This window comes from Lactuca sativa, chromosome 9 (genome assembly GCF_002870075.4).
Source record: "Lactuca sativa cultivar Salinas chromosome 9, Lsat_Salinas_v11, whole genome shotgun sequence".
NCBI lineage: Eukaryota > Viridiplantae > Streptophyta > Magnoliopsida > Asterales > Asteraceae > Lactuca > Lactuca sativa.
The window spans coordinates 149,139,572-149,211,660 of NC_056631.2; the positions used below are offsets into that span (position 1 = coordinate 149,139,572).

At 39.2% G+C, this 72,089-nt stretch overlaps 1 protein-coding gene across 1 annotated transcript; it reads left to right on the forward strand.

Annotated features, from left to right (window-relative positions):
• The first annotated feature begins 40,421 nt into the window (after nucleotides 1–40,421).
• On the forward strand, nucleotides 40,422–41,035 carry LOC111911783 (uncharacterized). The gene has a single exon (XM_023907522.3). It carries the CDS (start codon nucleotides 40,569–40,571, stop codon nucleotides 40,896–40,898), a length of 330 nt encoding a protein of 109 aa, XP_023763290.1. The 5' UTR covers nucleotides 40,422–40,568; the 3' UTR covers nucleotides 40,899–41,035.
• Nucleotides 41,036–72,089: the final 31,054 nt, after the last annotated feature.

A 72,089-nucleotide genomic window follows, 5' to 3' on the forward strand; every position in this document is an offset into this window, starting at 1 on the left:
GAGAAAAAATTGGAACGACTCTATTTTGACAAACAAATCTATTTCGATGGAAACACCTCATGTATCGCTCCTATCCAACGCATGTCCAGACCTAATCTAGAATTACTCAACTTCCCTAAGAAAATATTTATTACTACTAGCCTGGGGGACTTGTTGACGTACCCTACCATTCATCCATCAAATCCAACGGAGCCATCAGTCTGACAAACGAATCTGAGGGATGAATAGCTAACATCGGGTCCTCGTGCTCGCTCCTTCCCTCGCGTTCCCGTGATAATTCCTTAGCACCAAAGCATCAAGGCCAAATTTTGAGACAAAACAATACCAACCCACTCACAGGGCGACAGGTGTGTTGCCTAGAACATCACACCTGACGAACCTACGCCAATGGCAGGCAACCGCTTGCAAAACATGGCTCACCAATCAGAGATCACCTGGCTCTGGCGGAACCTGAAAAAGCAGAAATTACCGTCGGGGATTTGTCCCCCCTTTGCCACAGGTATAAAAGGTACCCTTCTCCCCCAAGAGAAGGGGCGAAGAAAAAAAAAACCTTTAACACCCTCTTTACTCTTTTAACCTTCTCTCTCGGACCCACACTAACTTGATCGTCAGAACCTCGTTTCAGGGCAACCTCCCGGACGACGGCTAACAGTCTCTTCTTCTTTATTGTGATCCACAGGCTCTTCATCCCCACCCACAGAAAGATAGAGTTAAGTCGGTGACTTATCACAAAACCAGCCAAACAAAATCATTTAAGTGTAAAGGAAGAACAATAGATAAGTAAATAAAACGAGTTCAAGTGACAACCTTTATTCTATTCAAACTACCCAAAAAGTGTCCCAACCTCACCAAGTTAAACTCCTAATCTACTTAGACCGACCGTAAAGCACCTCGCAAAGAAACAAGTGTCAGCACATACTTAGTGAGTCGGTAAAAGTCGTACACAACCAAGGAAAAAACGTACAACTACCTTAGAAATTATGATCAACATATATCATATAAACAGATATCATAATTCATTTCTACTGCATAACATATATCATACTACTACATAGTACAACTCTTTTAAATTCTATAAGATATATCATACTACCATCTATCATAATTCATTTCAATCGTTATATATATATATATATATATATATATATATATATATATATATATATATATATATATATATATATATATATATATCATTTTAACTGATCATCATATATAATTTCAGTTCAACCGATTATTATATCAACTCAATTTAACCGATTACTATATATACTTTCAATTCATTAGATTAATATATATAATCTAAATTCATTTGATTAGTATATATAATTTCAATTCATTTGATTATTATATATAATTTCAGTTTGACCGGTTATCTACTTAGGGGTTTCTTAGTGATACCTAACCTAATATTTTACCCCGTTCACTACTTGTGTGCTCAGTCAGTCAAATGATTGAAGTGGCAGGGGGGTTATGATTGAAGGGTTTTGAGCATTCTAACACTCCTATGGTGTAGTGTACATGTAACCCTAAATACCTTGGAAATATGTTTTCTCTATTGTACATGAAAACTTGAACTTTCCAAGGTATTACCCTAACTAGCATACAATCTTTGATTCTTGGGTAATATAAGCAAGATAGAAGACATACCTTTTCCATGTAGCTTGATTCCATGGAGCTTCAGAGCCTAGTGCCTCAAGTGTGACACCTCAAATGGTTCACACAACATCACCAACATCTTGGAATAACTTGAGACAAAAAGTTCCTATGCTCAAATCGGTTAGCCCTCATGCGTACATACACTAGTGCCAATTTCTTGAGCCATGGGGTCCTTATATATGGTGGCTATTAGGGTTACACCATGTAACTCATGTCTTTCCGTATTCTTCATGCTCCATGGGTTAAAACCTCCATGGAGTATCCATGGGTTACTCCATGGGTTTAACCCAACATGAAGAACTTATGGATCATAAGCCCACATATATAAGAATGAATGATTTACACAATCAATCCCCATATATTTCATTAGTCTTCTTTTGATCACATAATTAATTCCAAATTAATTCTTGATCAATACTAATTAAATAATATGATTTCATATTAATATATTAGAACTTGTAATATATTAACAAATCATAAATATCCTTTTCTCACAAAAGTCTATCTAAATTGTTCTGATGCCATGCAACCCAAATGGACCATGCCAATCGGGTCAATTAAATACCAATTATTGTTATGGACTTAGACATTAATCCAACAGTCTCCCACTTGGATAATTCTAAAACTATTATTGCGTATGACTTCAAAACCCGACTAGCTATCGTAGCTCTTAAAGCTTATGTCGAACTCTGAACAAAGCAATGGCGTTTCCATTAGATAAGGGATCATCTATGCCTCCATTGTAGATATCATATCGACTAAGACATGGATTATAATCATTCTCTCTGTCCATTTGTTGTTTCTCGAATTCTGATTTATGACGAGTGACTAATTGAACAAATCAAATTAGTCCTAGCTTGGCCAAGCACTTCGGGGTGTCATCACTAAATCATATAGTGGCCCACAAATATCGCTTTTTATCCCTTCAAGGGTAAAAGGAATGGATAAACTTCGACTCATATGCTTGTTCTACTACTTGTTGAATCATACACAAAGGCACATTTTATAACATCAAGTTACCAATGTGTTTACGTACAATCAATGTATAACCAACTCATAGGCAACAACTCATATCTCTAGGTTTATAGAATATAAGATATTATCGTCTCATGATCACTCGTAATAAAATCCATGAAGTGAGTCAAATGAGTGTGGGTTTAATCCAATACTCAGAACTTATGAGCACTTATGAATGTTGAAGCAACTCTTGCTATGTCACATACCTTGGGCATATACAATCCAGCTTTATGACAGTCTTGATTCATATCTACTTCCAATATATGACCGACTGTGGATGGTTTGAATAACTTAGTCATTCAGGAAGAACGACCAAGTTATTCTGGAAGTCAAAACATGCAAAGTGAAACACAAGAATAATCGAATCCAATATGGTCTAAGAACTTATGAATATAAATAAAACACCTTTTATTTATCACCATATTGATTACCCATCATTCATTACATATTGTTTTAAACTATTAACTTTATACTTGAATTAAAACAATAGTTGTCCCATGCTCCAAGCATGTACACTATGTTTTTTAAACACTAGTCATGCCATACACCAAGTATGCACACTATATTTGTCTAAACATTAGTTATGCCATACACCAAGTATGCACACTAAGTTTGTCTATGATCTTTACTTTGTGAACTAGATCGATTGAACATAATTCCAATGATTCTCATTTCACAATCCCAAATCCTTCCCCCAAATGCAAGAATTCCAAATTCCTTCCATTTACCTAAATCTGTTAGATTCTAAACTTATATGCATTGATCCTCTTGTAATGCTTATGCACAAAGCCACAAAGACTTGTCAACAAACATTACAGAGTATTCCAATGGAGATCATTCCATGGAAATGAAGTCTCAAATTCAAAGTACATTGATTTGAACACCCTTCTTGTATTAAGTTTCCTAATCTTACACAAATTTAATGAATAACTTCCACCTATGGGAACATTTCCATATTCTCATTTTGACTATCACTTCTGAATAAGAGTTGCCTCTTTTCAGAATTTGTCAATATGGTCTTTCCAAAATTAACAATATACTTCCAACTCTCCCTAAGCAACCAATCTTTGGTAAACCTTAGATTGTCCTCGACAATTGCTTAATCAAATTAGTCATATCTAGTTCTAGTACTCTTTCCCTCTTAATGCTCTAGGTATTTGGAAAAATTTAGAACAGATGAATATTATGCACATGCAATCGACCCTATATCCGAAGCATATGGGACACGATTCATGATGTCTCACATAAAGACATGATACAGACCAGTATTTTGCTATAATATTTCTATTTCTATTTGCCAAGTTCTCATAATTCAGATTATGAAAAGGGATGTCGTAATCACAATCAAATTTTAGAACGCAAATAGTGGACTCATATATAGAATTTTCTTATGTTGAGCCGTTCCAACATAAAACTCACACACACACACACACACACACACATATATATATATATATATATATATATATATATATATATATATATATATCCTTGACTAAAGATGATTAAAACCTCAATCTAAGCTTTTAGAATTGGAATGAAGTATAATTTCCTCTCCCTTAATTATAGCAAAACAACTTTTTCCCAATTGAAACTTTTTGTTTTCTATAAGTAACATTGCTAACTTTTTCCCAATTGAAACTTTTTGTTTTCTATAAGTAACTTTTTGTTTTCTGTAATCATCATGCTCCCGATAAAATGATGTGACAACCCCAAATCTAATTCCGTTAAAAATCCCATTTTCACTAACGGAAAGCATCACTATACGCTATTTTACGTAATATTTGGGATCGTCAATATCCGAATACCTAAATTTAAGCATGGTTTGATATTATTATAAGTAATATGTCTCATAGGTGTTAACCCCGTTTAACCTAATAGAGTGGTTTTACCTTCTCAACCACTTCACCCGGGTAAAAAGTTTTAACCCAGTTAACTTTAAACATCGGGTAGCCGTGTATCGGGCGCGATTCTCGAGACATATGCAATGGTGTTCCCAACACTTGAACACTCATTCACTACACACCCACTCTCTCTCTCTCTACTTTCTCTCTCTAGACTCAAAAACGACCCCGATTCCGCTAATTTCCGACTTCCAAACGTAAGTACTCATCCCCTATCTTATTCTAGGCATGCTTCATTGAATTTGTGGGCCAAAAACCATAGGAATCAAGATTCAAAGAGGAGTTTACGGCCTAAGAAGCTCCTTAGGCCGTAAACCCCCAAATCCAAGCCAAGGACCAAGTTTTTCCTCCTTGTATGTTAGTATACTAATTAAGGCTTATAACTAGAAGAGTTTGGACCTTAAAACACAAGAAAATGAGACTTAAAAAGGAGTTTACGGCCCAAGCATGTGCTTAGGCCGTAAACCCCTCAAACACCCCTCAAATCCATGTTTAAGGCCCCTAAAACTCTTCTAGGATGCTAGGTAAATTGGACATGACTCCAAGGAAGGCTTAAAGACATTAAACATCATCTTTTGGACATAAAAAGAGGAGTTTACGGCCTAGCATAAGCTTGGGCCGTAAACACCCAAGAAATTGTGTCAAACAAGTCCCTAAACTACCCTAATGCATGAAAGGAATTAATCTAAGGCCTATGGAGGTGTGTTGTACCATTAAACACTTCATCTAGACACCAAATGAAGAGTTTACGGCCAAGGATGTTCTTGGGCCATAAGCTCCCCATAAATAGGTGCCAAATTGCTCCAAACTCACTATAGGGCCTTCTAGGATTTTTCTAAGCCATTTGGGACCATGTTGTACAAGAAAAACCATCATCTTAAGGGACTTATAGGAGTTTACGGCCCAAGAACAAGTCTTGGCCGTAAACTCCCCAAAAATATCACAAATTTAGATGTTTAATCCTTCCCTTTTGGTCCAAAACACACACCACTAAATCAAGGAAGTGAGATAAGGCCTTAAACACACATTTTGGAGTGTCACAAGAGTTTACGGCCAAGCCTAGGGGGCTTACGGCCGTAAACTCCCAATGAATGGCTTTTAGGCCATAAACTCTAAGAGAATAAACTCTAGGACCCTCCCGTAAATCATCCATGGCCTTGTACCACTCCCGGGAACCCTTTCTAGGCCTTAAAACCCCGAAAACGACACTAGAATGTCCAAATTCTATAATGAAAAGCATAAGATGATTAACTTCTTGCGAAATACATATTTCATATGACATTAGGGTCCTAAAAGGTGCTCAAGTGGTTATTTGGTACCAAACGCTCAATCGACACTATTACCCGATTTACCCGATTCACCCGATTTCCGCGATTTCAGGTGAGTTCATACCCCTTTAATGAACCTTTCAAGTGTTTTACATGTTTTAGGGGGGAGATACAAGTTGCTTATAAATGTTTATGCAAAGTTTTACAGAACGATTTCTGAGTTACAAGGGTTAATCGCATGTGATCCACTACTCTTAGTTCAAATCACATGTGATTTGCCCCTATGCCTTAAAAACGGGTTTTACCCTTTTCAAACTATTTTTAAACAGTGAATCAGAATTCAAATGTTCTTTTGGAAAAATACTTTTATTAAATCAATTTGCTTATAAAATGTAACCACTCTGATATATTTATATAAATAAGACTTGGAGGACTTAGGACCGATATCTCGCCTTATTTCCTGTTCTTGTTTGATTGTGGGCTTAGGGTAGTAGTTATCCGTCCGACTGTCGTTGATTTCTTATTTATATAAAATCTGTATATCAGTATGGGATACGAATATTTCTGCTCCCACTAAATGCTAAAGTCACTAACGTGCTAAGAAACACCCCCACTAAGATAACCATAATAGGTATGGTTAGGGTCGCTACCGCCACTACTCGCTAAAGTTATTACTATCTACACTATAATACTCACTAATACTAGACGATACACTAGTAAGAGAATACACTATGATCAATACTAAAAGATTACTACACTATGACCACAGAGAAAACACTAAACAAACAATAAAACACTAAACCACTACGAGATACTCTATTCGCTATTCACTACGCCCAGAGTGTTCCAGCAGGAGACGACTCTACATGTATAGATCTATACGGGGGCAGACGCTATTACATCCCGACTGTTGACTCAGTCCGCGCCGTTCAGGCCCAGGGATGCCACTACTTCACTACACTGTGCATGACCGGGAAGGTCATGGGATTCTCTATTATTCTCACTATTGGTAAATTACAAGGAATACCCTACAACTACACTAAAATACTACACTAAATGTTAAACCACATCCCGAAGTAAGTAAGTATCTATCACTAAAGGGAGCTCGCACCTCTATCATGGATCACGGGCTTAACTTATCCTGTCACATTTGTTATTTGGAGAATTGCCAAAGAATTTTTACAATAAATTGTTTTCAAAGAGATGAAGAATGCATACTTTTTCACAGATTGTCACTTACAATGTATTTCCTAGAAAATATGGGATTTTCTAAATTTCTACTACTTATGAACATAAAGGATACATTTTTAACACTAATGCTTTGTATACAAAAACTCACACTAAACTCTTATGAACTCACCAGCTTTATGCTGATAATTGTTTTCAAAATAACTTGTATCTTCAGGTCAAAGATAGACAGGTACAGACGCGGCATTTTTGGAGAAGGTGGAGTACACAAGACCCATCTCTTATTTTTGAGTTACTTTTGAGTGATTGTTAAACATTACAAAACACACTTGTAATTAAAATGCTATGTAAATGCAATGGTTGTATGTTTCTTGTTTTTACTATTATGTAATTGTGATGATACTGTTCTCTACGTCATCCACCCCGAAACGTATTCCGCCGTTATCGGTTTTGGGGTGTGACAGATTGGTATCAGAGCATTGTTTATAGTGAATCAAGTATATCAACGTATAAAAGATATACGAACTATAAACACTTCGGGACTAAAACACTCTGACCAAAATATATACTGTTAAGTATCTAAAAGATCTAACTAAGTATATATATATACACCCATCACTATGAAACGCAGGAATCTGTATCATCCTAGAACAAAACAAAAGTATTAAGATTGTTGGACAACACAATTGGGTTTAGAGACATATAGTCACATTCAGGGTGATGTAGCCTGATCAACTACGTTTTCCTGAGGGTGACTAGCATGTGCCTATGTTCGGTTGTGATGTTGCAACAAGTCTAAAACTTACCAACAATACCACAATAACGCTACCATAAGAATACTATAGGAGTATTCTGTATCTCTAGATTATACGTATGTGTTAACAAAAACGGTCATTACCAGTAGGACAATAGCTGCTAAGTGGATACACCACGATTACATGTGATTAGGGCGCTATAGACTCAGAATCTGCAGCCTTTGCTTCATTCCCTGTTCTTGTTTGATTGGGGGTCTGAAGTTAGGGTGGTTTATTCGAAGGACTATCTTACTTCGATTACATGTAATCGGTATGCACTATGCAAGTATTTGGTCAACTAGTAATGATTCTCCCTATAAGTATCTTAGAATAGTACGTCTATTAATCTTCTTTCCGCCTTTCTCGCGTAGATAGCATGGCTGGCTTCCACCTACCCGACGATCCGTACTTTCCGAACCAGGGCAATGGAGGATGGCTCGAAGAAGAGTCTGACGACGATCACCCTATTCCTTTGGATGATCATCATGCTGAAGGCTTCTCGGATAGCTCGAGCTCCGAGCCAGAAGTCAACAATCAACCTCCTGAAGCCCCGAACCCTAACCCCCGACCGGCATTTCAGGGCCCCACTCCTATGTGGGCAATGTCCTTGCATCGATGGAGCGAGGAGCAGGGTCAGCCCTTGCCTTACAATGGAGACCGAAGTTTCTACAACATAAGCGAAGGAGGATCGGCAGATCGGGTTCTGCCCATCATGATCCGAAGAATTGCCAGGAATGTTGAGCAAAGTCAAGCTGCCATAGGTCGGGTGGTAGAAGTGGATGCCAACTCAAACCTCAACACTGTTCGCATCCGCCAACTCGAAGAAGCCATGGACAGGACAAGGAGGACCAACGAGGCTCTGCAGCATCGACTGGCTGCATCCCGAGCTGAAGTTAGGGAACTCCGAACACACCAAAGGGCTCATGATCGACACCTCCAAGAAGTTATGCGTCAGCTGGAGGATCTGAGGATTCGCCCGACAAGCAGCCGTCGCCAGTAGAAGACATCTAGTTACCTCACTCTTTTGTTTAAAGGACTAGCCTTTTATCTCTGTGTTCCGTAGGTCTCTTGTCTTTAAACATTCCTAGTTTAAAAGTACCCTAGTTGAACCTCTAAACTGCCAACATTTTCTCTATGGTATGATGTAAGACCTACTGCTAGGTCAATTTTCATGAACTTCTGTTGCATCATTAATACCAGTATATTGGCAGATGATTTCTCTATTGATATAACTCTTACCCTGATCTTGGATTATGGTGATTTAATCCATGAGACACACTATTCATATTCGCAATAGGCTCTTACTATTGCTATCATTTCTATGATCTTCCAGTGAAGGATGCCTCCACGAAAGCGTCCCAGCAGAGGAAGACCTGAAACTCAAACCCCTCCTCCACCACCTCCTCCTCCGCAGTTCGATCCGGTGTTGTTCCAAGCGGCTGTGACTGCGGCTGTAACAGCGGCCATGGCCCAAATGAACTCGGGTTATGCGAGCGGTGGAAATTCTAGATTTGGTGAAGTCCACCAGCGAGTACAGGGATGCACTTATAAGGACTTCATGAATTGTAAACCTGCTTTCTTCGATGGTACCGGAGGGATTCTGGCGTTGTCCCAATGGTTCGAAAGGACCGAAGCTGTATTCGAGATGTGCTCTTGTCCCGAGGAGAGCAAAATCAAGTTCGCTACTGCTACCCTCACTAACAGGGCTTTGTCATGGTGGAACGGCCATGTCAACGCACTCTCCTTGGTCACAGCCAATGCCATGGGCTGGGACACTCTAAAAGATCTTATGAGAGGAGAGTACTGCCCTAGGGGCGAAGTTCAGAAGCTTGAGGAAGAACTCTGGAACCTCAAGATGAAAGGGACCGACATAACAGCTTATACGGCCAGGTTTTGCGACTTGGCGGCTATGTGTCCCAACATGATCCCCTCTGAAAGCAAGAAGATTGAGCGTTACATCTGGGGTTTAGTGCCCCCGTATCGAGGAAATGTTCTGGCTTCACGCCCTACCACTTTCGACAGCGCCAAGGAATTGGCCCAGAGTCTGATCAATCACGAAATCTCCTCCACTCCAGCAGCAACAACCACAACAACCACTGCACCATCCGGATCCTCTGACAGAAAAAGGAAACGGTGGGATAAGAAGAAGGGCAAGAAAACTCAAACCGCCTCCAGGGATCAGCAAATTGTGGCGGTTCATGCTGCCACCACCCCGGCCGTACCAGCTGCTCCAGCCCCACCGAAAGCTTACAGTGGGAACTTGCCTAAATGTCCCAAGTGCCCTTTTCACCACAACGGTCCATGCCATGAATTGCAGTGTTCCAACTGCGGTCGGAAGGGCCATACTGTCCGATTTTGCAAGGCCCCTCCCAAACCTATCACACAGGTTCCTGGTACGGGAGTGACCCCAACTTGTTATGGCTGCGGTGAAGCGGGCCATTTTAAGAAGAACTGTCCGAAGACTGCAAATGCTGGGGGAACTGGAAGGTTACTTGCTATCGGTCACAATGAAGCAGTAGCCGATCCCACGGTGGTCACGGGTACGTTTCTTCTCAACAACTCTTATGCCTGTGTCTTATTCGATAGTGGTGCAGAAAGAAGCTTCATAAATCAAAACTTTAAACACTTACTCAAACAAACCCCTCAACCACTAAAAGAAACATTCGTTGTAGAAATGGCTAATGGGAAGACAGAAAGCTCTAATGAAATCTATATAGGTTGTACTCTCACGTTAGATGATCACCCCTTTCTAATCGATCTTATACCAGTCTCAATCAAAAATTTCGATGCCATTGTTGGTATGGACTGGCTAAGCCTTCACTACGCCGACATTCTATGCTCCGAGAAAGCCATTCGCCTGAACTTTCCGAATCGAGAGGCCCTATTGATATACAGAGATAAGCCAAGTACAAACCTTCGTATCATCTCTAGTATTCAGGCTCAGAAATACTTGCGCAAGGAATATCGCGCCTTTCTGGCTCACGTCGTTGACACTAACCAGAAATCAAAAGATCCAAAAGACATTCCAGTGGTATGCGATTTTCCTGAGGTCTTTCCGGAGGATCTCCCAGGCCTACCTCCTAAACGACAGGTTGAATTCAGAATCGACCTAATCCCAGGAGCTACCCCCATAGCTAAGTCGCCCTACCGCTTAGCGCCCGCCGAAATGCAAGAACTATCCGGTCAACTCAACGAACTTCTCAGCAAGGGCTTCATAAGACCGAGTTTCTCACCTTGGGGAGCTCCGGTCTTGTTCGTGAAGAAAAAGGATGGGTCATTTCGAATGTGCATCGATTATAGGGAACTCAATAAACTCACGATCAAAAATCGCTATCCTCTCCCTCGTATCGACGACCTATTCGACCAACTCCAAGGAGCCACTTACTTCTCCAAGATTGATCTTAGATCGGGGTATCACCAATTACAGGTGCTTGAGGAAGATGTTCCAAAGACAGCTTTCCGAACCCGCTACGGACATTTCGAGTTCGTAGTGATGCCCTTTGGACTGACAAACGCCCCCGCGGTATTCATGGACTTGATGAATAGGGTGTGTCGTCCATATCTAGATCAGTTCGTCATCGTTTTTATTGACGACATTCTCGTCTACTCCCGAAGCGAGGAAGAGCACAGAAGCCATTTGCGAATAGTCCTAGAAACCCTGCGATCCGAGGAGTTGTATGCAAAGTTCTCTAAGTGCGAGTTTTGGATCCGGAGAGTTGAATTCTTAGGACACGTGGTCAGTGAGGAAGGAATCCACGTGGACCCCTCCAAAATTAAAGCTATTGAGAACTGGTCAGCACCAAAGACGCCTACGGAAATTCGTCAATTTCTAGGCCGCGCTGGCTACTACCGTCGGTTCATCCAAAACTTCTCTCGGATTGCGAAGCCTCTCACCATGCTAACGCAAAAGGGTGTGCCATTCGACTGGGAAGAGAAACAGGAGAAGGCATTCCAGACCCTGAAGCAAGCCCTGTGCACCGCACCAGTATTATCCCTTCCCGAAGGGACAGAAGATTTTGTTGTATACTGTGATGCATCCAATCAGGGGCTCGGTTGTGTCTTGATGCAACGAGGCAAGGTTATCGCCTATGCCTCAAGACAGCTAAAGAACCATGAGGTGAACTACACCACTCACGACCTCGAGTTAGGAGCGGTCGTCTTCGCACTAAAAATCTGGAGACACTACTTGTATGGGACGAAGAGCGTGGTGTACACTGATCATAAAAGCCTCCAACATATACTGAACCAGAAAGAACTCAACATGAGACAGCGTCGATGGGTCGAATTACTTAACGATTACGACTGTGAAATTAGATATCATCTAGGGAAAGCCAACGTAGTAGCGGACGCCCTGAGCAGAAAAGAATATTCCGGACGAAGAACCAAGTCGCTAACCATGACCATACACTCACATCTATCCACGCAGATCAAAGAGGCTCAGCTGGAAGCTCTAAAGCCTGGAAACGTGGCGGGAGAATCCCTGCGTGGAATGGATAAAAATCTGGAGGTTAAGGGTGACGGAGCCTATTACTTTATGGACCGAATCTGGACTCCACGCCATGGAGGTTTCAGAGATTTGGTTATGAGAGAAGCACACAACACTCGCTACTCCATCCATCCGGGTTCAGATAAGATGTATCTGGATCTCAAAAAGCTTTACTGGTGGCCGAACATGAAAGCAGAGATCGCTACCTTTGTAGGTAAGTGCCTTACTTGCGCGAAGGTCAAAGTAGAATGTCAAAAGCCATCAGGACTCCTCCAACAACCGGAAATACCAGAATGGAAGTGGGAGCGAATCACAATGGACTTCATCACCAAGCTGCCCAAGACAGCAGGTGGATTAGATACCATTTGGGTCATCGTTGACAGGTTGACCAAGTCCGCCCACTTCCTACCCATCAAAGAGACGGATAAGATGGAAAAGCTCACTAGGACTTATATAAAAGAAATAGTGCGATTGCATGGCATCCCTATATCTATTATATCAGACAGAGATAGTAGATTCACCTCTAGATTTTGGCAATCATTACAAAAGGCACTAGGGACGAGGCTGGATATGAGTACAGCCTATCATCCGCAGACTGACGGACAAAGTGAGAGGACGATCCAAACCTTAGAAGACATGCTGCGAGCTTGTGTGATCGATTTCGGGAAATCGTGGGATACACACTTACCTCTTGTGGAGTTTTCCTACAACAATAGTTATCACACGAGCATCAAGGCAGCTCCATTCGAAGCTCTCTACGGCCGAAAGTGCAGATCCCCTTTGTGCTGGGCCGAGGTGGGAGACACTCAGTTAGCTAAAGGACGAGTTCCTGACAACGCCCTCACTGGTCCAGAGATCATCCGAGAGACGACCGAGAAGATTGTACAAATACGTGAACGACTAAAAGCCGCTAGGGATCGACAGAAAAGCTACGCCGACAAACGAAGAAAACCCTTGGAATTCCAGGTGGGAGACCGAGTCCTTCTGAAGGTCTCGCCCTGGAAAGGCACGATACGCTTCGGGAAGCGTGGAAAGTTAAACCCGAGGTACATAGGGCCTTTTGAGATTCTTGCCAGAATCGGCCCTGTAGCTTACAAACTAAATTTGCCCCGCGAGCTAAGTAACATACATCCTACCTTCCACGTCTCAAACTTGAAGAAATGTCTGTCTGACGAGACTCTCGTGATTCCCCTCGACGAGATCGAGCTCAACGAGAGCCTCAACTTCGTGGAAGAGCCTGCGGAGGTATTGGATCGTGAAGTAAAGCGGACGAAGCAAAGCCGCATCCCAATTGTGAAGGTTCGGTGGAACGCCAAGCGAGGACCGGAATTCACTTGGGAGCGCGAGGATCAAATGAAACTCAAATACCCTCATCTCTTCGCTTAGTAGTATTGTAATATCGTATCTGTTTGTATTCTAAATTTCGGGACGAAATTCCCCTAACGGGGGGATGATGTGACAACCCCAAATCTAATTCCGTTAAAAATCCCATTTTCACTAACGGAAAGCATCACTATACGCTATTTTACGTAATATTTGGGATCGTCAATATCCGAATACCTAAATTTAAGCATGGTTTGATATTATTATAAGTAATATGTCTCATAGGTGTTAACCCCGTTTAACCTAATAGAGTGGGTTTACCTTCTCAACCACTTCACCCGGGTAAAAAGTTTTAACCCAGTTAACTTTAAACATCGGGTAGCCGTGTATCGGGCGCGATTCTCGAGACATATGCAATGGTGTTCCCAACACTTGAACACTCATTCACTACACACCCACTCTCTCTCTCTCTACTTTCTCTCTCTAGACTCAAAAACGACCCCGATTCCGCTAATTTCCGACTTCCAAACGTAAGTACTCATCCCCTATCTTATTCTAGGCATGCTTCATTGAATTTGTGGGCCAAAAACCATAGGAATCAAGATTCAAAGAGGAGTTTACGGCCTAAGAAGCTCCTTAGGCCGTAAACCCCCAAATCCAAGCCAAGGACCAAGTTTTTCCTCCTTGTATGTTAGTATACTAATTAAGGCTTATAACTAGAAGAGTTTGGACCTTAAAACACAAGAAAATGAGACTTAAAAAGGAGTTTACGGCCCAAGCATGTGCTTAGGCCGTAAACCCCTCAAACACCCCTCAAATCCATGTTTAAGGCCCCTAAAACTCTTCTAGGATGCTAGGTAAATTGGACATGACTCCAAGGAAGGCTTAAAGACATTAAACATCATCTTTTGGACATAAAAAGAGGAGTTTACGGCCTAGCATAAGCTTGGGCCGTAAACACCCAAGAAATTGTGTCAAACAAGTCCCTAAACTACCCTAATGCATGAAAGGAATTAATCTAAGGCCTATGGAGGTGTGTTGTACCATTAAACACTTCATCTAGACACCAAATGAAGAGTTTACGGCCAAGGATGTTCTTGGGCCGTAAACTCCCCATAAATAGGTGCCAAATTGCTCCAAACTCACTATAGGGCCTTCTAAGATTTTTCTAAGCCATTTGGGACCATGTTGTACAAGAAAAACCATCATCTTAAGGGACTTATAGGAGTTTACGGCCCAAGAACAAGTCTTGGCCGTAAACTCCCCAAAAATATCACAAATTTAGATGTTTAATCCTTCCCTTTTGGTCCAAAACACACACCACTAAATCAAGGAAGTGAGATAAGGCCTTAAACACACATTTTGGAGTGTCACAAGAGTTTACGGCCAAGCCTAGGGGGCTTACGGCCGTAAACTCCCAATGAATGGCTTTTAGGCCATAAACTCTAAGAGAATAAACTCTAGGACCCTCCCGTAAATCATCCATGGCCTTGTACCACTCCCGGGAACCCTTTCTAGGCCTTAAAACCCCGAAAACGACACTAGAATGTCCAAATTCTATAATGAAAAGCATAAGATGATTAACTTCTTGTGAAATACATATTTCATATGACATTAGGGTCCTAAAAGGTGCTCAAGTGGTTATTTGGTACCAAACGCTCAATCGACACTATTACCCGATTTACCCGATTCACCCGATTTCCGCGATTTCAGGTGAGTTCATACCCCTTTAATGAACCTTTCAAGTGTTTTACATGTTTTAGGGGGGAGATACAAGTTGCTTATAAATGTTTATGCAAAGTTTTACAGAACGATTTCCGAGTTACAAGGGTTAATCGCATGTGATCCACTACTCTTAGTTCAAATCACATGTGATTTGCCCCTATGCCTTAAAAACGGGTTTTACCCTTTTCAAACTATTTTTAAACAGTGAATCAGAATTCAAATGTTCTTTTGGAAAAATACTTTTATTAAATCAATTTGCTTATAAAATGTAACCACTCTGATATATTTATATAAATAAGACTTGGAGGACTTAGGACCGATATCTCGCCTTATTTCCTGTTCTTGTTTGATTGTGGGCTTAGGGTAGTAGTTATCCGTCCGACTGTCGTTGATTTCTTATTTATATAAAATCTGTATATCAGTATGGGATACGAATATTTCTGCTCCCACTAAATGCTAAAGTCACTAACGTGCTAAGAAACACCCCCACTAAGATAACCATAATAGGTATGGTTAGGGTCGCTACCGCCACTACTCGCTAAAGTTATTACTATCTACACTATAATACTCACTAATACTAGACAATACACTAGTAAGAGAATACACTATGATCAATACTAAAAGATTACTACACTATGACCACAGAGAAAACACTAAACAAACAATAAAACACTAAACCACTACGAGATACTCTATTCGCTATTCACTATGCCCAGAGTGTTCCAGCAGGAGACGACTCTACATGTATAGATCTATACGGGGGCAGACGCTATTACATCCCGACTGTTGACTCAGTCCGCGCCGTTCAGGCCCAGGGATGCCACTACTTCACTACACTGTGCATGACCGGGAAGGTCATGGGATTCTCTATTATTCTCACTATTGGTAAATTACAAGGAATACCCTACAACTACACTAAAATACTACACTAAATGTTAAACCACATCCCGAAGTAAGTAAGTATCTATCACTAAAGGGAGCTTGCACCTCTATCATGGATCACGGGCTTAACTTATCCTGTCACATTTGTTATTTGGAGAATTGCCAAAGAATTTTTACAATAAATTGTTTTCAAAGAGATGAAGAACGCATACTTTTTCACAGATTGTCACTTACAATGTATTTCCTGGAAAATATGGGATTTTCTAAATTTCTACTACTTATGAACATAAAGGATACATTTTTAACACTAATGCTTTGTATACAAAAACTCACACTAAACTCTTATGAACTCACCAGCTTTATGCTGATAATTGTTTTCAAAATAACTTGTATCTTCAGGTCAAAGATAGACAGGTACAGATGCGGCATTTTTGGAGAAGGTGGAGTACACAAGACCCATCTCTTATTTTTGAGTTACTTTTGAGTGATTGTTAAACATTACAAAACACACTTGTAATTAAAATGCTATGTAAATGCAATGGTTGTATGTTTCTTGTTTTTACTATTATGCAATTGTGATGATACTGTTCTCTACGTCATCCACCCCGAAACGTATTCCGCCGTTATCGGTTTTGGGGTGTGACACATGATGATTATTAGCATAACACTTATGCTCCCATTAGCTTTGACATGTACTTAGAAATCCGCTGGACTTCTAGAAATCAATACTTTATGGACTTTCTTACCAAAGTTCAGATTTTTGATACGATATGCTTTGATTATAAAACTTTATTAAAATCATACACCTTTCCTTAGATATCACACATGTGTGTCTAAACAATTTTAGAACTATGAAAAGGATGTTGTAATCATAATCTCAATTGTTTAGACCTTTTCCATTCTTCAAAAGTCCATGTTAGTGTGCCGGTTAACCACACACGCTCCACTAACGACTTTGAGAATGCAAATATCACACTTGCTATCTAACTAAAATCTACTTTATGAAAGCGTTTCCTCACCATCATATTCATGAATCGGAGAGAAACCTTATGACACTTCGATTTTATGGTGTATGTGTTCCTATCCATGTGAATTTGTCAAAACCATAATCTCAAGACAAGGTTAGTGAAAAATCTAAACTCATATAGATTGAACTTGTGCAGTCTTAACTTCTTGCTAACTAGTAGCACAAGGGCTTGCCATTGCTTCCAAGTTGTTATGCAACCAATTGAGAACTCTCAGAACTCATATGCAAAGCCAACTTTAACTGGAATGGGCACAAAAATAGGAATATGTCAACACGATAGGTTATAAACCTTACGTCGTGTGCTAGTGATAAACTACAAGTTTTAATTCTTGATTAGATCTTGAAGTATTTTCAAGATCTTTAAGACTCCCACTGTCCTCTTGACATATAGGACTCACTTGCCAAATATTCAAGAGAGAGTTCAGATTCTTTATCAAGAAAAACACTTCACACAATTGGCCTTAGTTGGTCTTTGTTTTATCCAAAACATCACAACTTACCGATTTCAAATGTACAAGAGTAGGACAAACTTTACTCTTACATTTAACTAGTGATTATAAACCTTTCTTTAAGATATGTCACTCGAGTTACAATCTTGGAGTATGACTCTAAGAATTGTTTGGAACGAAGTATGACTCATCTTCTTGATTTAACCATTTTAACAATTATTGATTCCTCTTCTTAGCCATAGGAATGCACTAAAATGTCCTTAGAGGATCAATTGTGAAATGGTTTCTTAATCATCAAGTTGATCACACAACATGATATTAAAGTACTCTCCCATCTTTTCAGATTTGAGAAACTTTTATCTTTCTGCCTAATTTGATTCTTCTCATTCGTTCTGCCATACATCGAAACTTTTCCAATGTTTCAGAATTATACTTAAACTTGTAAGTATAACCATATTTACTAAACTTTAGTAAATCACTACGAATAGTCTTAATGATCTTTTGTGATGGACTTGACCAGTGCAAAAGAATGTGTACTCGATCCCTTAGTCCTTCACTTGACTCACATATACATGTGAACAAAGAATTAGTCTTAATTTTCCAAAGATGAAGATTTTCATGCATCATACTATACAACCTGCATGATTCCAAGTTTCGGTCCAATTGAAACTTGGGTGATGAGAATCTTTTCTTATTTAGTAAATTTAGACACTACCATAAATGAAAGAATGAAATTCATATTTCCATTATTGCTAGAAACATACAAATATCAATTTCCAATAAAAGACATTGCAAGGAGATATAAATTAAAATAAAGTCAAAATTTTATTTATTTATCAAATGCGGAATAACTTTCCTTACAATGCAACTTTAAATGGAAACTATGCTATTACATATTTCCAAGCAATCTGTCATAAATCTTAAGTAGTAGCTCAAGAATCCGATCTTCGAACCATGCGATTGAAATCCATTTTCGCGATCAGATTCAATATACTATTTCTTTAAGTTCCCTTCTCTTTGTTTGATCCTGCCATACATTAAAATGTATTAAGAATCTTCAAATAGGAACTTAATTGAGTTAGATAGTGGACTTACCTGAAGCAGAGTCAAACTTTTTTACTAGACCTTCTCGCAGATCTTTCAGGTAGTTAGGGAAGCTTTGCAACCAATGCCTCTTCCTTTGGTAATAGAACCATATGGACCCTTTAGGAATGGTACACTGGACTATCTTATACTTGCCTTTCTCTTTACCATGTGGCCAACCGAGTTGACTATGGCCGATCCCTTTCCATTGGGAAGAGAAAGCTTTTCTGGATATCCATTGTTACCAATTGTTAATGTCCATTGTAGTTTGGGAAGTTGAACTACTAATCAAATTTGCTTTACCAGAGCTCCAAATCATTGCTGATTCAGCAGCACAAAGAAAATAGATAAGGTCATGAAGGGTCATGTCATAGTCTTTTACATAGTAGTCCCAAAGGACACTCACTATGAGACTTAGAAAGTGATTGAACAACCAACTTTCTCAAGACTTTGACACCCAACTCTCCCGGCCTGTCAATATGTGACTTTATCTCCAAGATGTGAGCACACATAGACTTTGTTTGCCTATAGGGCTTGAGTGACTTTGAACTATTCAAGAACTTGTGGCATGGGGAGAATAATTGGAGGAGGTGGAGGGAGTGAAGAATGATTTCCAGGACATCAACTTCATTAGGAAATCTTGTTCCAAGAGTTTTGGGAAGATCATAATTGTCTAAACCTGACATCTTTTGGGAGATATTCAAGATAGTTGATTTAAAGTCCTTAATATAATACCCAATATGAAATATTAAGGCTAGGACACAACACAATATTTTATAACTTGGAAGAGGGATGCCGTAATCCAAGCTATAGAATATTTGAATGTAGGCGAATGATGATTCACCAATTTCAACCATGAAAAACGAAATAATTTGTTAGGTTTTAATTGGATTTGAAACTCCTAGATCTTTTGAGATTCATTGAACTTTTCAATAGCATGTTTCAATCTCGATTGTGCCCTCTCAAGTTTTGTGACTGGGATGCCGAGGATCACAAAACGAGGTGTGAATAACCATGCAAATATACTTGGTACCCTTAATATTTACCCCTCAATCGATGTGCCGGTTAACTAAATGCGCTCCACTGATACTATAATAAACATTAAGCTACCCTATGCCTACCTTTTTAAATCAAGCTAGTGTGTCGGTTAACCACACGCGCTCCACTAACTGACTTAAGCAAATTGCAAAGTGTAATTTCATGGGTTAGCACCAAATTCACATTTTCCTAAGTAACTAAGATTGGGAATTCATAATAGCTTAGTTACTTAGTATTTATCATTAATACTTTTAATGAAAGGAGAATTCTAGTCCTTGTCCTACCCGTTCGGCTTACGATCCTCCACAAGTCAAGGAAGCGGTGGGTGAGAGTGGATACCCATTAAATTGCCATTTTATAGACAATAACCTTATCCCCCCCCCCCTTATAGACAGGCTTCGTGAATAAGGCCTACTAACGGTAAGACTGACTTTGTTCTTATATATATATATATATATATATATATATATATATATATATATATATATATACATATATATATATATATATATATATATATGTGTGTATATATATATTATTAACTTATTGAGTTATAATACTATAAAGTACAAGGGTTGAAGTTTAACTTTTAAAATTCTAAGGGCTTAACTTGGAATTTAAATATTCATGAGGTGAAACTTTACAAATTCCAAAACTTGAGGGAAAGTTTTGAACTATTCAAAAACTTTTCAATTCCATAACTTATGTGTTTAAAGTAGTTTTAATGAAAAACTCTTCAAGTTCCATAACTTGAGGACAAGTTATGGAAGACTTTAAAACATTTAAAAATGAGACTCTCCATTTTTCATAACTTATGGAAATCTTATGAGTTTTAATAATCATAAATGTGACTTTTCATATAACTTGAGGACAAGTTACAAAAACACATATTATGAACAACTTTTAAATTAATTTGGATTGAAAACTTATTATCACATAACTTTTCTATTAATCTAAATCAACTCATAAGAACAAGATAGATCAAATCAAACACTTTTCATCTAATTAGCCTTACCGTTAAACTAATATAAAAGATGAATCTATTGACAGTTATCTATGAAATTGGATTAGCATAAGCATTACCACATCAAAAATAGTTTAGGGTAATGTTCCTAGTCCAATTCCAGCCAAAAAAACACGAAAATCTGCAAACTGGAAGCTCAACTCATCGAGTTCTTCAAGGAACTCATCGAGTTCATGCCTTAATACATGAACTCGGCGAGTTTTTGGCCAGAACTCGTCGAGTCTTTTAGTCTGGGCAGATTTTTGTTTTGAAAAACAAGTTTGCATCAAGTATAAATGAAAACAAGCCTAGGCTCTGATACCACTGAAAGGTTTTGAGCATTCTAACACTCCTATGGTGTACATGCAACCCTATGTACCTTGGATCTATGTTTTCTCTATTATACATACAAACTTGAACTTTCCAAGGTATTACCCTAACTAGCATACAATCTTTGATTCTTGGGGTAATATAAACAAGATAGAAGACATACCTTTTCCATGTAGCTTGTTTCCATGGAGCTTAAGAGCCTAGTGCCTCAAGTGTGACACCTCAAATGGTTCACACAACATCACCAACATCTTGGAATAACTTGAGAGAAAAAGTTCCTATGCTCAAATCGGTTGGCCCTCATGTGTACACACACTAGTGCCAATTTCTTAAGCCATGAGGTCCTTATATATGGTGGGTATTAGTGTTACACCATGTAACTCATGTCTTTCCATATTCTTCATGCTCCATGGGTTAAAACCTCCATGGAGTATCCATGGGTTACTCCATGGGTTTAGCCCAACATGAAGAACTTATGGATCATAAGCCCACATATATAAGAATGAATGTTTTACAAAATCAATCCCCATATATTTAATTAGTCTCCTTTTGATCACATAATTAATTCCAAATTAATTCTTGATCAATACTAATTAAATAATATAATATCATATTAATATATTAGAACTTATAATATATTAACAAATCATAAATATCCTTTTCTCACAAAAGTCTATCCAAATTGTTCCGATTCCATGCAACCCAAATGGACCACGCCAATCGGGTCAAGTACATACCGATTATAGTTATGCACTTAGACACTAATCCAACAATGATGTCATTTAGGATTGGTTCAAAACAGTGCCAATTCAACCAATACACATCCCGACTCCCACGTGACGCTTGATCTTGTCAGAACCATAAAGCCAACATCACTTCATTCCATGAACATCGGAGTGTCCAAAAAACACATATTACATAACCATTTAGAAAGACCATGTAACTCACAACCAATACGGCTTAACCTCTGTCAATAATTATACTCGCTAGGTACTACCTATGTACACTATTTTACCCTTCAAAAGTAATCACAAAATCAACATATAACATGCTACTCAAACAACCAAAACGAGAAATATAACATGTATCAAAATTTAGCATGCCATCAATCTATCATAACACATAACTATTGATTCATTAAACATTATCTCCCCATCACCCCATGCAAATACAACTAGTATATAACAACCATATTACTATAACAATCAATATCCATAGCATATCAATTCACATAATGCAAACAAAATGATTCCACACAATTACCACAAGCATTAACTATCTAAGAAATATCCTAATTTGCATCAAGAATCCACTTATAAGGTGTAGTTTTTGGTCATGTACTAGCTTCAAGAAAACTATGGACTCACCTTAGCCTCAATGAATCTCTCCTTCCACATCAAGTATTGTGCTCACTTAAAGTTATAAGTGCCTCTCCTATTAGCACATATATCACTAAATTGTTAAGTGAATTCCAAGTTCATAATCATAGCTTTAATACATGTTAATTTATTGTATTTTAGGATTTCCTAGCCCCACCTTTGTTTATTGTTTTAGAGATATATCAAGATGTATAACTACAAATGGCATGATGTTAGAGTCCCTGAAAACCAGGCTTTATTTCCTAAAACTTTTATTTCTAGTGAATTTTCCTAATTTGGGATTAATTCTCCTCTAGATCGCCCGCAAGATCATGTCAGATTGATGGAAGATTAGAAACTTTTGGCTAACTAGAATATCATGAATAATCTAACAATAAAGCAAGCTTGGTTTTCAAGAATGTACTACCTATGTGATTACATCGAATTAAAATAGAGGAATGGGTTTAGGAAAAAGGTTCTAACCATTTGGAATTGTAGAATCCACAAAGTTCTAAGATAGAGGGTGCAGGGGACGCACTTTAAGCCACAAATCTTCAAGAAATCATCACCAAATTTCCTTGATTACTTCAAGACTTTTAAAAAAGGAAGCCCTACCTTACAAAGAGTTGATATGATTAAGGAGGCTGGAAAATGATATGAAATTCGTCGCTTAGGGTTGGGGTTTCTTAAATAGGCCAAACTTTCATTTTAGACCCTCAAACTTTTCCAAAGTTCACCTTCCCCCATATATAGGTTCAAGGTTTATATTTTCACACTTCTGCCCCCTCCCACCCCCCCCCCCCCCCCCCAAAAAAAAATAGTAAAAATAATAATAACATCTAATTGTCATGAAAGGTTCCAATAAAAGGAAGTAACTTAACGGGAGACTATCCACATTAACCTAAGGAAATTTGGGTCATTACAAATTCAACGACTCACCTTGACATATTATCTTTGGTACAATGAAAATCACTTTGATACCCTCTTCTTTGTTTCAATATTTTTGATTCAGGGATTCCTTCACATTTCGTAATTAGATATGAACACGGACCCACCGATGCCAAGATCCAAACAAAACATAAAAGAACTCTCTGGTTGAAACGAAGTTGAAGATGGAGCGGTGATAGATGATGATGGAGCGTTGAAAGGAAGACGGGGATGGAGCTAGAACGTATTTGAAATATGAACTTCATCAACATAGATGATGGTACTTGGGGTGATATATAAAAAAAATGAATTGGACTCCAAGAAAGACAAATTTGATACATTTTCAGCGTCGTTAATGATTGAATTGAATCTCTAATTCATAAACATAAAAACATTTATTTTAAATAATTAAGAATATATATTATTAGTTAAAACATTATTTTAAATAATTTAGAATATATATATTATTAGTTTTTATGTCAAATATATTTTGTGAAACTATATATACCCTAAACACTAATATTTATAATTGGCTAAGTCAAATATATTTCAGGCATGTTTGGCAAAATAGACGGTAGCCGGTAGCTTGTAGCAGGTAGTGGGTAACTTATAGTTGTTAGCGTTTTGTTAAACGCTATGTGAAGTAGAATTTGTGTAACATCTCAAATTTCAGATGTATGATTTAAGGAATGAAAGTGCAATTTGAAGAAGGGACTCGACGAGTAGGCTCGCTTACTCGCCGAGTCGAAGCGGGGTTGGGTCGCAGATTAAGTGACCAACTTGCCGAGTCGGAAGCTTAGACTCGACGAGTTGGTGCTGGAAGGAGAAAACCCTAATCCCGGGGGTTGTACCCTATATAAAGGGTGTTATGTCCCTTCCTCAGCCTCCCTATCATCCTAGAGAACTTGTAAACCCTAGATTTTGTGTGAGCTTCCATCATTTGAGAGAAAATAGCTTTGGAGGAAGGAAACTTTGGAAAGGAACTTAAAGATCAAGAAGATTGCTTCAAAGGAGAGGTGTAGATCCGAGATCTACTTCAGTTTGTGTTCATCTTGGAGGTAATAAGCTGCTATCTTCCCTCCTTTGCATCTAGATCTATTTTTGTTATGAGATTTGGGGGTTTTATGGTTGTTTGAGACCCAATTCGAGTTTGGGGCTTAGATATGTTGTTGCCACTTCAGATCTAGTATTGGGATGGTCTAATATGTCGTAAACCATCAGAAGATGAGTAGTTGGTGAAGCCCTTTTGTCCTTAAACCTAGCCCTAGAGTGATTTGAGCCTAGATCTCTTTAGTTAAACGTAAAGTTTGCAAATTTATGTGAGGATTGAGCTTTGGAAGTATGGATCTATGATTTGGATCCCCTGCATGGCTCGAAAAGACACTGTATGGATTAAGAACTAGAGCGACTCGGCGAGTCACATGGGTGGACTCGACGAATTGGATGAAGTGGGGCAGGAACTCGGCGAGTTGGAAGAACAACTCGGCAAGTCTATTGAAGATTGTCTTGGACTCGACGAGTCAAGTCGCGAAACCCCAAACCATTCGAGTTGAGACTCGAATCAGTGAGTCGAGTGGAGACTCGGTGAGTTGGACAGGTCAGGACTCGGAAATCGGTAGACTCGGTGAGTCATGGACTGACTCGGCGAGTCGAGTCGCGAATGGAAGGACTCTGAGCATATGAACTCGGCGAGTCAGTAGGCAGACTCGGCGAGTAGGGTTGACCTGGAAGGATGACTTTGACCAGAGTTGACTAAGTTGACTTTCGGGGGACAGTTAGACTAAGTGTTGCAATGATATTGGTAGCTCGGGGAGCTAGTGGAGAAGGAGTTCAGAGAGTTGTCGGGCAACAGCTAGAGGGGCTATCAACAAGTTTAGCAAGTGCATGTAAGTTTCCCTTTATGTGAATGGGTCTACGACCACAATGTCGGCCCATGTAGTTATGAGTAGGATGACCCAGGGGTTAGCCCTAGGCATAGTATGCTAGTATGATATTCAGCACGAGGTCTAGTGTAGCGGGCGGGTGCCCAAGGAATGGTTTGCATGATAGTTATACTTGTTGTCTGTGTGATACATGTATGTGTCTGGTAGGAAGGTGAGTATGGGCGAGGTCCCGTATCTCATCAACAGCAGAGTATGGACGGTGTTCCATGTCTCACTAGCAGCAGAGTAGGGGTGAGACCCAGGTTAGGGAAAGAGTGAGTGTGGGTTGGGCCCGTATCTCACTACAAGTAGGAGTGTGGACGGGGTTCCATGACTCACCAGTTGCAGGACACGGGCAAGGCCCAAGATAGGCGAGGCCTTTAGAACAGGATTCGGTGGTATATGTTTAGCGTATGTGTTGCGATATGTTTATGTGTTGGTATATGTTGGAGGGCGAGGCCCAGTGACAGGCGAGGCCTAAGTAAAGCAGATATGTATCCGAGCAGGGCTCGAAGCCAGGCGGGGCCTGGAGAGGCGGGGCCGTTGTAGCGGGCGAGGCCCGAGGTAGGGGGCAAGGCCCAGAATAGTGGGCATGGCCCAGTATGTGCAGTATGTGGTTATGCATGGTATGTGGTAGGTTGGGGAACTCAGTAAGCTTCGTGCTTACAGTTTTCAGTTTTGGTTTCAGGTACTTCCGGTAGCGAAGGGAAGAGCTCGGGGTGATCGCATGGCACACAACATAGATTAGAGAGCCTGGGAATGTTTTACTCTGATAATGAACATGTGTTTTGGAAATTAATACTCTGATTATGTTTTGGATTGATGATTTTGCTTTAAGTAATGTTTTATTTAAAGAAATTTTTAGTCTTGAATTTTGGGACGTTACAAGTTGGTATCAGAGCCTTGGTTTGAGGGATTCGAACATGCTCTCGGGTGTGTCTGAACTCAAACTGAGGAATTGGTATAGAAGTTTTCAAAATAAAAAGACAGTTTTGTAAAAAGAGAGTTTTGAGAAAGAAAACAGTTTTAGAAAAGCAAAAAGAATACAGAAAAAAAAAGAACTTTGAAAAGGGAAAAAGGGGTGTGGTGCATGCAATCAGCCAAGCTCAAGTAAGTACCCCAAAATACCCATACAAGTTTATGTTATGATTATCAGTTAGTAGAACAGCATGCTAGATTAGGGCTAAGGATCTAGGGAGGATGCCTTATGTGCCTGTTATATGTGCTTTGAGCTGATAGTGCAGGTTAGACTGTAGTAGGATAGCCTGTTTAGGTTATGCCTGAGTTTATGAGCTTGTGTTGCATGCTAGTACAGATTCTTGGTATGATATTATGATTTCTTGAGTATGTTATGGTTAGATTTTTCCTTGTATTAATGTTGTTTGCTTTGTGCATTGTGGGATTCCGAGTGATGGGAGTTAGCCATTAGGTGGATACGTCACGTCACATGTGATCAGGGTTGAATAATCCCAGAGTGTTGGATTTGGCCCTATTGCGCAACTCTTGTTTGAGTCCAACCGTTGTAGGGACGAGTTTTTTACTCGAAGGATTATCTGAGCCTCGTCACATGTGATGGTATCCATGTAATGGCTAATTGGCATCACAATGAGTCCTTCAGTAGCTGAGGATTGGTTTGGGGTGATTCAGAGGATTCCCTAAGGTAAGCCTAGGATGAGGTAGTGCTAGGAGCAGTAGTAATGGGAAAGGGACCTGGTGGAGTCGAAACAATTCTTGACGAAAGTACAGATAGATGTGGAAGGTAGTATGGGCCCGTACTACTGAAAGCAGAGGATCTGTACTCGATTCGGGAAAGGCCGAGACAAGATCGGGAACCTGGTAGTGCGTGTGTTTGGTCTCGTAGCAGTGATTACTATTCTGATAGTGGTTGTGATATATTTCCAGCATGGTGACGTTGCGAGAGAGACCAATGGGCAGATCAGGCACAAGAGAGGGATCAGGCTCGGGTTCAGGAGTCGAGCAGCTCGAGGAGCGAATGAGGGAGTTGATATCAGCTGAGGTTACGCGCAGTATTCTAGATCAGACTCCTGTGATCTTTGGCACGGTCAAGGAGGGTATACTGGAGATTTTGGATGAGAGGCTGGGAGCCTTCCGTACCGAGATGATGGCTTTGATGGGAGCTCGTACTTTGACATTCCGAGAGTTTAGAGCTTGCGGAGCGTCGGATTATCATGGGGCTAAGGACCCCATGGCTAGCAGCAGGTGGTTGGCCGATGTCGCCAATGCATTTTGTACGAGCCGCTGTCCCGAGGGGGACAAGGTCAGATGTGACATCCCCATTTTTACGTCCAGAAAAGACCGATTTTGTTTATGCTTTATGAAAATCAGAGTGTCTCTTTTAATAAAAATGTTGCGGAATTTGTTCCCAGTAAAACATGATAAATACGTTATCAAAGCATTTTCGAAGAAAAGTATTTTTATTCATTTTAAAACATTTGGGATGTCATCGTCAATACAGAAACATAAGCATAAACAGAACTTACATTCATTATCACTAATGATTTATATCTCCTTAATCTCTCAGTGTAATGTGACTTCATAACAACACCTGTGATATAAATAAACTGAGTGGGTCAGGTTGGGAAACCTGGTGAGTACATAGGGTTTTCAACCCACAATAATATAATTATTATGTTTAAACAATTAAGCAATCAACCCAATTACACATCCCCATTATCTTCTTTATTCTTAAGGATCTACCCTAAGAATCAGCTATTCCTCGTTCATTTATTCCTAAGGATCATCCTAAGGAATTGACACGAAGTCCATCATTGACACGGTTTACACAACAGGCACTAAGTCTACATAGTCGCCAGGGGTTAGGCCTCAAGTCTGCATGATCGCCAAGGTTTACACAACGGGCACTAAGTCTACATAGTCGCCAGGGTTTAGGCATCAAGTCTGCATGATCGCCAAGGTTTAGGCACCAAGTCTGCATGGTCGCCAAGGTTTAGAGTACACCGGGTGAACACATCGTTCACAACACCTATAGGTTGCGAGCCTGCTAGTGTTCCATTGTACTGTCTAGAATAGTCCGTGGTTGTCATCCATACTTTGTTGAATGACGGGGGAATCATTTGGGAAAAGGCTTCTCACATCGTCCACCTCTCACCCTCACCTTGTGGTCTATAGCACCTCTCATCTCATCTTCAAACTCATATTCCATCTATTACATCTACCCATGTTTTACCCCAACATTATTGTAGATATAAAATACATATAGAATTTGAATCATTTAAAACATGTATAAAAACGTTCATCCAGCATAGACAACAAGTATTCAGATAATATGCACACATAGCACATAGTTTATATAAAATACTTCATATCTATGTGTAAGATGAAAGTAACTATGCACTCACCTAAGAAGGTGGTGACTCGGTACTCGGACAACACTTCGTTTACTTTAAAATAATTTCATTCGACGAAACCTACTATTATTACCACTAGATTTTAGTCTAATATTTACCGTGACTAATTATTAGTCTTATTATTATTATTATATAAACGTTTAAACAATACTTTCCAACCACTATGTACAGACAGGGGCCAGACATAAAACACCGAACGGCAGGACCATTATGGCGTATAGCACTTCTGAAAACCAACAACCCTATGCGGCCCTTTAAACCAGACCTTTAAACCAGATTCCCCGTACCGCAAGTAGTTAAAAAGATATTATAACGACACTTATATAAGTCATAATAATAGCTCAAATATTTATTATAAGTTCATAATAACAATATTAATTTTAAATATAAGCTATATTAAAATAGGGTAAGCATAACTTACTTACAAGGGGATTTTAGCTAGGAGTCAGGCTCTGCAGGGGCAGAACTTCGTCGCTGAATCTTTCTAAGAAAGATTCGTGCATCGCTTCAGTGCTCACCTTACTATACTAAAACTACAGAAAGAGAAGTCGAATCACAAGGGACCGAAATGCTCGGGGGATAAGGAGAGAAAGACGCTTGAATCAAGAGAACGGTGCAAGAAATATGAGAGCTCAAGCCTCTTATTTATAGTAATTGAATTTACAAAAACTACCCTCCATAATTACTTAATGACCTTATAGTTATATAAACAACTAAACACCCCTTTATAATATTATTTTAAATAGATTTAACGATATTTGTACTAAACCAATGTCGAAAGAACTCAACATTAGTCTTATAATGACCGCATCGTCGATACCTTTCTAATGATATATACATATGTATATATATGTGTACGTATATATGATTTATACTTTATTTTAATACGTAAATATGCTATTATAATTTGTAACTCGTTCATACGAACTCCGTTTTTGACGTTCTTTATATCCACGTGTAGGTGGAGACGTACTCTACAACTTTCGTTTAGACTTCGTCGGCAAATTTTGACTTTATTTTTAAAGTTATATTTTTAACAGGCCGGGACATGATTGGTCCGTTAAAATCTCATAACTTCTTCATTCGATGTCCATTTTCGTCTGTCTTTTTATCGTTACGCTACTAATAACGAGATCTTCAATTCTCGTTTAGGTTGTGTCGGCTAAAAACCGCTCGATCTAATACTCGAACTTCAAGCTGTACACTACTAAGCCGAAACTTCGAAAAAATCATAACTTCCTCATACGAAGTCAGATTTAGGTGTTCTTTTGATGGACACTCTCAGGTTAACATATTCTACGACTTTCATTTAGATTACTAAGGCTAAAAGTCGCTCTATCATAAATTCACTATTTACGTCTTCCCGATGTCGTGTCGGTTCCGTCGCGAAACTTCGACGGGTCATAACTTCTTCGTTATAACTCGGATTTCGGCACTCTTTATATCTACGGAACCCTTGAGACATATTCTACAACTTGGTTAAGATTATTTATTCTAAATAATCTTTTGTCGAAAAGTCGTTTTCGACCCCTATTATCTCTAAATTGACTAGCCCGGATCTACGTGCGTTACATCAGACTTGCCTCCTGTCTACTGAAGGACGGAGCGAAGGATTGGTGGGAAGAGATTGGTCATGCTTTGGGTGATGATGCCACGTTAGACGCGATGACATGGAGTGATTTTTCAGCCAGGTTTAGGGCTGAGTTTTCACCGATTATTGAGGTGTAGCAGTTGGCACGGGAGTTTCAGGATTTGACACAGACCGCTGAGACTGTGGCAAAGATCACCGCCAAGTTCAGGGAGGGGGCTCTTCTTGTACCGCAGTATGTCGTGGATGAGGAGATGAAGAAGGCCCGATATCACGAGATGTTGAGGGCTGACATCAGGGAGTTCGTGAGCTGGTACGGCTGTATGACGTTGGAAGATATAATTTCTCGGGCTAGAGAAAGGGAAATTGATTTTGAGCAGATCCGGAAGAGGAAGTCGGATGAGGTCCAGGTAACCACAGGTTCGGGCAAAAGGCCCAAGGGATCGAATTCGAGATCAAGGGATTATCAGGACCGCAACCGGTGCGGGAAGTGTGGCAGGGCGCACGGGGGCGCGTGCAGGAGTGGTAGCGGTGGTGAGTCTAGCTGCTTCAAGTGCGGTCGGACTGCTCATTTTAGCAGGGATTGTGCTGTTACCACCACACAAGGATCAGACTTGATATGTTTTCACTGCAATCAGCGGGGCCACAAGCCCAGTGCCCCAGTTTTCTTCCGGCAGGACGGATGATGGCACCCACTCCTGCAACTTTGAGGATCACAGACGGCCGTCAAGACCGTGCAGAGGCGCCTGCGGTAGGAGGCAGGGCTTTTCAGATGACTACCTTGGAGACACGAGCAGCATCGGACGTTGCAGGTATGCGATTTCCGTTTTCAGTTCTTTTATGTGTGCATGATTATATTATTTTGGTTCTGCATCATTATCGGTATTAATATTTTATTTTGTGAGGCTTTCTTGTGATTGAGTTATATGCCATCTGCATACCTTAGATATTTGAATAGTAGTTAGGGGATGTGCTCTATTGGAGGAGGTTACTTAGGATGCAGTAACTGTAGCATGCCTGGGAGGGACTTGGTATGTCCCGCTAGTTCGGAGTTGTATAGTTTTATAGATGGACTGGTTAGATCCCTAGCTATGGTAAGTTTGGGTTCCTCGGCAAATTGATTGTGGAATGGTAGCAAGGATCGAGGATTCTTTTCGAGCCTTGAGCAGTGAGGTGTAAACAGGATTGAAGTGGGGGAGAAACCTCCGAGTGTACAAAGGCAAGAGCACGCAGATCCAGGATGAGTACGCGATCTCTGAGAAGGAAAAGAAGTAGTACGGCGTTTGATGGATTGAGGAGTTCAGGGTTGGGAGTTTGAGAAACTCCCTATTAGTGAATGTGTGTAATGGTGATGGTTAGTACATGGTTGGGGATTCAGGTTGGAGGATTACCTGTAGGACTCGAGTGAGTCGGAAGGAGGATCTTGAGAACTGGTAGCATCGGGTGCTTTAATATTAGCGGTCAGTGGTAGAAAGTGTTGTAAGACTACGAGACAGCCATAGCATCCACTAGCAGTCAGTGATGGAAGGTGATGTAAGACTGCGGGTAAGCCGTAGCATTCCATAGTAGCTTCGTTGTTCAAGTTGGGGCGAGGCCCTTATCTCCTAGTGATCAAATAGGGATCAGGAATGGGTAGTGGACGAGAATGGTAGGGAGTTTGCCTGTATAGCCCTAGAAAGGTGAGACCTTGGAAGAGGCCGCTCCAGGATGTAGTTGGGTGAGACCCGTGTGCGAAGCCCGTATGAGAGTAGCAGTATAGGTGAGACCTGAGAGCAGGTTTGCTCAGTAGTATAGTCGGGTGAGACCCGTGGGCGAGGCCCGTGAGTTTATGGTAGCACAGGTGGGACCTGGTAGGGACCGTAGGGTCAAGGCAAGGGATCGAGGATCCCAAGGCTAGTAGCGCCAGAGTGGCAGAATAGATTGAGCAGTTATAGGTGGTCGAAGTTTCTTCGAAAGTCGTTGGGATCGACTAGGAGTTGTGTTGGGGTAGAGACTGGTGGGAGCCGGTAATCCAGATGTTGATAGATTGGTAGGGACTAGGGTGGTCTCGGTTCATCCGGAAGGTAGATAAGGTTCGGCAGAAATTTCCAGCCAGTAGCAATGCTGGTAAGCAGTCTATGGTGGAATTCAGTTAGTTGATCGTGGGGTACATGACACAAAATTATAGTAGAAAGAAATGCCCAGTGGATACTGGCGATAATGACACGTAATGGAGGTAACGGGAGTAATGGATTTGGTGAAGGATAGGACCTTCACAGTGACAAAGGAAATAGTTGGTTATGGAGAATCGCCTTTGGAAGGCAAGAAAACGCACAAGGAAAGAGGGGGTGAATCCCTATGGGCTCAGTTGCAGTACTCGGAGAGTACCAAAAGGATTGTCGGTTGAGTAAATTGTGTTCCCAGAATGTTCGGGGTTAGGGTTGACCCGAGATTATTGCCCGCAAGGATTAATGTTAGTCAGCATGACCGAGCGAAAGACCAGCGAAGGTAGGCAGCTGGTGTTGGATTAATTATTAGAGTATTGGAAGCAGATCGCAGGCGGTTGGCCATAGCAAACTTCGAGGACGAAGTTTAGTTTAAGTGGGGGAGATTGTAACATCTCAAATTTTAGAAGTATGAGTTAAGGAATGAAAGTGCAATTTGAAGAAGGGACTCGACGAGTATGCTCACTTACTCGCCGAGTCGAAGCGGGGTTGGGTCGTAGATTAAGTGACCAACTCGCCAAGTCGGAAGCTTGGACTCGACGAGTTGGTGCTGGAAGGAGAAAACCCTAATCCCGGGGGTTGTACCCTATATAAAGGGTGTTATGTCCCTTCCTCAGCCTCCATATCATCCTAGAGAACCTGTAAACCCTAGATTTCGTGTGAGCTTCCATCATTTAAGAGAAATAGCTTTGGAGGAAGGAAACTTTGGAAAGGAACTTAAAGATCAAGAAGATTGCTTCAAAGGAGAGGTGCAGATCCAAGATCTACTTCAATTTGTGTTCATCTTGGAGGTAATAAGTTGCTATCTTCCCTCCTTTGCATCTAGATCTATTTTTGTTATGAGATTTGGGGGATTTATGGTTGTTTGAGACCCAATTCGAGTTTGGGGCTTAGATATGTTGTTGCCACTTCAGATCTAGTATTGGGATGGTCCAATATGTCGTAAAGCATCAAAAGATTAGTAGTTGGTGAAGCCCTTTTTTCCTTAAACCTATCCCTAGAGTGTTTTGAGCCTAGATCTCTTTAGTTAAACGTAAAGTTTGTAACTTTACGTGAGGATTGAGCTTTGGAAGTATGGATCTATGATTTGGAGCCCCTGCATGGCTCGAAAAGCCATTGTATGGATTAAGAACTGGAGCGACTCGGCGAGTTGGATGAAGTTGGGCAGGAACTCGGCGAGTTGGAAGAACAACTCGGCGAGTCTGTTGAAGATTGTCTTGGACTCGGCGAGTCTGTTCTTGGACTCAACGAGTCAAGTCGCGAAACCCCAAACCCTTCGAGTTGAGACTCGAATCAGTGAGTCGAGTGGAGACTCGGTGAGTTGGACAGGTCAGGACTCGAAAATTGGTAGACTCGGCAAGTCATGGACTGACTTGGCGAGTTGAGTCGCGAATGCAAGGAATCTGAGCATATGAACTCGGCGAGTCAGTAGGCAGACTCGACAAGTAGGGTTGACTTGGAAGGTTGACTTTGACCAGGACTTTGACTTTGACCAGAGTTGACTAAGTTGACTTTCGGGGGACAGTTAGACTAAGTGTTGCAACGTTATTGGTAGCTCGGGGAGCTAGTGGAGCAGGAGTTCAGAGAGTTGTCGGGCAACAGCTAGAGGGGCTATCAGCAAGTTCAGCAAGTGCATGTAAGTTTCCCTTTATGTGAATGGGTCTACGACCACAATGTCGGCCCATGTAGTTATGACTAGGAAGACCCGGGGGTTAGCCCTAGGCACAATATGCTAGTATGATATTCAGGACGAGGTCTAGTGTAGCGGGCGGGTGCCCAAGGAATGGTTTGCATGATAGTTATACTTGTTGTCTGTGTGATACATGTATGTGCCTAGTAGAAAGGTGAGTGTGGGCGAGGTCCCGTATCTCATCAACAACAGAGTATGGACGGTGTTCCATGTCTCACTAGCAGTAGAGTAGGGGCGATGCCCAGGTTAGGGATAGAGTGAGTGTGGGTTGGGCCCATATCTCACTACCAGTAGGAGTGTGGACGGGGTTCCATGACTCATCCGTTGCAGGACATGGGCGAGGCCCAAGATAGGCGAGGCCTTTAGAACAGGATTTGGTTGTATATGTTTAGCGTATGTGTTGCGATATGTTTATGTGTTGGTATATGTTGGCAGGCGAGGCCCAGTGACAGGCGAGACCTAAGTAAAGCAAATATGTATCCGAGCGGGGCTCGAAGCCAGGCGGGGCCTGGAGGTGCGGGGTCGTTGTAGCGGGCGAGGCCCGAGGTAGGGGCGAGGCCCAGAATAGTGGGCGTGTCCTAGTATGTGCAGTATATGGTTATGCATGGTATGTGGTAGGTTGGGGAACTCACTAAGCTTCATGCTTACGGTTTTCAGTTTTGGTTTTAGGTACTTCCGGTAGCGGAGGGAAGAGCTCGGGGTGATCGCATGGCACATACCATAGATTAGACAGCCTGGGAATGTTTTACTCTGATAACGAACATGTGTTTCGGAAATTAATACTCTGATTATGTTTTGGATTGATGATTTTGCTTTAAGTATTGTTTAATTAAAAGAAATTTGTAGTCTTGAATTTTGGGATGTTACAATTTGGATTTAGACCGTTTTGTTTAAACTAAACGCTAGAAGCTTGAAGTTCTGAACGAGGCTTTCTGTTCAAAACAGAGCATTGTCAAACGCTAGAATCTAGAAGCTCTCAAACACTCTCAGACGCTCTCAGACGCTCCATGTTCAAAACAGAGCATTGTCAAATGCTAGAAGCTAGAAGGTAGAAGCTCTCAAACGCTCTCAGACGCTCCATGACAGACACGTCCTTTATTTCAAAAAGCTATAACTATATGCCATTTACAAGATACAAACTGTTAACAACTTTCTTTATTTGTTTTCTAATTGTTTTTAGTAGACTTTATAAATAATTTGCACAAATTTCCGATTAAATAAGCTCCCATAAATTTCCGATTAAATAAGCTCCCATAACTTGTCCATATTTAAAGTTCATATTTTACAGTTTTAGTTCAACATTTTTTTAATCAATCTATCCATTTAGATTTACTACAAAATATCCAAAAAAAAATCTCATATTTTAGGTCATTTTATGAGATAGTCTCGAATTATTAATTTTTTTTCCAAAAAAGTTCTAAAAACTGGCAAAATGATGCATTCTAACCCTTTTTTTCATTGTTTACTTGGTAACAAAAAAATTTCGAACTATTTCATAAACTGACAAAAAATATTGAAACTTTCTGCAAAAATATAAATATTGAGTCTATTTCGTAAATTGTCTCAAAATATATAAGAAAAACTTTTTAAAATATTTTTACACTTTAAAACATTTTTTATACATCTAAATATTGGTTTTTATACATTTTTAAACGTTTTTATACATGTAAAAATAAGTGTTTTATGATACAAAGATTGTGTGAGCTTATTTGAAGATTGTGATGACGATTGATGCGAAGACACTCATGACGTTAAGTGTTTTAAAAATTGTTCTACGTCTGTGCGTTATACTTATGCATGACATGGTCTATTCGTTATAACTTTCTAGTCTATAAACAAAGGGGTTAGGAATTGTCCAAAAGTTTGTCTTGTACCTGCATATGGTCTATCTAGGGGTAATAATTCTCGACCCAATATGTAGCCCGATACGAACCCGACATAAAAAATAAGTGGGTTTGGGTTGAGATAACTATTTGGGTTCGTGGATCAACCTGCTAACCCGACTATATATATATATATATATATATATATATATATATATATATATATATATATATATATATATATATATATATATATATTGTAGCATACATAAAATTCTTGAAAAATTTAAACTTTTTGACAAGCCTGAAAACCATCATTGTTTACAAATTGTTTTCAAAATGAGTTCAATATTGGAGTAATCCCAAAATCATAAACAAAACATGATGAGGTGCACGATCAAGCCTTTTCCTTCCCACAAACATCTGAGGTACCAGAAACATAACCCAAAACTGTAAGGCCAAAACTTGGTGAGTTTTCCCCAGAATACTAATACATAGCAAATAGCACAAGCATAATAATACCATACTATGGGCCCCATCAACCATCGGGTTGGAATACCCCTGGCCCCTCAACCATCGGGTTGGAATGCCAATGTATTATGGGTCCGATCAACCATCGAGTTAGAATACCCCAGGCTCCTCAACCATTAGGTTGGAATGCCAACATACTATTGGTCTAATCATCCTCGGGATGGAATACCCTAGGCCCTCAGCCATCAGGTTGGAATGCCCCCGACCTGTTGGCTTATGCAGAAAGCAGTGAAGCGTCAGCCGCTAACCAACTATGTGCACATATAACAGATAATCATGTAACAATCTACGACCAGACACACAGATTTACAGACCAATAAGCATAACAACATTGTAACCACCAGAATACCGATCTAACATATCATAATAATACAATAGCATGCAAAACAGGATATCAATCCAATGGAGCGGCATTGGTGACTTCTACCCACAAGTACAGTGAGGACAACTCACCTCACAAGCAGCACATAACTGACAAGGTTCGACTCTGAATCTCAAATCTCAACTCAAATGCTTACAACCATCAAATGACCAATTCCATCAAAATCTATAATACCCAAAATACCCTCAAGGTCAAACTTGGTGAAAGTCGGAGTCAATGGTCAAGGTCAACGGTCTAGGTTGACCCAACACACTGTTTTCCTTTTTACCACGTCATGTTCCACGAACGGGTCCACAGATGGGAAAACTTCAGCCAATACGCCGTGTTCGCCAGATTCCCAACAACTTAAGATATGCAGCTGCCTTTTTGATACCAAGAGTACCAAGGCTCAAATCTAGACTAGGAATGCGGTTAGAAAGGATAAAGTGATGAACTTTATCCTTTAGGACCGCAAGAAAGTCCAAAAATCCAAACTATATGCTTAACCGTGCAAGGGGTCAACCATAAAGTCCTCAATCCTTAAGATCCAAAGTCCCCTCCTTCCAGAAGTGGTTCAACCACCTAAACCATTCCAAAGATTTGCGCTTTTTAAGACATGCATGTCCAATGCATGTCTTGAACCCATATTAGGTCAAAAACGGAATTCATGGCCTACTTTCTATTCATGGCATCAAAAATTTGGTTGGAACCAAATCCAAGCCACAACAAGGTCTCCTTGACTTGGAGGCTGATAGGGAAGATGGAGGCTAAGGGTGGACAAACCCTAGCCCCTATATTCCTTAAATAGGGGAATAAACTCCCGAATATTATGGTTTCTCATACAGTGATCAACACGCCGTGTTCAGAGGGAAAACATGTCATGTTGCTCAGCCAAAACACGCGTCTTTTAGTGTCTAGACGCGCCGTGTTGGTGCCTCCAACACACCGTGTTAAACCCTAAGATTGCAACCACTAGACCAATTATCATGACATGAAAGAGTTAGAAGTACCTGAACATCGGGATGTTATATATATATATATATATATATATATATATATATATATATATATATATATATATATATATATATATATATATATATATATAGAGAGAGAGAGAGAGAGAGAGAGAGAGAGTTGGGTTCAAATGTGGAGAAACAACTATTATGTAGATGTGTGAACATTGTTATTCTGTGAGAATGACAAAGAAAATATGTTGTTTGATAATATGAATGCGTTCAATTTTACATAACTATTGTTATTATCACACATTGTCACTAATTAAATCGTCTATAATGTTATTATAGACTTTTTATTATTATTCTCATTCTGTCAGAATGTTTATTAAGTCATATTCTGTAAGAATGAAAATCATTGAAAAACGATGTGTGATGACAAAAATGAATAAGAATTAGTGGGAATGCATGAAAATGACGATAATTGTGTGAGGTTCAACGTATTTAAATAACTAAACAACCTATTATGCCAGTAATTCTCATAGAATAACACTGTCCACACGTCCACACAATAGTTGTTCATCCACATTATAACATTGCCCTATATATATATATATATATATATATATATATATATATATATATATATATATATATATATATATATATATATATATATATAATAAAACTTTATCTATGGATCAATTTAATATACGACATAATTGCACTTTGTATGAATGTTTTTAATTTCATTTGAATGTTTATGTGTTTATTACTTTATAATAAATGTTGATGAGTTTTTGAATTTCCAACGCATCAACCCATGTATTATATAAAAACATTAATTCAAACCAATAAAGTCATAAACTCATAAACTCATAAACATTCAAATGAAATTGAAAATATTCATGCAAATTGCAATTGTATCGTATATCCATTAAGTCATAAATAAAATTTTAGTTTTTTAAATATAATATATATAGTCGTGTTAGCAGCTTGACCCGAAAACCCAAATAACTAAACCAACCCAACCCATAAAATAAACGTGTTGGTAGGTTGGTAGGTCAGAAATATAAACCCAAGCTCGCTTATTTTCGTATCAGGTCATAGGTTTGGTCAAGAATTGTCACCTTTAGATAGAATATATGTGCTACAAGACACACTTTTGAACAAATCCTAATGCCTCTGCCTATAAACTAGAAAGGTACACCGAACAGACAACGTCATGCTTAAGTATGGTATACAGGTGGAGATCAATCTTCAAAACACTTAACGTCAGGAGTGTCTTCGTATCAATTTTTATCGTCATCTTCACATAAGCCCACACAATCTTCGTATCATTAAACACTTATCTTTACATGTATAAAAACATTTAAAAATATATATAAAAAACTTATCTTTATATGTATAAAAATTGTTTTTAATGTTATATATATATATATATATATATAATAATAATAATAATAATAATAATAATAATAATAATAATAATACGTATAAATTAGTTTAAATGATAAAAAGGAACTTTTAAAACAATTCTTATTTTAAAACGTTTTTTTATATATGTTTTGTGACAGTTTACGAAATAATTCAAATATTTTTGTTTTTGTAGAAACGTCTTATGATTTTGGGATATTAATCCAGGGAAAAAAGGTCAGAATGCAACATTTTACCGATTTTTAAGATTTTGTTATACAAAAATTAATTTTAAACTATTTCTTAACTAACTCAAAATATTTGAATTTTTTTTTAAGATTTCCCGGCTTGATTTTATAAAGTTTTGGTACTTATTTTAGGAATTTTTTGCCCAATTTTTTTATATATTACTTTTTTTTCAACTTTAATTTTTATGTATTTCCTAAACTTAAACTTCCTTTAGACTAGTCAGAGTGGGCAACGCCCACTCACGTGTTTTAAGAAAAAAAGAAGAAAACGGCGTTAAAGACCGTGGTGGTGGTAACGAAATATAACATGGAAACTAATAACGTGCAATAACGGAGAGGTGGGGCGGTGTTTGCGCCGTTATAACATGCAATAACGTCCCCTTTGGCGTTGCCCACACCCAAGTGTCTTATAATTTTGTTTTTTGTATACAAAATTTCCACATAATCAAACCGAATCGTATGAGATGCTACCTCTATAAACAACATTTCTTCATAAGTCCTTTATTTTAGTCGCTATAACTTATCCAAACAAATCATAAACTCTACACTTAGTCAAATAACTTAAACTAGTGAAGATCCAAAAATGTGTCACGATAAACGTATGCTATTCTCACCTAACAGCTTTTCCAAAAAAGTTCCTCATATAAATCTTAATATTTATACCGATTAAAATTATTATTAAAATGAAAAGACCTTATTTTTTATCGTCATCATCATTTTTAACTAAAAGTATGTACCAATACTTTGACTATAAATAAGTTTGGTAGTACGAGAAAATCAATATAATATTTAAAAAGCTAAATACAAAAAGAAATAAAAAAAAGGGGACAGCAAAAGAAGAAGGCGGAAAGCATGGTTTCTAATAATAATACTTTATAGTAACAGAACAGAGAGAGAATGATAGAATAGAAGAAACAACCTCCTTCACATTTCCTCATAAAAACTGCTCCTCTCTCTCTCTCTCTCTCTCTCTCTCTGAATGAATCCGATATTCAGAAGCGAATCCTTGACTGGAACGGGTAGTGTTTACCCGTATCCATATTCCGCCATTACAGAGGTGGAGAAGCGGCAGTTATTCTTGAGAAGTTATCAGTTTAGCAGGAAGCAAAGCGGTGGCCAGAGGGTGAAGAGATCTCTGTTTCGGGTGAAGAAACTCATATGGGTAAAGCTTCGTGCTGCGAAGAAGATCCACAGAATGATCTGGATGAAGATACGCCATGGATTCTTCTTCTCCAATGGGTTTAGGAGGAAGAGGTTCATTCGTTTAAATCATCACCACAATCCTTCTTCTTCACTTTGTTTCTGGTAGGAATTATAGGATAATGTTAAGTTCGTTTGTTTGTTTGTTTGTGTTGTTGTTTAATTTATTGTGATGATCATATATTTGTGCTAATTAACTTGGAATTTGGTAGTAGTAAGGATTAAGGAAATGGTTCATGATTTCAATCGTATATCTCTCGCTTTTCTTTCTAATTTATTCAACAGGGGGGGGGGGGGGGGGGGGGGGGGGGGGGGGGGGGGGGGTGTGATTCTGATTTTGTAAGTATGAGTACTTTTTAATATAAACATTAAAGTAAGTTTTGATTGAAGAAACAAATATAGAAAAATGTAGGGAAGTCATAGGTGGTGAAGTAAATAATTATAATAATATGGAAGAAGATCGTGCAATTGGTAACATGTTGTGTGTAGAGGAAGGAAAACGATCCTTCTTCATCACAGAAAATCGTATAGCAGATTACAACATGAGAGATAAATAGGACAAATCTTATAAATAGCATAACTTCATTCAAGATTACTATCTACTTTTTTTACACATTTAATTATTAAACATATAACAAACTTGTATTTTTATTTGTATTTTTATTTTCTGCTTAATATATATTAAATAATTATGTTTTTATACTTCATGCAATTAGTTCATCATTTTTTAATTAGATTTCATTTATTCCTTTAATTGTGTTTTAATTTTAAATATTTCTTATTTTTAATTAATAAATTATTTATATTAAATATTTAACAAGAGTTTATACATGAAATAATATTTATATTGATTATGTAACATTCAATCATTTTTATTTTTATAAGTACAAATTTTAGTAGATAAGGATATATTAGTTAATTAAAAGAAAACTATTAAAAGATATTAACCATTAGAGATATTTAATTAGATCTTAATGTTAGTAGAATTATAAAATCATAATGTAACATCCCAAAAATTCGGTATAAAATTTTCATTTTTGAAGTAGTAAAAAACATCAATTCTTACAAAAGTTACATTTAGGTCAACCCATTTGTTCATAAACCATTATTCAGGAATCAGATTTATAATGAAGAGATTGCGGAATCTCGAATCAAATTTGTTGATGTGTGTACAGTTTCGCTTTCGCATTCCGATAAATACCTGCAAAATATTTAATTCACAACTATAAGCTTAAAACTTAGTGAGTTCCCTAAAATATCACATACAATATATATAAAAACATATAGCTGCATCAGGTCCGTAGCAACCTCGAGTCAGTATCAACCCTGTGCCCATAGTGACTCCGAGCCTAGATCGGCTACATCGGTCCATGTCAACCAGGATTACGTAATGACTCCGAGCCTAGACCGGCTCCATTAGGTTCGTATCAACCCCGAGTCCGTAATGACTCTGTGCCCAAATCGGCTCCATGCATACAATATACAAGCACATCAGCAAGAGTCACTAAGACAACATGCACAAATGACACCTAGTGTCCTAATGTATACTTAGAAGACTCACCTCACAAGTAGTAGCTAAACACCACAACTCTCACCCAACAAAAGCTGATCCTACATGGCACCTAACATCAATAAAGAGTACTCTCTTAATCTACAATCCAAAACCCTTAATTTGACAAAAAGTCAACCCATGTCGAAAGTCAATGGTCAAAGTCAAAGTCACCAGCCAACAATACTAACAGTTGGCTCTCACATTGTGAGAATTTAAACAACCTGATTCCAACTGAACCTTGTTCCAACTCAGCTAACTCAATCATGGACAACCCTAACAGCTAACGTCATGACGTGAGCCTTCCGTGGTCACATCGTGAACACATCTAGACAAATTAGTTGAGGGACCTCGTATCATTACGTTGTGAGAAGCTCATGGTCACAACGTGACCGTTGTCTGAAACAAAACCCTAATGGTTTAAGTCCTTAATCCTTTAATCCAAACCTTCCAACCTTCCAGAAGGCTTTCCCCAACACAAAGGACCATAAAAATCATACTTTTTCAGTCATGCATGTCCAATGCATGACTTGAACACTAAATAGGTCAAAATAAAGGAAAATAAGGCCAAAAATCATGCTTGGTGTCCAAACCACCACAAATCCTCAGATTTGAGACATATACTAATTATAGGCCTCAACAATCCATAAAGTTGCTAACTTTCTGGATCTCATGTATGCTACCCAACCCAAACATGAAGAAAAATGCATAACACTTTAATCTAACATGCTTAATAGAGAAAGGAAAGAGGTTTAGGTGTAACACTCGGTTTGGAATTGTTTCATTATTTGGGGCTATCACCCGATCATCAGTTATCTTAAGGCTTAGTGCCTTGTGGAAGAAATGGTTTGGCCCTTTTTGGATGTGGGTGTTATAGTCTAAGTGATCCACGTGTTTGTTAATGTTTTGGAGCCAAAGGGTATAATCGTAATTTGGTAGTTCGGGCCTTTATGAATTTTGGGTTTTTGACCGAGAAGTGTTTAGGGTAAGGTGGGTTGTTAGAAGTGTAAGGCTTCTCATCACCTTTCCGTGGATATAAAGTTCGTCAAAAACAGACTTAGGATAAAGGAGTTATGACCATGTAAACTTTTAGTATTTTGGAAGGCCATCGAGTATGTAGGGCGTACTAGGTGTGTACGCGGGGCGTACCGAGGTAAATGATCGTGGGTGGTCCAAGAGTATGTCGGGTGTACTAAGGGGTATGCGGGGCGTACTCCTTTCAGCACCAAACCCTAATTTTTTGGAGTTTTACCCTATATAAGCAACATATTAACCTTCCTCTGGTCATTTTGGGTCAGCCTCCACCCCTCTTATCATTTATTGATACCCTAGAGTGCTTGGAGTGTGTGTTGAAGCTTGGAATAGTGTTGGTGGTGGTTTATGCAAGAGAAGGAGAAGTTGAAGACTCAATATTTGGAGAGGAGCTTAGAGATCTAGTATTTGCATCATCATTTCATGACTTTGAAGGTATAAAGTCTCCATCTTTCTTACTCATTGAATAGATCTTCTTTTGGGCTTGTATAGTCATTTTAGTCCTTTATGGTTGGTCCTTGTGAGCTTGGGTTGTTTCAGAAGCTTAATCTTGTAGTTCTTGCCATTTAAGAGGTCCCTTAAGCATAAAGATGCAAGCATTATGGTGTATTTGATCTCATGCATGTGCTAAGACCTTTTATTAAGCTCTTTTAAGCTCTAGAGCTCCATTAAGCCATGCATGTAAGTAAAGTTGATAACTTTACGTGATAAGTCATCTATAGGAATCAGATTTGAGAGTTTGGATCAAGGGCTTAAAGAATTAAGTGCTTTTTGGAGTTGGTTGGGGTTTAGAGGAGTACGTTGGGCGTACCCGTCTGCTACACTACGCGTACTGGGGGCGTACTAGCTGAGTACATGGGGCGTACTTGGCCAGGTTGTTTTTTCTTGAATTGTTGACTTAGTGGGCATTTGACCATTGACCAGAAGTGGACTAGGGTTGACCATTGGATATTTTAGGCCTTTTAGGATATTGAGCCTTCTTGGGATACGTCTATGATGGATTTGGGCCCAATTTGGATATTTGGGCCTTATTAGGCCTTGTGATGTCATTTTGGATTTGGGCTATCTTTTGGGCTTGGTTACTTGGGGCTTTGTTGGGCCATATGAGGTTAAGTGTTTTGGATTTGGGAGAAATTAAGGGGCTTTAGGGTAAGGTGCATGTAAGGGTTTGGGCCCAATTTGGAGAATTGGGCCATATGTGGGCTTTGTATGATTATTGATTTGTGGGTATTTATGATTGGGAGTTTGGGCCTTAGTCTTGGACCAAACTAGGGTGAGGGGTAAATGTTCTTTACCCCATTTTGGGATTTTTGGATTTGGATTGAACCCAATTGCTAATTGGGTGTTATTTTGTTGATAGTGCGGGGATTCTAGCAGATCAGCAGTCAGAGGTTTATTCGTGGGTTCAGTCATCAAGGTGAGTCTCCTCACTGTACTATGGGTTGATGGCACCAAAGCTGACCTATTTGGTTTATGTATTATAGGAAGACGACGGGGTGGCCCTTGTCATTTGCATGAAATATCAGGAGGTGGCTCCTGGCAAATTTGTATGCAAGACTAGAGTTTGGACTCTGGCAGTTAAATAGATAAGTAGGTGTAGATTATATGCTAGTTTTCTTTGTGATGCTTTCATGGAAGACCAGGAGGTGGCTCCTGGCACTTGTCTGTAAGACCCAGGGTTTTGATCCCCGACTTGGCAAGGAAAGACCATGATACGGATCATGACATAATGACAAGACTATGGTTGGCACATAACACCTCCTATCACATGTTTGATATGTATGACTTATATGTTATGTTTGGTATGTGGTATTTGGGGAACTCACTAACATTTATACTTAAAGTTGTGGTTTTTGGTTTCAGGTACTTCTGGTTCGAAAGGGAAGGGCCCGACTTGATCACAGCGCACACACCCGTATGTTCTGCAACTCGTGATTTTGGCAATGTACTCTGATAATTGTTTTTGGTTTTGAAATAATTCTAAATGTTTTAATAATGAATATTTGAGAGTTTGATTATATTAAAAATGAAATTTTTATCCTATTATTTTCGGGACATTACATCAGGACTTACAAAGGTCCAAAAACAATGGTGAGGAAGAAGCTGGATTGTTGAAACAATGCACCAGAGAGGCCATGTTCTTCAACAAGGAGCACCAAAACCACTAAAAATGAGCCAAAACCACCAAGAGGAACTAGGGTTCGGGTTTCTTGGGTTTAAGGGAGATAGAGGCTAAGAAATGAACCCTATGTTCGAGTTTAGGGTGCTTAAATACGAAGCCAACTCTAAAAGATCATGGGCTTGGCTGCAGCCCTTTTCTTGTCGTGACCACTGTGTCCACTCCTCCAATGCTCGTATTCTTTAACTTAGATTGTCATGTCGTGATCACTCCATGGTCACGTCGTGCACTCGATTTTCTACAAAAACCAGGTTTTTGACTCCTTAATTCCCTAAACTGACCTAATCCAGGAAACGGGTGTTACAACTCTCCCCCACTTAAATTAGATTTCGTTCTTGAAATCTGCCCTTACCAATCATCCTGCAAGAACCCCTCCTCCGAATCCTTTCGAGGGATCTTCTAAGACCAATCACTTCTTGCTCGAGCCATCGCCACAACAGATGCGTAAAACTGCGACCAAACCCCATAGCTTTCCAAACTGTCACAACTAGGAATTCTATAACATGTAACAACAACAATGATAACATTTGTGAACCAAAAATGTGAGAGCACGCATGATGCTTATTCAATAACGACAAATTATCCATCAAATGCTTTATGCAAGCACTTTAAATAGTCAGCAAAGAATTGGAAACCCTTGAAATCCCGGTTTAAGTCCATTATGGACTAGGATTTCCTTATTGGGCCTAATGGGCCAATAAGCTTCCAATTTGACTATTTTGGGCTTAGAACTCTTAAATGGGCTCTAATTGGACCCACTTCCATTTATTTTAACATTTTGGGCCATATTGGGCCTAGAATGAAATAAAAAACCCTAATGGACTTATCGGGCCATAATTAACCTAATTAACTTTAATGGACTATGAAGCCCATTATTTTTGACAAATTGGGCCATAAACCATCATGGGAAACAAATGGGCCGAAAAATAATCAAATTGGGCCCACAATATGGATTTAAGCAAAAAGGCCCAAAACTCTCTTCTCTTTTCTCGAATTCTCGGCCCAAGTGGGAAAACAAAAAAAATGGAAATTTATGAAATAAGGAGGGTTAGCCACCTCCTTATTATATTTTGGTCTTCCATGCAACCGTCTCATGTTCCCATGCATCCATCACATCCTTATATCTCTCTTCTCCCCTCTCTTTTCTTCTTCGGCCGAGAACACAAAGGAAAACACACACACCTCACAAATTCTCTCCAAACACTCTTAAAGAACACTCTTCACTTCTCCTTTAAAGTTTTCGAGATTAAGAGCTTTTCAAGGAGGTGATTCCACAAAAATCATCATTCTAGGTAAGTCTTTACTTGAATCCATGTCTTAACTTCTATATTTCATCAAACATCTCATCTTAACTCATGCAAATTCCTGATCTAACTCCCTAGAGCCATCTAAGTTCGAAAACTTCCTCAAGAAGTTGCTAGGGCCGAAATCTTCTCTCAAATCTTCATCAAAACCAAATCCAAATCTCAAGGTGAGTTCATACCCCTCTATTTTTGGTTTTCATATGTTTTATGGGGGAGAATACAAGTAAAATGTGTAGATCTATATGTATGTGTATGTGTATGTTATGTGTGATTTCATGTGTTTTTGTGGTAAATGTGTAACAAAAAGAATAGGAATTAGAGATCTATGACTCTAAGAGGAAGGTAAACATGATCTAAGAAGTATTCCACTAAAAAAAGTCAAGAAAAATTACCCTCTAAGGTTAAAATATACATATTTCAACATAAAACCCATTTTTGGGCAAAAATTATCAAACAAACAAAAGTTGGGTTGAAAAATTGCTACTCACAGTTTTCTTAGGGGTGCATAGAGTCAAAACAGTAACAATAAGTGTTTTTATGAATATCATACTCTTTTAAAGGCTAGAAGTGTAAATTGTAGTTTATTGGGCCAAATTTGGGCTTTTCGGCCCGTTAAGCCATAACTTGTGAAAATTTCAAGTTTCAAGGGGGTGAAATGATAAACTTCTCAAAACAAGGGGTAAAAAGGGTATATAAAACTATTTCAGGGGTTAAAATAATGTATTTTTCAAACAAGGATAAAAAATGTAAACTTTTTGGATTTTGGGCAAAAATTGTAAAAGTTGCAAAAAGTTTGGGCTTTAACCGAAAAACACTTTTCTGGAAGGGTTGAAACTGATAAAAGTAAATTTTGAGCTAAAATCATCATTTAAACAAACTCTATGGGTAAAAAATGACAAGATAATGGTTTTAAGGCCTAAAATGTCTTCTTTTTATTTAAGGGACTAAAATTGTCATTTTTATTAAAGAAGGGCTGAAAAGGGTCAAACCAATATTTTGAGTCAATTATTATATTATTAAGATATTTGGGTCAAAATTACCAAACCACAACTTATGAAAAATGAAAAGATGAATATACATAAATTTTCAAATATCATTATAAACGATCAACCGGTCTCGTACCAATACAAATTTAACAATGGTTGAATTAAACATTCCGACAACCAAACTATTCCTAAACAAGTAAACATTCAAATCTTTGGGCTTGAAAGTACCAATCATGCTTGTTGGGCCTTTGTGACCCATTAACATGATTTTTGGGCCCAAGGGATAATAATAAATGTTATTGGGCTTTCTATGACCCAATTTCATATTTAAGGGACCCTCAATAGCTTTTAAGTGCTATTGGGCCTTAGTGGACCATTAGCATTGCTAGTAAGGTCTAAGTAAATCAAATGTGAAATGGGCCAGTGTGTCCTTCGTATAACCAATAGCCATAAATAATACGCGGGAATAGTAGGATCTTGTAATCCTCTTCTCCTCGTTTATTAGGCCTATCGTTAATCCAAGTAAACAAATACGGGTCAATAATCAATAGTGATCAAAGTCAATTGGGATTTAGTGAGTAATAACGAGTGGTACCAACGTGTGTTGGTCATAGTCTGTAGTTATAATCAAAGTCTCCTGGAGGGAGAGTGAGAGTTTGTGTATAGATCTATACGGGGGTGACTCCCCCACACCTCAGCTGTTCGCTACAGTTAGACTCGGCCAGTCTAGGGTGACAAAATCTTAAGATCAATTCCGGCGTTCACCAGAGTGCCAAGACAGACGAACTAGTGATTATCATGCATGGTTATAACGACTCACATAAATAAATCCAATATTAATCAAGTAATCAAGGTAAATCAAAATCATTCATAGGATGGGATAATAATTCGAACAGTTATATAATATTTTTATTTTCGGAAAACATCGGGTTTTCCGGGGAAGTTAAACATTTTTCACTGGTACTTTTAATACGAAGTTTTTCAACTATACACGTTTTGAGATCATCTTGCATATATTTACGGATCTTCACACTTTTATATAAACAATGGTCTTTTCAGAAAATATCGGATTTTTTGGGTTGTTTTCTTACAAACTACACAAAACATTTTCATATCAAACCTGCTTATGAACTCACCAACATTCCATATGTTGACCGTTTTCCAAATAACTTGTATTCTCATGTAGCATGTAAGCTGAGGTGTAGTGCCAAGTATGTTAGGGTGTTGTACTTTTGAAAACTATCAAACATTTCATGTTATGGATTTGTAATGTTAAAACAATGTACTTGATGTGAACAATGTCAGTTGTAATATATTGATGCATGGTGATGTTTATGTTATGATTCATGTATATTCATTGTGATGATATTCAAATTTAGTTACATGAGCCCTCGGACGTTTCTGCCGTCTGGTTCGGGGGTTTGACAGGTTGGTATCAGAGCACTGTTTATAGTGAACTAGCATATCTAACCACATATTGATATGAAACTATAAATCAAAGAGGGACAAAACAACTCTGAACAAAACAAAACAAATAAAACACAACGTTAAAACACCCCTACTTGTACAATATATGAAAAATAACATAATACCAAATCAAATAAGATGATGCTGGCATCTCGGTTAAGTCGGGACTGCTCATACTAGTATTAAGGGGTGAATGTAGCCTGATCAACTACATTTCCTCCGAGGTACAACTATCAAATGCCCCGAGGAAATCGTGAAGGTCGGTAAACCTAAAAACATACCCCTTTATTACCAACAAGAGAACATCAATTCAATATATACAATAATTAAAAACATCTTAGGAATAATATCAGCATATTTATACACTCTCGCAGACAGTATGGCTGGTTTCCATCACCCACGAGATCCGTATTTCCCTAATCAGGGGAATAACGGGTGGTTGGAGGAGTCTGAAGAGGAACCTGAAGAAGACCCCGAGGAGGAATCTGAAGGGGAACCCAAGGCGGAAGTCGAGGACGGACCTGCTGAGCCAGTGGTGGACCTGGAAAAGGAGGAAGCCGAAATCATCAAACCCCCTTACCCGATTAGGGTGCCCGCTTATTGGATGGGCCCCACTGGTCCTACACCCCCTAGGGTATCGACCTCAGGAGGTGGAGCAGGCAGCAGGGACAGTGACTCCCGTTCAGCATGTCACGCGAGTTCTATGACTTGAGGAAGGGAGGACCAGCTGACCGTACACTCCTGTTCATGGTGAGATGATTGTGGAACACTGGCGACCTAGCTCAGAGCACCGCCGATCAGATGCACCAGATATGGACTAGAGTCGAGCGTGCAGAGCAGGAGACACGAGAGGTTATCCGAGAGTTCCACATGAGGCAGGTAAGGTGGGAGGCTCGACTCCGAGATGCGGAACGACAGATTGGCTCCTGCGGAGATGCAAGAATTGTCCAACCAACTCAGTGAGCTTTTGGACAAAGGATTCATCCGACCCAGTTTCTCACCCTGGGGAGCTCCGGTTCTCTTTGTTAAGATGAAAGACGGGTCCTTTAGGATGTGCATTGACTACAGGGAATTAAATAAGGTCACTTTCAAAAAACACTATCCACTTTCGCGAATCGACGATCTATTTGACCAACTTCAAGGCACAAGCTATTTCTCCAAGATAGATCTACGATCGGGATACCATCAACTAAAGATCCGGGAAGAGGATATCCCCAAAACCGCTTTTTGAACTCGTTATGGACATTATGAATATGTCGTAATGCCCTTCGGTCTAACGAATGCCCCTGCCGCATTCATGGACCTAATGAATCGAATCTGCCGACCATCCCTCGACAACTTTGTCATCATTTTCATTGACGACATTCTAGTTTACTCTCGAAATGAAGAGGAGCAAGGCCAACATCTCCGACAAATCCTGGAAACCTTGTGAACCGAGAAGCTATACGCAAAACTTTCTAAGTGTGAGTTCTGGCTCCGCAGTGTGAACTTCTTGGGTCATGTTGTTAGTCAAGAAGGGATACACGTGGATCCTTCTAAGGTCAAAGCCATTGAAGGATGGGCGATCCCAACGACACCCACAGAAATTCATCAACCGTTAGGTCTCGCAGGCTATTACAAGAGGTTCATCCAAAACTTCTCTAAGACCGCCAAGCCACTTACCATGCTTACACAAAAGGGTGTACCCTTTGAATGGACAGATAAGCAAGAGGTTGCATTCCGAACTCTGAAGCAAGCACTCTGTAGTGCACCGGTACTATCACTACCGGAAGGGACGGAGGACTTCGTAGTTTACTGTGATGCGTCGAATCAGGGTTTAGGTTGCGTACTCATGCAACGTGGGAAGGTGATAGCTTATGCATCCCGACAACTAAAGACACATGAGGTGAACTATATAACCCATGATCTAGAATTGGGAGTTGTGGTCTTCGCCTTAAAAATTTGGAGGCACTACCTTTATGGTACAAAGTGCACCATTTTCACGGACCACAAGAGTCTCCAACACATCCTAAATCAAAAAGAGTTGAACATGAGGCAATGAAGGTGGTTGAACTACTTAACGATTATGAGTGTGAAATCAAGTACCACTCAGGCAAGGCTAACGTGGTAGCTGATGCTTTGAGTTGGGAAGAATACCCGAATCATCGTGTAAAGACTCTCCTACCTGAACTCCCAAATCAGAGCGGCCCGGTTCGATGCCATGAAGACGGAAAACAAGGCAAGCGAAGCGTTACGAGGGATGGAAAAGAATTTCGAAGTGAAGGAGGGCGAAGCATATTATTTTATGAACTGCATTTGGATCCCTAAACTTGGGGGATTCAGAAGCGGTCATAGATGAAGCCTACAAGACACGATACTCCATCCATCCGGGTTCAGATAAAATGTACATGGATATCAAGCAGCATTATTGGTGGCCCAACATGAAGGCAAAGATTGCCGCCTATGCTAGCAAGTGCCTTACTTGCGCTAAATAGAAGATGGAATATCAGAAGCCCTCAGGATTATTACCGCAACCAGTAATTCCCAAGTGGAAATGGGAAAGGATTACTGTGGACTTTGTGACCAAATTACCCAAGTCAACAGATGGATTGGATACTATATGGGTAATAGTCAACAGATTGATGAAATCCGCTCATTTTCTGCCAATAAAAGAATCCTACAAGATGGAGAGGTTGACGAGGATATACATCAAGGAAATCCTGAGACTCCACGGAGTGTCAGTATCTATCATCTCAGATAGAGATAGTAGATTCACTTCACGTTTTTGGCAATCACTTCAGAAAGCACTCGGAACACATCTCGACATGAGCACTGCTAATCATCTGCAAACGGATGGTCAAAGTGAACGAACCATTCAGACGCTTGAAGACATGCTTCGCGCGTGTTTGATAGACTTTGGAAAGTCGTGGGACACCCACTTGCCTTTAATCGAATTCTCACACAACAACAGTTATCACTCAAGCATCAAAGTTGCTCTTTTCGAAGTACTATGTCACACCCCAAAACCAAGAACGGCGGAAACGTTCTGGGGCGGAGGACGTCATGTAAAGTATCACAACACAACATAACAGTAAATAAGCAAACAACATCATCCATTGCATTAAATATATAATTTTAATACAAGTGTGTTCCGTACAGTTATGGACACCAAAAATTGTAAATCAAAATAATAAGATGAGTCTTGGATACGCTCCATCTTCTCAAAAGCTGGCCTCGGTACCTGTCTACTGTCGACCTGAGAATACAAGTTATTTTGAAAGAGTTTATCAGCATTAAGCTGGTGAGTTCATAAGTATTTTAGTGTCGGTGTTTATATCAAAACGTTTGAACGTAGTTTTAAGCATGAGTTTGTAAACGTTAGCGATAAAAGTATGTAAATGTTTGTAAAAGTTTGAATCTCTCAGAAAAACCTATATTTTCTATTAAAAGTAGCCTTCTACCAAGGCGTAACTGTTTTGTATGTTCGTTTATTGTAAAAGTGTGTAATTTCCCAAGTGTAACTATCATTAACAAAATATAGTTTGTACATTAATGTTTAAGTGAAATTATCACTAAATATATGTAAAGGGTAAAATTACTGTAGTATTGTAGTGTTGTATTATAGGAACTACTGCAGTACTAACTACCTTAAACCAGATTTATATTAAGGTATCATGTGATTAATTGTACCATACTATCTTCTGGTAACAACGACAAAGGTATGGTCGTAAAAAGAAATGACGTTTGGCACCCGCAGACCTGCATGTCCTGCTGTAGCTAGCAGCAAGGTGTAGGATAGTCAATCCAATATAGATCTATACGCAAACTCATGCTCTCCCTCCAAGAGACACTGGCTACAACTCGGGCCATGACATTTAAGGCATGCTCCGATACAGTGGATCACAATTATGTCAATGTATATATGTATATGTAATGTATTGTTACTCGTTCTAGTATCGTTGTATATGTTCTCTTTCTAGTATAGTTGTATATGTTCTTCCTCTAGTATAGTTGTATGTGTTCTTCTACTATAGTTGTATATGTTCTTCTCCTAGTATAGTTGTATATGTTCTTCTCCTAGTATAGTTGTATATGTTCTCATGGTAATGTAATGTAAATGTTCTCATATTAATAAGTATTGACTCATGAATGAACTGACTCATTGATCTAGTAATAGTATAAGTATGATCCCGTGCTACCCCGATGGTAACTTACTAATGATGTAACTAGTACGCATGAATATGGAAGCACTTTTATGTCTATATATGTACACATGATATATAATTAATATTGAAACGACTTTCGGACGGCTACCCGATATCCCACCAGATAACATCCAAATCGAGGAAAAGGAAACAGGGCGGACTGCCTTCCTAAGCCTTTTAAACATTGCTTATATAACTATACATATACGGGCATGCAATTTATAATAAGTGTATCAAATTTTAAGTAACAATATTTGATAAGTAAAAGAGTTTGTAAAGAAGTTTGAAGTAAAACGGTTTGATAAACAGTTTGAACGGTAATAAAATCATTGGTTTTGTAGTTATTAATCACATGTGATTGATGTAATAACTATAAGTATTCAACTTGTATCCCCCCCCCATAAAAGCATTCAAAACATTTAAAAGTATTTCAAAGGTTAATTAAAGGGGTATGAACTCACTTATGGTGAGTGGATTGGATTGAAGTGTCGGGTACGGGGCTAGGTGACAAATGAAGACTTGTACACACGCACGAGCCTAGTTATCATATAATGAACATATATATAACTCATTAGCCAAATTATAACTAATAAAATAAGTTGGGACACTCTAGAACATGAAAACACTTTGATTCAAGTGTTAAAGATCACAAGGATTGCATCCAAGTGTTGGTAAAGAAAAGCTAGGGTGTTTAGGGTTCAAGGGTAAACTCCCTTGGAGTTTACGGTTTTGATAGTCATGACTCAAAGAGTTTACGGCAGTAAACTCTAGAGTTTACAGTCGTAAACTCTAGTCCTAATGACTAGGTGTTGTTTTGTGGTTTAGTAAGCCTTTTGAAGCAATTCTACTAAGTGGTTTGGCCTTTGGAATGGACTAGGGCAACAAAACACCCCCTTTTGAGGAGTTTACGGCCTCATGGCATTTTCCTTTGGGTTTACTACCGTAAACCCTCATGGAGAAGGGTATTTCCATGTTTTCAAGTCCTAAGGAAGGAAAATAACCCATTTAGACACACTTTAGGGTATTTACGGTTTTGGGAGATCCCCAAACCGTAAACACCTATAAATGTTGGATTTTGGTGTTTTTCAAGGCTTAGACACATCAAAGGAAGGTGTAAACATATCAAGGAAGGCTTATACATCAAACTAGGGCTTAGATAAGGACTTAGGCACACTTTGGTGCCCTTTATGGTTTTTACGGCCCAAGCATCTCCTTGGACCGTGAACACCTCTAGTCTTCTGTTCTTGGTATAATTTCTTGACATATAAATGTAACACTAGCTTAAAATCACTCAAGGATGGAAGCACTTACTCTTAGAAGGCTTGATTTGAGCTAAAAGGCCAAGAACACTTAGTGTGTGTTCTTGGTGTTCTTGGTGTTTTGGAAAATCTAGACAAAATACATAAATGATTGGATGAATAGATGCAAAAACACTAGATTAAGTGTTTTACTAACTTGAAATGGTTAGAACACTTACAAGATTGAAGATTTTGAATTAAATCTTGGATGATACTTGAGAGAGTTTTTGGAGTTTACTCTTTTGACATTTGGGGAGTAAACACAAATGACTAACTTTTTTGGGGAGTAAACTCATACATAGGTATGAGTTCATGGTTTCAGGTGATTTCTCAACCCAAAACATAAAAGTTTGGTCGGGTGTTTCTAATACGCGAAGTGTTTGCGGTTTTTAAAATTCAAAACCCGAGACGACACTTTCTTTCACCCGTTCGTTTAAAAATAATATTAAAATAATCAAACGAACTTTATATTTCTTAAAAATAAGAAATAATGAAATTAATTTATGATACGAAGTGGTTGACTTTTAGGGTTTGACCGAATGGAAATTTCGGGTTGTCACATCATCCCCCTGTTAAAGGGAATTTCGTCCCGAAATTAAAGTCTAAACAAATAAAAGTTACAAACAACTAAGCAAAAAGATGAGGGTATTTTAGTTTCATCTGATCCTCACGCTCCCAAGTGAATTCTGGTCCTCGCTTGGCGTTCCAGCGGACCTTCACAATTGGGATACAACTTTGCTTGGTCTGCTTGACTTCTCGGTCCATGATCTCTACTGGTTCTTCCACGAAGTTGATGCTCTCGTTGATCTCGATCTCGTCGAGTGGAATTTCAAGAGTCTCGTCGGACAGACACTTTTTCAAGTTAGATACGTGGAATGTAGAATGTACGTTACGGAGTTCATCGGGTAGATTGAGTTTGTAAGCTACAGGGCCGATTCTTGCGAGAATCTTGAAGGGTCCTATATATCTCGGATTAAGCTTTCCATGCTTACCGAAGCGTATCAAGCCCTTCCAGGGAGAGACTTTAAGAAGGACTCGGTCTCCCACCTGGAATTCCAAAGGTTTCCTTCGCTTGTCTGTGTAGCTCTTTTGTCGGTCTCTAGAGGCTTTCAATCGTTCACGGATCTGAACGATCTTCTCTGTCGTTTCCTGAATGATTTCCGGACTGGTGAGAGCACTGTCAGAAACTTGCCCCCTAGCTAATTGGGTATCACCCACTTCAGCCCAGCACAGAGGGGATCTGCACTTTCGGCCGTAGAGGGCTTCAAATGGAGCAGCCTTGATGCTCGTGTGATAACTGTTATTGTAGGAAAACTCGACAAGGGGTAAATGAGTATCCCATGCCTTTCCGAAGTCAATCACACCGGCTCTCAAAAGGGAATGTTAGGTTGTGCTCATGTCCAACCTTGTTCCCAGGGAATGTTGTAGCGATTGCCAGAATCTTGAGGTGAACCTATTATCTCTATCGGAGATAATGGATATAGGTACACCATGTAGTCGTACGATTTCCCTAATGTATGTTCTCGTAAGCTTCTCCATCTTGTCAGTTTCTTTGATAGGCAGGAAGTGTGCAGACATGGTCAATCTATCGACGATGACCCATATGGTATCAAGTCCACCTGTTATCTTGGGCAACTTGGTTATGAAATCCATAATGATCCGCTCCCACTTCCATTCTGGAATCTCTGGTTGTTGTAATAAACCGGAGGGCTTCTGGTACTCGACCTTAACCTTTTCGCAAGTGTGGCATTTACTTACGAAGGTAGCAATCTCTGATTTCATATTAGGCCACCAGTATAGCTTTTTAAGATCCACATACATCTTATCTGATCCTGGGTGGACAGAATACCGAGTGTTGTGTGCCTCAGTCATGACCAAGTCTCGGAAACCACCGTGTTTCGGTGTCCAGATCCGGTTCATGAAATATAAGGGTCCACCACCCTTTGCTTCTAAATTTCATTCCATTCCTCTAAGGGATTCACTCGTCACGTTTTCAGGTTTCATGGCTTCAAGCTGGGCCGCCTGAATTTGCTTAGACAAGTGTGAATGGATAGTCATTGTCAACGACTTGACTCTTCGACCATAATATTCCTTTCGACTTAGGGCGTCTGCTACTACGTTGGCTTTACCCGGATGATAACGAATTTCGCATTCATAGTCACTGAGTAGCTCGACCCACTGTCGTTGTCTCATGTTGAGCTCCTTCTGATCGAATATGTGTTGTAAACTCTTGTGGTCGGTAAAGATAGTGCTTTTCGTTCCGTACAAGTAATGTCTCCAGATCTTCAGAGCAAACACAACTGCTCCTAGTTCAAGATCGTGGGTCGTGTAGTTAACTTCATTGGTCTTCAACTGTCTCGAGGCGTAGGAGATGATCTTACCTCGCTGCATCAGAACACACCCGAGCCTTTGATTCGATGCATCGCAATAGACTACGAAGTCTTCTATCCCTTCGGGGAGGGATATTATTGGTGACGTGCACAAGGCTCGCTTGAGAGTTTGGAACGCTATCTCCTATTTCTCTTCCTAGTCAAAGGCTACGCCTTTCTGGGTCAGTGTTGTAAGAGGTTTTGCAATTTGGGAGAAGTTCTGTATGAACCTGCGGTAGTAGCCAACGAGACCTAGAAATTGACGAATTTCTGTATGCGTCTTCGGTGCTGACCAGTTCTCAATGGCCTTGATTTTGGATGGGTCCACATGGATTCCCTCTTCACTTACCATGTGTCCTAAGAATTCGACTCTTCAGATCCAAAATTCACATTTAGAGAACTTCGCATAGAGCTCGTCGGCTCGTAAAGTTCTTAGAACTTGTCGCAGATGATCGCCATGCTCTTCCTTACTTCGGGAGTAGATCAGGATGTCATCGATGAAGACAATGACGAACTGATCCAAGTAAGGTCGGCATACTATATTCATCAGATCCATGAAAACTGCGGGGACATTGGTCAATCCGAATGGCATCACCACGAACTCGTAGTGTCCGTAACGAGTTCGGAAGGCTGTCTTTGGAACATCCTCCTCTAGCACTCGTAACTGGTGATATCCGGATCTTAGATCAATTTTGGAAAAGTAGTTTGCCCCTTGCAGTTGGTCAAATAGATCGTCTATGCGAGGCAGAGGGTAACGATTTTTGATCGTTAGTTTGTTGAGTTCTCTGTAGTCGATGCACATACGGAATGATCCGTCTTTCTTCTTAACAAACAAGACCGGTGCTCCCCAAGGCGAGAATCTTGGTCTTATAAAGCCCTTGCTGAGCAGTTCATTAAGTTGACCGGATAGTTCCTGCATCTCTGCTGACGCTAATCGGTAATGCGACTTGGCTACTGGGGTAGCTCCTGGGACTAAGTCGATTTTGAACTCGACCTGTCGTTGCGGAGGTAATCCTGGTAGCTCTTCTGGAAAGATGTCGGGAAACTCACTCACTACTGGGATGTTCTTTAGTTCTTTCGTTTCGAGGCTCGTATCGACGACGTGAGCAAGAAATGCATGGTATTCTTTTCGTAGATACTTTTGTGCTTGAATACTTGATATAATACGGAGACTCGCACCAAGTTTGTCGTCGTAGACGATAAGAGTTTCGTTAGACGGGAGGTTTAGACGGATTGCTTTCTCGTAGCACATGATGTCGGCGCGATGAAGACTTAACCAATCCATGCCGATGATAATGTCGAAGCTTTTACTCGAGACCGGCATAAGGTTGATTGGGAATGAATGGTAATCTAGAGTTAGGGTACAACCTAAGTATATGCTATTCGTGCTTTCTGTTTTTCCATTAGCCATTTCTACTGTGAATTGTTCTTTAAGTGTGTGAGGTTGTTGTTTAAGCATGCGAGCAAATTTGTGGTTCACGAAGCTTCGCTCCGCTCCACTATCGAATAGAATGTATGCATATGAGTTATCGAGGAGAAACGTACCAGTCACCACTGTCGGGTCAGCAACTGCTTCCCCATGGCCTATTGCCAGTACCCTCCCTGCTCCGCCAGCATTCTTCGCTTTAGGGAAGTCCCTCTTATAGTGGCCTGCTTCACCACATCTATAGCTGGTCGGGCTCGCGCCAGAGCCGGGGACTTGGGTGATCGGCCTCGCTAGGGATTTACAGAAACAGACGGTATGTCCTTTCTTGTTGCAGTTAGAGCACTGCATTTCACGGCAGGGGCCGTTGTGGTGGTAATTGCATTTGCCGCACTTAGGCAAATTTCCAGCATACTGTCCTACCGGAGCAATAGCAGCAACAGGGGTTATTGTGGCATGTACTGCCACAATTTGCTGCGTTTTGGCAGCTCGTTGTTTCTTCTTCTTTTCCTCCCAGAACTTCTGCTTAGTGTTAGCGGGTTTGGAGGGTTCCGAGATGGCTAGGGTTGTTGCTGTTGGGGTTTTGTCTCCATGGTCGATGAGTCGTTGTGCCAGTCGCTTGGCACTGTCGAAGGTAGCAGGGTTTGATGGTAGGACATTCCCTTGATACATAGGCACTAGCCCCCATATGTACCTCTCAGTCATTTTCCCTTCAGTGGGAACTATATTGGGGCAGAGGGCCACCAGTTCGCTGAACCTGGTGGTATATGAGACTACGTCGGAGCCCTTCATGGTTAGGCTCCACAACTCCTGCTCCAATTTCTGGATTTCGCCCCTCGGGCAATATTCCTCAATCATGAGGTCCTTCATGGTTTCCCAACCCATGTCATTCCCCACCATGAGAGTTAGCACTTTAACGTGGCCGTTCCACCACGTCAGAGCTTTTCCTTCAAAGGTGCATGCAACATATTTGACTTTGCTCGCAGTAGGGCATAAACAAATTTCGAAGACTGTTTCAGTCTTCTCGAACCATTGCGAGAGCGCAATGACTCCGCCGGTTCCATGGAAGGACTTCGGCTTGCAGTTGGTGAAATCCTTGTAGGAGCACTCTCTCGAGCGCACAGGGATTTCAACAGGAATTGAGTCAACAGGGGTTCCACCTATGATGGCATCAGTAGAGTGATACTGAGCCATGGCAGTTGCCACTGCTGCAGCTACAGCAGCATTCAGGGCTGCAATATAGATGACCGGAGGAGGAGGAGGTGGAGGTGCAGGATTATTCCTGGGAGATTTTCGAGGAGGCATCTTTCAGCTATAAATTTATAAAGATAAACAAAGTGGTAAGAATCAATTATAGGTAGGGTGAGAGTGACACATGGACTAACTAACCATAGCCCAACAGTTGAATGGGTGTTTGAGATCACAACAAAGAAGATTAGTGGGAAAACAGAAGTGTACAGATTTTTCCCAAATGTTAGGTAGTTGTCATTAATACTGGTATTACTGATGTATTAAGTTCAGGGAAAATCGAGCTAACAGTAGGTCTTACATCATACCATACGGAAAGTTTGACAATTCCTAGATTCCTAGTTAGAGTACTGAAAGTTAGGAATATTTTACAGACAAGTGCTACTTTGAGCACAGATATTAAAGGCTATTCCTTAACCAAAAGACAAAGATGTACTAGACATCCTCTAACGGCGATGGGAATTCCTCGGGCGAACCCTGAGGTCTGCCACTTGACGAACCACTTCCTGAAGGTGTCGCTCATGAGCCCTCTGACGGGCTCGAAGTTCCATGACTTCGGCTCGGGAGGCAGCCAGCTGTTGCTGCAGGGTTTCATTGGTTCTCCTAGTCCGTTCCATGTCTTCTTCAAGACGGCGGATGCGGACTGTGTTGACACCAGAGTTGGCATCAATCTCCATGACCCGGTCGATGGCTGCTCGACCTTGCTTAACATTACGAGCTATTCTGTGGATAATGACAGGCAGAGCTCGATCCGCAGAGCCACCTTCGCTGACATTGTAAAAGCTTCGGTCCCCAAAGTATGGTAAGGGTTGACCCTGTTCGTCACTCCAGTGATTCAAGTTGGTTGCCCACAAGGGAGTGGGACCTGGGAAAGCTGGTCGAGGGTTATTGTTCGGGGCCTGACCTACTGGCGGTAGGTTGTTGACTTCAGGCTCAGAGTCAGATCCATCAGAAAAGCATTTTGCGAGGTGATCATCCAAAGGGATTGGATGCTCATCTTCGGGCTCTTCTTCGATCCACCCTGCGTTGCCTTCATTTGGGAAGTACGGGTCGCCATGATGGAATGCAGCCATTATAAATCTACGCGAGAAGAGAGGTATAAGAATATAGTATATAAGTAGCTTGTAGTAGCATAAAATACTCCTATAGTATTTTAAGTTTAGATTCTACTGATCTCTTTGTGGTATTGTTGATAAGTTTATAGACTTGTTAACATATCACAACCATTCTAGGGCATATGCTAATCACTCCTCGGACCAGCATAGTTGATCAGGCTATGCCATTCCCAGGACTGACCATACATCCCCGAGCTCACTTGTGATATTTAACAATCGTAATACTTTTGTTCTTGTCATTGTGACACTGATTTTAGTATGAATGCAGACTAGTATACTTATTTAAATATTTTAATATTTAAAGTATAGACTCTTGTTCAGAGTGTTTTAATCCCAAATGGGTTTATAGTTAGTATATCTTTTATGGGTTGATATACTCAATTCACTATAAACAATGCTCTGATACTAATCTGTCACACCCCAAAACCAAGAACGGCGGAAACGTTCTGGGGCGGAGGACGTCATGTAAAGTATCACAACACAACATAACAGTAAAAAAGCAAACAACATCATCCATTGCATTAAATATATAATTTTAATACAAGTGTGTTTCGTACAGTTATGGACACCAAAAACTGTAAATCAAAATAATAAAATGAGTCTTGGATGCGCTCCATCTTCTCAAAAGCTGGCATCGGAACCTATCCACTGTCGACCTGAGAATACAAGTTATTTTGAAAGAGTTTTTCAGCATTAAGATGGTGAGTTCATAATTATTTTAGTGTCGATGTTTATATCAAAACGTTTGAACGTAGTTTTAAGCATGAGTTTGTAAACGTTAGTGATAAAAGTATGTAAATGTTTGTAAGTGTTTGTAAAAGTTTGAATCTCTTAGAAAAACCTATATTTTCTATTAAAAGTAGCCTTCTACCAAGGCGTAACTGTTTTGTATGTTCGTTTATTGTAAAAGTGTGTAATTTCCCAAGTGTAACTATCATTAACAAAATATAGTTTGTACATTAATGTTTAAGTGAAATTATCACCAAATATATGTAAAGGGTAAAATTACTGTAGTATTGTAGTGTTGTATTATAGGAACTACTGCATTACTAACTACCTTAAACCGGATTTGTATTAAGGTATCATGTGATTAATTGTACCATACTATCGACTGGTAACAACGACAAAGGTATTGTCGTAAAAAGAAATGACGTTTGGTACCCGCAGACCTGCAGGTCCTGCTGTAGCTAGCAACAAGGTGTAGGATAGTCAATCCAGTATAGATCTATACGCAAAATCACGCTCTCCCTCCAAGAGACTCTGGCTACAACTCGGGCCATGACATTTAAGGCATGCTCCGATACAGTGGATCACAATTATGTCAATGTATATATGTATATGTAATGTATTGTTACTCGTTCTAGTATCGTTTTATATGTTCTCTCTCTAGTATAGTTGTATATGTTCTTCCTCTAGTATAGTTGTATATGTTCTTCCTCTAGTATAGTTGTATGTGTTCTTCTTCTAGTATAGTTGTATATGCTCTTCTCCTAGTATAATTGTATATGTTCGTCTCCTAGTATAGTTGTATATGTTCTTCTCCTAGTATAGTTGTATATGTTCTCATAGTAATGTAATGTATATGTTCTCATAGTAATAAGTATTGACTCATGAATGAACTGACTCATTGATCTAGCAATAGTATAAGTATGATCCTGTGCTACCCCGATGGTAACTTACTAATGATGTAACTAGTACGCATGAATATGGAAGCACTTTTATGTCTATATATGTACACATGATATATAATTAATATTGAAACGACCTTCAGACGGCTACCTGATATCCCACCATACCACATCCAAATCGAGGAAAAGGAAACAGGGCAGACTGCCTTCCTAATCCTTTTAAACATTGCTTATATAACTATACATATACGGGCATGCAATTTATAATAACTGTAACAAAGTTTAAGTAACAGTATTTGATAAGTAAAAGAGTTTGTAAAGCAGTTTGAAGTAAAACGGTTTGATAAATAGTTTGAACGGTAATAAAATCATTGGTTTTGTAGTTATTAATCACATGTGATTGATGTAATAACTATAAGTATTCAACTTGTATTCCCGCCCCCATAAAAGCATTTAAAACATTAAAAAGTATTTCAAAGGTTAATTAAAGGGGTATGAACTCACTTGTGGTGAGTGGATTGGATTGAAGTGTCGAGTACGGTGCTAGCTGACAAATGAAGACTTGTACACACGCACGAGCCTAGTTGTCATATAATGAACATATATATAACTAATTAGCCAAATTATAACTAATACAATAAGTTGGGACACTCTAGAACATGAAAACACTTTGATTCAAGTGTTAATGATCACAAGGATTGCATCCAAGTGTTGGTAAAGCAAAGCTAGGGTGTTTAGGGTTCAAGGGTAAACTCCCTTGGAGTTTACGGTTTTGATAGTCATGACTCAAAGAGTTTACGGAAGTAAAATCTAGAGTTTACAGTCGTAAACTCTAGTCCTAATGACTAGGTGTTGTTTTGTGGTTTAGTAAGCCTTTTGAAGCAATTCTACTAAGTGGTTTGGCCTTTGGAATGGACTAGGGCAACAAAACACCCCCTTTTGAGGAGTTTATGGCCTCATGGCATTTTCCTTTGGGTTTACTACCGTAAACCCTCATGGAGAAGGGTATTGCAATGTTTTCAAGTCCTTAACACAATTAGGTAAGTGTATGTGCTAGTTTCTAAGCCTAAGGAAGGAAAATAACCCATTTAGACACACTTTAGGGTATTTACGGTTTTGGGAGATCCCTAAACCGTAAACACCTATAAATGTTGGATTTTGGTGTTTTTCAAGGCTTAGACACATCAAAGGAAGGTTTAATCATATCAAGGAAGGCTTATACATCAAACTAGGGCTTACATAAGGACTTAGGCACACTTTGGTGCCCTTCATGGTTTTTACGCCCCAAGCATCTCCTTGGACCGTGAACACCTCTAGTCTTGTGTTCTTGGTATAATTTCTTGACATATAAATGTAACACTAGCTTAAAATCACTCAAGGATGGAAACACTTACTCTTAGAAGGCTTGATTTGAGCTAAAAGGCCAAGAACACTTAGTGTGTGTTCTTGGTGTTCTTGGTGTTTTTGAAAATCTAGACAAAATACATAAATGATTGGATGAATAGATGCAAAAACACTAGATTAAGTGTTTTACTAACTTGAAATGGTTAGAACACTTTTTAAGATTGAAGATTTGGAATTAAATCTTGGATGATACTTGAGAGAGTTTTTGGAGTTTACTCTTTTGACATTTGGGGAGTAAACACAAATGACTAACTTTTTGGGGAGTAAACTCATACATAGGTATGAGTTCATGGTTTCAGGTGATTTCTCAACCCAAAACATAAAAGTTTGGTCGGGTGTTTCTAATACGCGAAGTGTTTGCGGTTTTTAAAATTCAAAACCCGAGACGGCACTTTCTTTCACCCGTTCGTTTAAAAATAATATTAAAATAATCAAACGAACTTTATATTTCTTAAAAATAAGAAATAATGACATTAATTTATGATACGAAGTTGTTGACTTTTAGGGTTTGACCGAATGGAAATTTTGGGTTGTCACACACTATACGGGCGAAAATGCAGATCACTGTTGTGTTGGGCTGAGGTAGGTGACACCCAGCTAGTAAGAAGACTGACACCAGGCAATGTGTTAATGGGACCAGATATCATACGTGAAACAATGGAGAAAATAGTTCAAATCAGAGCTCGACTACAAGCATCACGAGACCGACAGAAGAGCTACGATGATAAACGGCGAAAGCCCTTGGAGTTTCAAGTCGGGGATCGGGTGTTGTTAAAGGTATCTCCCTGGAAAAGGGTTATTCGTTTTGGAAAACGGGGAAAGCTGAACCCACGATACATTGGACCCTTCGAGATCCTTGCCCGAATTGGTCCAGTGGCTTACAGACTACAATTACCTGCCGAGCTTAGCAGTGTACACCCCGTGTTCCATGTTTCCAATTTGAAAAAGTGTTTATCTGACGAAACCCTTGTCATTCCACTTGAATAAATTGAAATCAACGAGAATCTCCTGTTCGTCGAAGAACCAGTCGAAATCATGGACATGGAGGTGAAGCATACTAAGCAAAGTCACATTCCAATTGTGAAGGTACGGTGGAACGCAAAGCGTGGGACAGAATTCTCATGGGAACGCGAAGACCAAATGAAGCAGAAGTACCCACACCTATTCTCGCATTCTTGAATCTAGCTTTAGAAAGAATTTCGGGACGAAATTCCCTCTAACGAGGGGATGATGTCACAACTAGGAATTCTATAACATGTAACAACAACAATGATAACATTTGTGGAAAAAAAATGTGAGAGCACGCATGATGCTTATTCAATAACGACAAATTGTCCATCAAACGCTCTATGCAACCACTTCAAATAGTCAACAAAGAATTGGAAACCCTAGAAATCCCAGTTTAAGTCCATTATGGACTAGAATTTCCTTATTGGGCCTAATGGGCCAATAAGCTTCCAATTTGACTATTTTGGGCTTAGAACTCTTAAATGGGCTGTAATTGGACCCACTTCCATTTATTTTAACATTTTGGGCCATATTGGGCCTAGAATGAAATAAAAAACCCTAATGGACCTTATTGGGCCATAATTAACCTAATTAACTTTAATGGACTATGAAGCCCATTATTTTTGACAAATTGGGCCATAAATCATCAGGGCAGCCAAATGGGCCGAAAAATAATCAAATTGGGCCCACAATATGGATTTAAGCAAAAAGGCCCAAAACTCTCTTCTCTTTTCTCGAATTCTCGGCCCAAGTGGGAAAACAAAAAAAATGGAAATTTATGAAATAAGGAGGGTTAGCCACCTCCTTATTATATTTTGGTCTTCCATGCAACCGTCTCATGTTCCCATGCATCCATCACATCCTTATATCTCTCTTCTCCCCTCTCTTTTCTTCTTCGGCCGAGAACACAAAGGAAAACACACACACCTCACAAATTCTCTCCAAACACTCTTAAAGAACACTCTTCACTTCTCCTTTAAAGTTTTCGAGATTAAGAGCTTTTCAAGGAGGTGATTCCACAAAAATCATCATTCTAGGTAAGTCTTTACTTGAATCCATGGCTTAACTTATATATTTCATCAAACATCTAATCTTAACTCATGCAAATTCCTGATCTAACTCCCTAGAGCCATCTAAGTTCGAAAACATCCTCAAGAAGTTACTAGGGCCGAAATCTTCTCTCAAATCTTCATTAATACCAAATCCAAATATCAAGGTGAGTTCATACCCCTCTATTTTTGGTTTTCATATGTTTTATGGGGGATAATACAAGTAAAATGTGTAGATCTATATGTATGTGTATGTGTATGTGTATGTTATGTGTGATTTCATGTGTTATTGTGGTAAATATGTAACAAAAAGAATAGGAATTAGAGATCTATGACTCTAAGAGGAAGGTAAACATGATCTAAGAAGTATTACACTAAAACAAGTCTAGAAAAATTACCCTCTACGATTAAAATATACATATTTCAACATAAAACCCATTTTTGGGCTAATATTATCAAACTAACAAAAGTTGGATTGAAAAATTGCTACTCATAGTTTTCTCTGGGGTTAAAAGAGTCAAAACAGTAAAAATAAGTGTTTTTATGAATACCATACTCTTTTAAAGGCTAGAAGTGTAAATTGTAGCTTATTGGGCCAAATTTGGGCTTTTCGGCCCATTAAGCTATAACTTGCGAAAATCTCAAGTTTCAAGGGGGTGAAATGATAAACTTCTCAAAACAAGGGGTAAAAACAGTAAATAAAACTATTTCAGGGGTTAAAATGATGTATTTTCCAAACAAGGATAAAAATGTAATCTTTTTGGATTTTGGGCCAAAATTGTAAAAGTTGCAACAAGTTTGGGCTTTAACCGAAAATCACTTTTTTGGAAGTGCTGAAACTAATAAAAGTAAATTTAGAGCTAAAATCATCATTTAAACAAAGTCTATGGGTCAAAAATGACAAGAAAATGGTTTTACGGCCTAAAAAGTATATTTTTTTTATTTAAGGGAGTAAAATTGTCATTTTTATTAAAGAAGGGCTGAAAGGGTCAAACCAATATTTTGAGTCAATTATTTTATTATTAAGATATTTGGGTCAAAATTACCAAAACACAACTTATGAAAAATGAAAAGATGAATATACATAAATTTTCAAATATCGTTATAAACGATCAACCGGTCTCGTACCGATACAAATTTAACAATGGTTCAATTAACATTCCGACAACCAAACTATACCTAAACATATAAACATTCAAATCTTTGGGCTTGAAAGTACCAATCATGCTTGTTGGGCCTTGGTGACCCATTAACATGATTTTTGGGCCCAAGGGATAATAATAAATGTTATTGAGCCTTCTATGACCCAATTTCATATTTTAGGGACCCTGAATAGCTTTTAAGTGCTATTGAGCCTTAGTGGCACATTAGCATTGCTAGTAAGGTCTAAGTAAATCAAATGTTAAATGGGCCAGCGTGTCCTTCGTATAACCAATAGCCATAAATAATACGCGGGAATAGTAGGATCTTGTAATCCTCTTCTGCTTGTTATTAGGCCTATCGTTAATCCAAGTAAACAAGTACGGGTCAATAATCAATAGTAATCAAAGTCAATTGGGATTTAGTGAGTAATAACGGGTGGCACCAACGTGTGTCGGTCGTAGTCTGTAGTTATAATCAAAGTCTTCTGGAGGGAGAGCGAGAGTTTGTGTATAGATCTATACATGGGTGACTCCCCCACACCTCAGCTGTTCGCTACAGTTAGACTCGGCCAGTCTAGGGTGACAAAATCTTAAGATCAATTTCGGCGTTCACCAAAGTGCCAAGACAGACGAACTAGTGATTATCATGCATGGTTATAACGACTCACATAAATAAATCCAATATTAATCAAGTAATCAAGGTAAATCAAAATCATTCACAGGATGGGATAACAATTCGAACAGTTATATGATATTTTTATTTTCGGAAAACATCGGGTTTTCCGGGGAAGTTCAACATTTTTCACCGATACTTTTAATACGAAGTTTTTCAACTATACACGTTTTGAGATCATCATGCATATATTTACGGATCTTCACACTTTTATATAAACAATGGTCTTTTCAGAAAATATCGGATTTTCTGGGTTGTTTTCTTACAAACTACACAAAACATTTTCATATCAAACCTGCTTATGAACTCACCAACATTCCATATGTTGACCGTTTTCAAAATAACTTGTATTCTTAGGTAACAGGTAAGCTGATGTGTAGTACCAAGTATGTTAGGGTGTTGTGCTTTTGAAAACTATCAAACATTTCATGTTATGGATTTGTAATGTTGAAACAATATACTTGATGTGAACAATGTCAGTTGTAATATATTGATGCATGGTGATGTTTATGTTATGATTCATGTATATTCATTGTGATGATATTCAAATTTAGTCACATGAGCCCTCGGACGTTTCCGCCGTCTGGTTCCGGGGTGTGACACAAACCCAGGGCGTACGTTGAATCTGAGCGGAGACTCCCCTAAGGTCAAAATCACCCCCACTAAGAGAGAATGAAGATCAACACATCACTACTAACCGAATCGAGAGGATTTGACTCCTTCTCCCATAACTTAAAACTCCACGAACATTTTTGTGTCCCTGAGAGATAAGGCCTCTCTTAATGTCAACAATGATGACCAAAACTCAAAGTTTTGACCTAAAGGAAAACCTCACCGAAGTTACGTCATCCCACTGACAACAGTAGACATGAAACCACTACTAACTGCAGAAACTAACAACCTCGCTTACTAACATTAGAATTAAAAATAACAAGCAAGAGCTAAACTACTCTATGTATCCTCTTTGGTTCAAAACTCATGCATCAAGCCATGGAGATAATCAAATGGAATAGCAGCGGTTCAACTCGTCCCAACCTAAAATAAGACATCATGATTGGGGTTCTTAACTACAAACCCGACTTATTGACAAGTCGCAACTAACTAACTACTCCCACAATCACAACCATTGGTTACTAACAACCTCGCTTACTAACATTAGAATTAAAAAGAACAAGCAAGAGCTAAACTACTCTATGTATCCTCTTTGGTTCAAAACTCATGCATCAAGCCATGGAGATAATCAAATGGAATAGCAGCGGTTCAGCTCGTCCCAACCTAAAATAAGACATCATGATTGGGGTTCTTAACTACAAACCCGACTTATTGACAAGTCGCAACTAACTAACTACTCCCACAATTATAACCATTGGTAATATAAAAAATCATGCGACACTCAGGTTCCCAGGACAGCATAGGTGCACAATCATTTGTCAAAATTCCTAAGGGTCTTATAACCACCCGCACCAAGGGCCTCCTGGTATTCCTAATCAGCATACCACAACACCTATGTCAAACTAAACAATTATGGGTTATGAGCAACCCTAGGACTATCAACAGTCCTGAAGACTACCCGCAATCCTGGAGTTATCAGTGTTTTGGTTAAAACTTACACAAGTAGTAATCAACCAAATTGAATGAGAGGTTGTGATGTTCGAGTTGTATAATAGTGAACGATAAAGAGAATGACATAATGATTTACAAGGAAAGCCCTTGACCTTGCTAGGATCTCCGACACAAAACCTTGGGAGGTGATAATGATCACCTGCCTTGATGAATTTATTAATATAAAATGATACTTACAAAGAATTTTAGTAAGAACAAGTGAATAAATTCGTAGAGTAAGATCAGAGTAAAAAACAATGTGTTGTGTGCGAGATACAAGTGTCAATATATTGTCTAAACTAGCCAACAATATGTCTGATATTTCCAGGATCCTCTATGACCAGCTTCACAAATGTTATTTGACTAAGTATTTCGGGTCTTTATCATAGTTGAGAAGCTTCTTCATTGAGAACTGGTCTTCCCTTGACTACTTCTGCACATGTATTAGTTATAAACAAAATATAACCATTATAAATGTTAATAAAAATAATAACGATAATAGCTGGGATCCTGAGATAGCTGAGGATCTCGAATATTTGAGGATCCTGAATATTTTGAGGATCATGACCCTAACAATTTCCCCCAAGTTATTCCTATAAATGTAAGAGTTAATTTTGAAAATATTGAAGGAATAACTTAAATTAAAGAGTGTTAGGAATATTATGTTGCGTCATTGTGTGTAACTATTAGTCCATTTATGTAAACGGGCTTGGGCTTGTCCACTCGTCATTTATTAGGGTTATAGTATTTAAGGTGCATGCATGCACCATGTTTGATAACTTTGGCAATTATTCTTGTAACCCTAAACACACCTCTACAGTAGCAATTCTTAATCGAGTTCTTCTGAGGATGTGGAATATAATCATTCAGCATACTTTGAATCTTTGTTCTTGTTCTTATTTACAATATTTTTGAATCTAATCGATCTTTCAAGGATTAATATCCTAACAATTGGTATTAGAGCAGGAGACAGTGTAATCTATACATATCTCTTCTGTTTATAAATTTATTAGGGTTTCCGTTAATATTGGATCTGGTTCAGTCGTCATTGCAGTGTTCTTGATGCTATTCTATGATTCTAATATTACCCTAAAACTGCTTCAGTTTACACGTCTGATTCTTAACAGGTTTCAAAAGTTATATCATCATGCAGCATGACTATTCTCACATAAACTCCATAAACCTCTCAAGTAGCATTGCATCAGCTACAACAAACTTCTTCTTGATATTAAAGACGTCCCTCAATATGAGAAAGAAAAATTGATTAGCAATGTTAAGGCAATGAGAATTAGTTGATTTGCCTTGCCGGTTGACACTTTTCGTCTGTTTAGCTCATGTGACACAACCAAAGCCATCTGGGATCGACTTAAGGAATTCTACTCTGCAGATGCAGATCTTGAGCAATCAACACAAACACTCTTGCTTTCAGAGTTTGGTGCATTTACACAGAAGCCTGAAAAGAGTTTGAGTCAAACTTTTAATTGTTACAATCATCTTTTATGTAGGATTGCGAAACATGGCATTGGACGTGAAGTTATTGAACAAAAGGTCACGTTCATGAATGGGCTAAGATCAGAGTGGATGGCATTAGTGTCTACAGTAAAGGTGCATGAGCAGTTCAAGAATTATACTTTGGCAAAGCTTGTTGGAATCCTGAAGTCACATGAGAATGAGGTGACAAAAGAAGCGAAAGTTGTGTCTTGTATGGGATCTCTAACTCTCGTTGCGAAGGGCAAGAAAGTAGTAGAAGATGGTCAAGAATCTGACCTTTCTGATTGTGAGCTTACGAGTGAAGAGTTTGCATTACTGGTGTCAGACCAGAAGCGATTTGCAAAGAAAAAGTTTCGTTCCAACAAGAATCGAAATTGGCAGGGAAGCTACAACTTTGAGAAGGTAAAAGAGGAAAATGCGAATGGCTCACAAAAGGAAGAGGAAAAGAAGGAGAAGAAGCTGACAGGTGACTCTGGCTATGATTGTAACTATTGTCATGACAAAAATCACTTGGCTAAAGAGTGCATGCTGCATAGATTGATTGAAAAAAGGAAGGAGAAGACGATGAAACCTACCATCTCCGAAAGCTTGAGGAGATAAAGAAGAAAAAGAACTCTGATAATTCTATGTATGCTTTGATTGTGCAGGAAAAGGAAGCAGATGATGAATTTGGCAGGGTGGAAGTCTGGTCCACGGATTAAGAAAATGAGGAGGTTCACAAGCCAGCTCATGTGAGAAGTTTCATTGCGAAAGAGGAGGATTCACACTCTGGAGGAAGATGTTTTGTGGTGACAAGTGATGTATCACGGATGCAAGGATACGCCATTGATAGTGGACATGGGAGTGATGGATGCTTTACTATGAAACCAGTTTTTGAGCAAATCAGTGGATGTGATCAAATGATCAATAAGGTACACTCTATTCTTGAATCACTCAATATACCTGTGTCAAAATACGAAACTGAACTAAATGAATTAAAATTCACATTTTCTAGTATCAGTAACAATTTAAAACAAACTCGCTTGACAAATTCTAACCTAACCGATTAAATCAGCAAGGTTTCGTCAAAGAGTGAGGAGTGACACATATGGATACAGAAGATTGAGTCTGATTTAGCCAAGTCTAGGGATGAGTCAATTTATTTGCAAC

Coding starts and splice junctions, on each gene's coding strand:
- LOC111911783 (XM_023907522.3), top strand. CDS start 40,569: ATGAATCCGATATTCAGAAGCGAATCCTTGACTGGAACGGGTAGTGTT.